Raw genomic sequence first — 72,089 nt, 5'->3', positions numbered from 1 at the left:
GATTAGTACCTGGCAGCTAGTAGGTACTCAGCAAAGTATTACTGATATTTCTATAAAGAGAATTTGTTCTCATAAAAGAGTCCTCTCTTAGCTTTCATGATCTTATTCAAATAACTCCTTTTGGCTTCTGCTTTCATCAAGTTGGAGACAATTGGTAGTGAACAATTTATTTAGTGTGAACAGGAGGCAGTTTGTATTTAAAAATGAGTGATCATATTTTATGCTACAAGGTGTAGGAGGCGGGGGATGATTAGTCAAGGCAAATGTTGGGGCCAGCAGGGTCTGCCGTATGCCAAGGGTCAGTGCCTGAAAGGTGAGTGGTATCAGCACCAGCTCTGATGTCAGGAAGTGAAAGCAGGCCAAGAGTCGATGAGCGAGATGACTCACAGGTAACAGGACACCCAGATGTCGGGAGTTAGAGGAAGCCAGGAGCCTGGTTCCTGACACAGGAAGGCTCAGGCCAAGGCAAGCTCTGAAGTTGTGAAATTCAAGGTGGCCAGCTAGGGACCCAGGGAGACCAAAATGCACCTCTGTGTCAGAGGGACCTGGCTAATAGCTGTTTCTGAGCTGCTCAGGGCCAGAAGCCAGTCACAGAAGAGCTTGTCTAGATCTTCCAGGTACAAGTAGGTGAATGAGGCCATGGAAAGTCAGGTCTGATATAGGAAGAAAGAAGAAATAGGCTTTCTGCGGTAGTTGCAACACACTGTGATGGAACCCTCCTACAGCAAGGCATTAGAAGGGCTATACACACTTTTATTAGCAACCCTGCATCTGCTGTCATCCCTTGGGAAATGAAATGTTGCAGTGTTCTTTTCTTGGCCTTTCTAAAGTAATCAAATATCTAAAATTCATACAGCTTTGCTGAGATGCAAGCAGTTCTGGCACTAAAGCCTCCATTGTATGTTCTGTCTCTGCCTTATCCTCACCTCTGTGTCCTCCTTAAGGAGACTGGGAGAGGAAGTCTGTGGGAGACATGGCTGTGTGCTGCTACGGGGTAGGTGGTGAAGGGTTGTATAAGCTCTGTTAGAAATATTGCTCATATACTTGGAACCATGAAATATGTACGGGAGCAAAAGTAACGGTCTGAGGCCAATCCCTAGAAAACAGTGCTAAGGCTAAATCTTAAAAAACACTTAACTGGGGAGCCCAATCCCAGGAAGTGAGAGGGAGGCAGAGGAGGAAGGAGGGCAGGTTATGAAGTGGTGACAACTGCTGTTGATTGCTCATCCCTATAGGATGTCTTCAGAAACCTGCTGTGGAGGTGTGACAGTTCCATCCTGGGGGTGTAATCCACTGACTTCCATTTCCATTGATCAAAGCTTGCTCTGCAGGGCGTTACTTCCTCTAAGCTGTCTGTCTGGGAGGCTGGGTCCAAGATGGCAGCTGTGGCATCTGCAGTGTAAGGCACAGTCCTCAGGGCAAATGGGAGTGTAGACACATGTCCTCAGGGCAAGCCAGTAGACATGTGCTCAGGGCAAGTCGAAGTGTAGACATATGTCAACAGCATGCCCCACATTTTTGCTGGCAACATGCAACCTCAGAGGCCCCACTGGATGGGCGTTCATTGGGTTACATGCCATCATTTAGCCTGGAACCCACAGCATGTCATGTCTCAGCAGCAAGAGGGAAGTCCCGGAAAGACGCTGGCTGGTCATACCCACGGGTGTCATGAGGGACCACAGTATTGCCTGATGCTACCACCACAGGAACAATACACACCACTGCTTAGGGCCATCTCAGCCAGAATGTCAAACATGTGTCCGAATCTGGGGTGGCCCAGCCACTGAGCCAGTACTGAGCATTTACATGTTTCTGATTATACAACAATAACATACCATTTCAGCACTCACTGCACAGAAGTCTTTATGTACAGTAAGTCCCCTACATACGAATGAGTTCCATTCTGAGAGTGCATTCGTAAGTCCAGTTTGTTCGTAAGTTCAACAAAGTTAGCCTAGGCACCCAACTAGGCTATATACCACTGATTTTACACTTGCTTCTGGACATCCTGGGCTTGAAATAGAGATACTGTACTCCTGCACTTGGTACAGTAGTGTATAGTAGAGTGCACAGAAGCACAACCCTTGTAGCAAAGGCACACATATGACAATGTATGCCAGACACGTGAATTAACTTACCTGATAGGACAAGCGAACGAAAGTTTGCAACTTGAAGGTTCTTATGTAGGGGACTTACTGTATAATCTCACATATGAGTCTCATTTAATATATACTGTTTTCTATTCTATTTTTTCCACTTAATTTTTGGTAGTCAAGAATTTTCTCATCTCTTTCAATATTTTCCAAAAGCACTTTTCACTGGCAACAATATATTTCATGATGTGGATATATAGTCACTCATTTCACTTTCCCGTACTATTGAACACATTGGTTATAATTCTCTGCTCTCATAAATAATTCCATGTGTTCAACTCAAAGTTGTCTAGTCTATGTTATAACAAGTAACTCTCCATTGCTTAAAATAACAGAGATTTATTTTTCATTCATGTACAGGGTTAGCAAGGGACCTCTGCACATCACAGTCACATAGGGACCTAGTGTAACAGCAGTGCCATCTCAAATGTCACTGGTCACTGTGCCAGAGGGAAAAGGTAACTCTGGAGCAGTTCACGGGGGAGATGAAATGCATCCTGGAAGGGACACATGCCACTTCTGAACTCGTGGGTCAAATCCGGTTGCAACATGAAGAATACAGGAAGGGAAAAACAACCAGACACGGCACATCTTACTGAGTGTGACACCATTACAAACGCCCTTGTCATACATCTTTTTGTGTTTTGTTACTTATTTCCTTAAACATTTATATAGGAAAATTATAACTGATAGTTGTTTAGTTAAGTCATCCCAACTCTTTGAGACCCCAGAGGCTGTAGCCCACCAGGCTCCTCTGTCCATGGGATTTCCCAGGGAAGAACAGTGGAGTGGGTTGCCATTTCCTTCTCCAGGGGATCTTCTTGACACAAGGATCAAACCCACATCTCACATAAACATTTGTATACTACAGATGCATGCACTGGAGTTTTAAATTTTGGCACTCAGACTCATACTTGCCCTTTAATACTCTCTGGTGTACAGGTAACTGGGAGCCTGTTAACTACATTTCCCAGACTCCTTTGCCTGCTGGGTAGCTTCTGCTGCTGCTGCTAAGTCACTTCAGTCCCTGAACAACTCCATAGACGGCAGCCCATCAGGCTCCCCTGTCCCTGGGATTCTCCAGGCAAGGGAGTGGGTTGCCATTTCCTTCTCCAATGCCTGAAAGTGAAGTTGCTCAGTCATGTCCAACTCTTAGTGACCCCCATGGACCGCAGCCTACCAGGCCCCTCCATCCATGGGACTTTCCAGGCAAGAGTACTGGAGTGGGGTGCCATTGCCTTCTCCGTTGCCTGCTGGGTAGAAGCCGTGTTTTTTCCTGCTTTTGGCTTCATCAGTGTCCTTGGGAGCCAATTGCAGGTGATTACAGGCCCCAGCAGCAACAAGTCCAGAAACACCAATACTGACTTTCTGCTCAGGGCGTATGGTGGTGATTATGGACCCTGGTAATATCACCTTTTTCATTTTGCTTCTCAAGCCCGAGGGGTGGTGTTAGTTCTGAAGTTAATGGTCTCCAAGTAGCATCATCTTCCCCTTTGGTTTCTCTGGCCCTTTGAACTATTATCTGATCAACCCTTGTATTAAATTTCCTGTGTTTAAATGCCTGGCTGGACAACAACTGCTCTAATGTGTATTATAAATTGCCCTCCAAAAAGTTTGTACCAATTTAAAAAATTTATTTATTTATTTGGTTGTGTTGGGTCTTAGTTACAGCATGCAGAATCTTCCTTGCATCATGCAGGATCTTTTTGTTGCTGCACACAGATTCTCCAGTTGTGGCGCATAGGCTCCAGAGTGTGTGTGCTCAGTAGCTGTGGCACACACGCTTAGTTGCCCCACGGCATGTGAGATCTTAGTTCCCTGACCAGGGATTGAACCTGCATCCCCTACTTTGCAAGGTGGATTCTTAACCACTGGACCACCAGGGAAGTCCCAAGTTTGTTCCAATTTACACTCTGTGACAAAATATTTGAAAGGACCTCTTCCCTTTAACCTTCACTATAAAGAATACAGTTGATATTATTATTTAAATATAATCTCCTAATTTCATAGGCGCTAATTATCATATTTCAATTAGTATTTCCTTATTTCTGATTGAGAATGTTTATTAGAATAAACACAAGAATTTGTATTCTTTCATAAACTGACCATTTGTGATCTTCACTTATTTTAGGGCTATCTCTATTTTTCACTGATTTTAAAAGATCAGTATCTAATAAGGACTTTCATGTCTCTTGTTTATGTTTCAAATATAATCCCAGGTTGTCATTTGCTTTTCAATTCTGTTTATGGTGTTTTATAAGGAAATTAATTCTTTTAAATTAAGTCAATTCTGCTAGTTATTTACTATATGATTTCTGCTTTGGGATTGGTCTTTCAAGGCTTAATTAAGGTTGTTAAAATTTCCTTCATGAAGCATCGTTTTAACCAATTATCTGTAAGGTTCTAACAGATAACACAATTAGAAATTCATGGCTTCAGATGGTTTTCTTATTTCTCCTTCTTTATAGCCCTTCTTGTCTGGATAACAGAGGGATGTACAGAGGGCAAAGGGGATGACGGTACTCAGCCACTTCACAGTGAAGTGAGATGCTCCCCCCAGAATCACAGCAGCTCTACTATCACTGGCCAATGAGTCCACTAGTAATTCCATGGAAAAGTGGTCCATGGAACTGCTCTCCTGTGGGTATCACTGTGGCATGAGAAGTAATGCCCAGAAGGTCTGACCTCAAGAGCTAGCTGTCTGATCTTCCTCTGGGTCAGTGCAGCCAGGACTCTCATCTGTATATTCTAGACCCTAGGCTTGAAGTATGATTTTTTTGCTAGTACACAGAGACTTCTTCTCTAGGCACTCCCTCCTGCCACAAATGGTGCTCCACAGTTTTAGCTAAAATGCCCTTCTCTGCTGTTCTCTCAGGTAATTTAAGAACATGAAACTATGTATTGGGTGAATATATATCTATAATTTATAAAATTTTATACATAAATAATTTCTAATTAATATTTCACTAGAAGATAAGTCATTTTTCTGCTCCACTGGTTTCTTTCTTTACTTTTATGCTTAGAAAATACTTTTCCATTCCAACATCAGGAAACCATTGATCTATCTTTTCTGTTAGTTTGGAGATAGCAGCTTTTGCTCTGTGCAGTGAGCAGTGTTTGGGTCATAGAAAAATTTTTTAGCTAACAGCAGTAGCTGATAGGTTAAAAAAAAGATATATATATATATATATATATATAATGTATTTTTCTCCTGTTCCTTTCTGAAGCCTTTTTTCCCCTTCCACTGTGAAGAACATAATTTCCCAGTAGTCCATTTCACTTTATTTCTCTTCTGGAGACTGTTCTATGGGCCCAGGAAGAAAAGGTGGTGTTCTCTAGTAGAACCTCTATCCCAGAGCAGGGCTCCTTTCTCTAGCATCCTTGGAAGAGTTTCTCAGCTTAAATATGTTAATAAAGGGGAAATCACAGTTCTTAAAAATCTCTTACATTGATGGATAAGTTTATGTCTTTAGAAATTGTAATGTCTGTTAGAAAATATCCAAATCTCAGAAATGATAAGTATGTACTATATAACCTGTTACTAACTAGTAATGTAAAATGGGACCCATAAGAGAAAGTGTGACTATAGACATATCTGTATACATAAAACATGTATACATTAATATACATATTTTTATATACAAGAGGATCTCAATAAACATATACAACATAATTTTTTAAGTGCTATTTTTCCACTAATGAAAACTGTATTAGTTAAGATATTATTAGCTACCATTAACAGATAAACCCCTGAATCCCAGTGGCTACACAAAAAAAGGTGTTTTTTTTTTTTTGGTAACTTGAAGACCAAAATGGACGTTTAGATTTGGTTTTCTTCCAAACAGTGAGTGAAGCAGGGATCTAGTTTCCCTCTGCTTAGAGGTTCTATTGTGGTGGTTTAGTCACTAAGTCGTGTCCGACTCTTGCGACCCCATGGACTGTAGCCTGCCAGGCTCCTCTGTCCATGGGATCTTCCAGGCAAGAATACTGGAGTGGGTTGTCATTTCCTTCTCCGGAGGATCTTCCCGACCCAGGGATCGAACCCGGACCTCCTGCATTGCAAGCAGAATCTTACCTACTGAGCTACGAGGGAAGCCCTAGAGGCACTATTACCTGCTACTGTAATTTGCAAGGATATTGTGCTTCTGTGCCTTAAGCCAACAGAGAAGGAAGAGGTTTTTCCATGGACGGTTTTCATGACTTAACCAGTCAGGAAGGGATGTGTCTTTCCCATCCACATTCCATTGGCTAGAATGCATTCACATGACTACCGCACCCAACCGCAAGGGAGCCTGGGAAATGTAGTCCTATGGGTGTCCAGGAAGACGAGGAATCTGGTAGGATATAGGCTAGCTGCTGCTACTGCTGCTACTAAGTCGCTTCAGTCGTGCCCGACTCTGTGCGACCCCATAGACGGCAGCCCACCAGGCTCCTCCGTCCCTGGGATTTTCCAGGCAAGAACACTGGAGTGGGTTGCCATTTTCTTCTCCAGTGCATGAAAGTGAAAAGTGAAAGTGAAGCCACTCAGTCGTGTTCAACTCTTTGCAACCCCATGGACAGCAGCCTACCAGGCTCCTCCATCCATGGGATTTTCCAGGCAAGAGTACTGGAGTGGGTTGCCATTGCCTTCTCCAAGCAGTGTCTACCATAGATATCCTCCCTGTTTGGCTTTAATAAAATCTCAATGCAAGACACATGTTGTACATACTGAAGTATAGTCCAGTCTTTTGCAGTTTTAACTAAAGCTTTAAAAATTGTATATTCATGCCTATTTAACTACTTGCAAATAGGATAAATGTCAGGCCACATCTGGCTGACTCCACCCACCTCCTTAGTAGAGGCCTCTTGATTAGGGGCAGATGCAGATTTTATGGATCCTGAAAGTGAAAGTCACTGTTTCTTGTCTGACTCTGCGATCCCATGGACTGTAGGTTGCAAGGCTCCTCTGTCCATGGGTTTTCCCAGGCAAGAATACTGGAGTGGGTAGCCGTTCCCTTCTCCAGGGGATCTTCTCAACCCAGGGATAGAACCCAGGTCTCCCTCTTTGCAGGCGTGTTCTTTACCATCTAAGCTACCAGGGAAACCCATTATAATACTATGGATCCTGAAGCTTGTATAATTTGGTAGAATCTGCTTAAGGAAAATAAAGTACAAAATTAGCTACAAACTAAATGTTTATTTAGAATAAATAATTTATTTAGAATGAATAATTTATTTAAATTATTTATAATTTATAGCAAATAACATTTTCTAAGAAGGTGGCAAATATCACAAACATAAAATCCAGAAAAACAACATATTATAAAAGAAGTAACTTTCTTTTTAAAAAATTTATTTTATTGAAGTGTAGTTGATTTAAATGTTGTGTTAATTTCTTCTGTACAGTAAAGTGATTCAATTATATATATATGTGTGTGTGTGTTTGCACACGTGCATGTATATTCTTTTTCCTATTCTTTTCTATTATGGCTTATTACAGGATGTTGAATATAGTTCCCTGTGCTATACAGTAGGACCTTGTTCTTTGCCTATTCTTTATATAATAGTTTGTATCTGCTAGTCTTAAACTTCTAATCCATGCCTTTCCCACCCTCACCCCCTGCCCCTTGGTAACCACAAGTCTGTCCTCTGTATCTATGAGTCTGTTTCTGTTTCATAGATAAGTTCATTTGTGTCATATTTTACATTCCACATTAAGTGATATCATATGATATTTGTCTTTCTCTTTTTGACTTACTTCACTTAATATGTTAATCTCTAGGTCCATCCATATAGTTGTAAATGGCATTATTTCATTCTTTTTTACGGCTTAGTAATATTCCATCGTGTATGTGTGTGTGTGTGTGTGTGTGTGTGTATACCATATCTTTAGCCATTCTTTTATCAGTGAACATATATAGATTGTTTCCATGTCATGGCTGCTGTAAATATGGCTGCTATAAACATACAGGTACATGCATCTTTTTGAATTGTAGTATTATCTGGATATATGCCCAAGAATGGGATTGCTGGATCATATGGCAACTCTATTTTTAGTTTTTTGAGGAACATCCCTACTGTTTTCCATAGTGGCTGCACCAACTTGCATTCCCACCAACAGTGTAGGAGGGTTCCCTAAAAGAAATAACTTTCTAACACATATCTGTAATACCCTTCTCTTACATTTTGGCTGTTATTCTTGATTTGCCTCTCATTGGACTGCAATGTTGTAATATCGTTTTCCATAGACAACAACAACAAAATTCAGTCTTTACATAATTTATCAAAATATTTTATCTATTTTTGATAGTTTAGAAAAGTTTCAGGTTTATGACTTGTAAGTAATATTGTCAGGTAAATGTGTTCGATTGTTGTCAAATTTGGAGATTTTTTCCTCAAGTTTCTTGAGAAAACTAAGCTCTAAGTTTCAGGGCAGTGCAAATGTTCTGTGCAGCGGCTAATGTTTAATGTTCCATGAACTTGTAGCAATCTTTGATTGCTTTGGTAGGGCTTCTCCTGGGCTTATAAGGATCTGATACAAGTAAGCATCCCTGAAACTTAAGCATCCTTAGCTTCTTGGTAAATTCACCTCTATGCCAGGTCCCACAGGCACACTCTTTTCTCATTTTTCTAAGACCAGTGATGACCTGGAGAGACCTGGCTGCTTTCTTGAAGACAACCCTGAGTGTAACCATATTCCCCCTGGCTGAATCTCTGGATATTGCTGACTCCTGACTCACTCATCACCATGCTTTGCTCAACCGTGACAATATAAAGAAAGCCTGGTGAGCTGGATGTAGGTCACTATGGAGTCCAGCACTGTTGGTTCTGCTAATAATACTTTGCTCTGTTAATAAGTTGGTGTAGCCTCAGCATCTGCAGCAGGGCATGTCCCCACACGCCCCCCACCCCCCGCCCCTCGCCCCTTGCCACAGCCCCAGGCTGTTTCAATTCCAGTGGCAGGTCTAGCTGCAGGCCCTCTGTTCTCACAGTGTGTCCATCCTGTTAGAATTGGTGGGCCAGGCCCTGACCTGCCTGATCACTGGATATGGCTGTGAGAAGGGGTGTGGGGCAGGGAGCTAGTGGATGGGTTACTTAGGCTCAGGCTTAATTTAGCCAGAAAAGACCATTTGGATAGGAGGGTTCCAAAAGGCTTTCTGAAGGAAAATAAAAATATTGGAGAAACTGGGGCAAGGCTATTGTTCTAACCACATGAATGACTTGAGTAAAGCATCATGAATTTAGGGTAAGGTGGAGAAAGTCATTGAGAGCAAATAAGAGAGTGAAAGAATGGAGAAATAGATGGGAAAGTAGAAATACTTAAAATAATTATAGATAAAGGGACAAATGGAACACAAAAATTTTTAGGAGAAGGGTAGAATAAAGTATGTTTATAGGGGCTTTGAGTGCCTGATGAGCTATGGACGGACGTACGTAACATTGTACAGGAGACGGGGATCAAGACCATCCCCATGGAAAAGAAATGCAAAAAAGCAAAATGGCTGTCTGGGGAGGCCTTACAAATAGCTCTGAAAGAAGAGAAGTGAAAAGCAAAGGAGAAAACGAAAGAGATAAGCATCTGAATGCAAAGTTCCAAAGAACAGCAAGGAGAGATAAGAAAGCCTTCCTCAGTGATCAATGCAAAGAAATAGAGGAAAACAACAGAATGGGAAAGACTAGAGATCTCTTCAAGAAAATTAGAGATACCAGGGGAACATTTCATACAAAGATGGGCTTGATAAAGGACAGAAATGGTATGAACCTAACAGAAGCAGAAGATATTAAGAAGAGGTGGCAAGAATACATGGAAGAACTATACAAAAAAGATCTTCACAACCAAGATAATCATGATGGTGTGATCACTCCTCTAGAGCCAGACATCCTGGAATGTGAAGTCAAGTGGGCTTTAGGAAGCATCACTTCGAACAAAGCTAGAGGAGGTGATGGCATTCCAGTTGAGCTATTTCAAATCCTGAAAGATGATGCTGTGAAAGTGCTGCACTCAATATGCCAGCACATTTGGAAAACTCAGCAGTGGCCACAGGACTGGAAAAGGTCAGTTTTCATTCCAAACCCAAAGAAAGGCAATGCCAAAGAATGCTCAAACTACTGCACAGTTGAGCTCATCTCACACGCTAGTAAAGTAGTGCTGAAAATTCTCCAAGCCAGGCTTCAGCGATACGTGAACCATGAACTTCCAGATATTCAAGCTGGTTTTAGAAAAGGCAGAGGAACCAGAGATCAAATTGCCAACATCTGCTGCATCATGGAAAAAGCAAGAGAGTTCCGGAAAAACATCTATTTCTGCTTTATTGACTCTGCCAAAGCCTTTGACTGTGTGGATCACAATAAACTGTGGAAAATTCTGAAAGAGATGGGAATACCAGAGCACCTGACCTGCCTCTTGAGAAACCTATATGCAGGTCAGGAAGCAACAGTTAGAATTGGACATGGAACAACAGACTGGTTCCAAATGGGAAAAGGAGTATGTCAAGGTTGTATATTGTTACCCTCCTTATTTAACTTCTATGCAGAGAACATCATGAGAAATGCTGGGCTAGAAGAAGCACAAGCTGGAATCAAGATTGCCGGGAGAAATATCAATAATCTCAGATATGCAGATGACACTACCCTTATAGCAGAAAGTGAAGAGAAGCTAAAAAGCCTCGTGATGAAAGTGAAAGAGGAGAGCGAAAAAGTTGCCTTAAAACTCAACATTCAGAAAATGAAGATCATGGCATCTGGTCCCATCATTTCATGGGAAATAGATGGGGAAACAGTGGAAACAGTGTCAGACTTTATTTTTCTGGGCTCCAAAATCACTGCAGATGGTGACTGCAGCCATGAACTTAAAAGACGCTTACTCCTTGGAAGAAAAGTTATGACCAACCTAGATAGCATATTCAAAAGCAGAGACATTACTTTGCCAACTAAGGTCCATCTAGTCAAGGCTATAGTTTTTCCTGTGGTCATGTTTGGATTTGAGAGTTGGACTGTAAAAAAAGCTGAGTGCCAAAGAATTGATGCTTTTGAACTGTGGTGTTGGAGAAGACTCTTGAGAGTCCCTTGGACTGCAAGAAGATCCAACCAGTCCATTCTGAAGGAGTTCAGTCCTGGGTGTTCATTAAAGGACTGATGTTGAAGCTGAAACTCCAATACTCTGGCCACCTCATGTGAAAAGTTGACTCATTGGAAAAGACCCTGATGCTGGGAGGGATTGGGGGCAGGAGGAGAAGGGGACGACAGAGGATGAGATGGCTGGGTGGCATCACCAACTCGAGGGCCATGAGTTTGGGTGAACTCTGGGAGTTGGTGATGGACAGGGAGGCCTAGTGTGCTGCGATTCATGGGGTTGCAAGGAGTTGGACACGACTGAGCAACTGAACTGAACTGAACTGATAGGGGCTTTGGGTAAGGAATAATAATTGAAGGCTATAGTTGAGCGGAATGAGGGAATATGGGGACTTAAAAGTCATAAAACGGGACTGCTGTGGTGGTCCAGTGCAGGGCACACAAGTTTATTCCCTGTCCAGGAGGATTCCACATGTCTTGGGGCAGCTAGGCTTGTGCACCACAACTACTAAAGCTCTAGAGCCTGTGCTCTGCAACAAGAGAGGCCACCCCAGTGAGAAGCCCACACACCTCTACTAGGGAGTGGCCGCCACTTGCTGAAAGGAAAGGAACTCTGCAAAGAGCAACGAAAACACAGCACAGCCAAAAAGAAAAAGCATAATCATTAACCGCATCTAGTGGTGTGTCTCACTCACTATTTTAAAACCAGATATGTTCAAATTGTCAAAATAAGGCATGTAATAATACAATCACCAACCACAAGAAAGTACTTTTTATGATCCAAAGAACTTCAAAGCCTAATTAAAAATTCAAGGAGATAAATGAAAATATTATGATGATATTTATGATGAAATACTATGAAACCAATAACAAGTATGTTTCTTTTTTCAAAATTAACTTGATACATGTATAACTACCATTATTCGCAAATTAAATATGTAGGAAAAATTAGTAATTTGGTCATCCTTCTTTGCTCTTCTGACATTTTTAGAAGGTGTAAGTGCCATATCTCCTTATAGCTGATCTTCAATGAAAGAATTTAATTTCAAAGAGCTAAATATTGTTTATTTTATTAGATACCGTGAATGGATCTCTACTTCCTGCATCATTCAACATTTATTAGTAAATACATATAAAACCACTACCTGCTTCAGGAAGTATTAATGTGAAGCTTTTGGCTGTCTCAGCCTTTGTTTCTGGGAGACTATTTTTACACCAATTTTTAAATGGAGAAAAACTATAGAAACAATCTTTAAAGCAATTCATAGAAACAAATTCTTAGGTAGGACACTTCCTATAATAATTGTGGCTTATAGTCTCTGGGGAAGGACATGGCAAACCGTTCCAGTATTCTTGTCTGGAGAATCCCCATTGACAGAGTAGCCTGGCGGGGTACAGCCCATGGGGTAGCAAAGAGTTGGACATGACTGAGCGACTAAGTCCAGCACGTACATCATAGTGTCTACTTGTTCAAATACAAGAATCTGTCTCTGTGCAACTGTGACGCTATACATTTTCCTGGGAGAATTGGAGAGAGATTTTCAGTTCTCTGTCATCTAAAACATTTCTCCTGTGCTAATGACAAAGAAAATGGTTTCTTAAATTTTGGCTCTCTTTACCCAGTTTGTGAAGTCTTCGGAGGAGTGAGAGGTTTTAGAATCTTCTGGCATATTATTTTTTCATTTCTATGAACATTTTCCATGAATCTGTACACAGGTAACTCTGTCTGAAGGGCTGGAAGTTGAGGCTTGTAACAAAGCAAACTCGAATAACCAAGGAGAGGAAACGAGTAATAAGTTTTTGACAAAAATTATGATATATGGGTATTAAACCAGGTATTCAGCAAAGGAGAAAGGGTCCTTACTTGTCAACCCTAACTAACACCCTAAACTTTGAGGTAAGGATGATGAATGCATGTGCTGAGCCAAGTCAGAACATCTCACAGCAAAAGGTAACCTTGTCATTTTCACCTGCATTGCATTTTCTTGCAGACTTCGTTTATTCCACAGAATTAGTGTTTTTGGTCCTCTGTGATTTGCAGTAATTAATGCCTCCCATCCATCATTTTTTTATGATGGGACCAGAGATTTAGTAAATTTTCCCCTGATCTGTGACCCCTTTAAGCAACTGCATGGCATCCTGACTGCAGCTTGGAATTTTGGAGGACTTTTCACTTAGATGGTTCCCATCTGTACTTCATCCTGTTTCTACATGGTATTGTCTTCATTTGGTGGCTTAAATATAGATTAATTACCCACAGAGTGGTGCCAGGTGATCTCAGTGGAAGTTGAGTTAGATTACTGGGTTAGCAAACTCCTCAAGCATTTGTGTTAATGAACTGTGGTGTTGAAGAAGACTCTTGAGAGTCCCTTGGACTGCAAGGAGATCCAACCAGTCCATTCTGAAGGAGATCAGCCCTGGGATTTCTTTGGAAGGAATGATGCTAAAGCTGAAACTCCGGTACTTTGGCGACCTCATGGGAAGGGTTGACTCATTGGAAAAGTCTTTGATGCTGGGAGGGATTGGGGGCAGGAGGAGAAGGGGACGACAGAGGATGAGATGGCTGGATGGCATCACGGACTGGATGGACGTGAGTCTGAGTGAACTCCGGCAGTTGGTGATGGACAGGGAGGCCTGGTGAGCTGTGATTCATGGGGTCGCAAAGAGTCGGACATGACTGAGCGACTGAACTGAACTGAAGTTACTATTTATTGGGACATTGTTTCTGAAGGACAACGGGAGGGCTTTGTGCATTGGCTACAGAGATTGGGGACCAGCTCAGAGAGATGAGAATACAGGGGGTGGCATGGGGTCTGTCCAAGGTGGTTAGAGCTAAAGTTGTTGAGTGACATGTACTAAAATAAGGTATGGGTTGAATTTGGTAGAGTACAATGAGGAAAAGTCTCTCTTTCTTCTCCCATCTCAGTCTTTGTCCAACATGCTCTGTCCAATTTCTCCTCCCCACCTTTGACAGGCATCTTGATCAGATCTGTGGATTTTCTATCATTTTCATAAATCAGAACAGTCTCATTTTCAAGTAGAAAAAAATATAATTCAATGTAAATAACCATTTTCATCATATACTCATGTCAAAATGTCCACCCTCCCCTACTCAGGGCTGACCCAGGAGCCAGCAGGGAAAGGCTTTCGCTTGTCCTTCCCCTCTGTCTCCATCTCATCCCTTTTTGCTCTGCATCCTCCCGTCTTTGCAGGTTGAGGGCTCCTGCTAGAGTCTCCTTAACCCTGCTCATATCTAGGGGACTGTGCAAGGTGACAGTCTAGCCACCTTCTGGGGGTGTCCACTTGGCCCAGAGGAGGAAATCCTAACCTTTGCCCAACAAATAGTATGCATGTGGCTGCTCCCTCTCCTCCTTCCCCTCGCTTGCCCTGTCATCATGGGCAGCTCCTCCAGCCTCCTGCCTACAGAATTCTTCAGGAAAGAGCAATCTCTAGTTTATAAGTTTCCTCCCAAGAACTCATGGTGTCCCCCTCTGGGCCCATGGGAGCACCGGGGTCCGGATCCCGAATCTCAGTAACCGTTTTGCTGGAGAGAAGGATGCTGTTCACCCTTAGTGCAAGCTCTAACCACTCTGTGGTTCTTGGGCAGTGCTCTCATTTGGCTTGAATGGGGAGCATCCTAACTAGATGGCTGGCAGCCCTGCATCTCAATAACTCTCATCCCTTAGACTTTTTAGTCTTCGTTCCTCTGGATGGATAATGGGAATTGGGGAAAGGTGTGGCTCTGCTCTTTATTAGTAAGTCACCCATTTAACATTCTGTTACTGTTATTTCTAGGAGAGACCAATACTTGGAAGTAGGAATAGAATCATTTCAGTACTGAGCTCAAGTGGGGGTACCCCACAGGGACTCCCAGAAACCACTGATATGACCTGGGGAGTTGTATTTGTTTGCTAGGGTTACCATAAGAAAATACCAAGGATTGGGTGGCTTATACAAGAGAAATTTATCTTCTCACAGTTTTGGAGGCTAGAAGTCAAAGATCAAGGTATCAGCAGGGTGGTTTCTTCTGAGCCTCTCTCCTTGGCTTGCAGATGTCTGCTATCTTGTTGTGACTTCACATCGGCTTTCACTGTATACTCTGAGTATCTCTTCTTCTTGTAAGGACACCAGTCATATGGGATTATGGTCCTACTCCAGCTACCTCATTTTATCTTAATCACCTCTTTAAAGATCTTATTTTCAAATACATTGCTAACTTGACTTACAATGGGGTTCCATTCTGATAAGCCCATTGTAAGTTGAAAATATTAATTATAAGATGCATTTAATTCACCTAACCTACCAAACATTATTACTTAGCTTGAACCTTAAAGATGCTCAGATCGTTTATAAATACATTAGCTTGCAGTTGGGGAAAACCATCTAACGCAAAGTCTATTTTATAATGAAATGTTAAGTATCTTGTGTAATTCATTGAATACTGTACTGAAAGTGAAAAACAGAATGGTTATAAATGTATTGATTGTTCACCCTGGTGATCACACGGCTGACTGGCAGCTGCAGCCCACTGCCACTGGCCAGCAGCATGAGAGAGTGTCAGACCACATATTACTAGCTCAGGAAAAGATCAAAATTCAAAATCTGAGCTATGGTTTTGACTGAATGTGTATTGCTTGTGTGCCATTGTAAAGTCCAAAGATGCTAAGTTGAACCATGGTAAGTTGGGGACAGACTGTGCCAAAACATTCTGAGGTACTAGGGTTGAGACTTCAACATGAATCTAATTTAAACAATGGATGTCTTCATTTATTGAGGCTGTGCAGGGTCTTGGTTGCATGTGCAGGTATCCTTGGCTCAGCTTGTGAACTCTTAGTTGTGGCCTGTGGGATCTAGTTCTCTGACCAGAGATTGAACCTGGGCCCCGAGCATTGGGAGTGTGGAGTCTTAGCCACAGGAACACCAGGGAAACCCCTCAATGTGAATTTAGGGGAAACACAATTCATTCCATGACAGGAGGAGAAGGCTGAGGTTGGGGTTAGGTGGTCCCTCTGGGTAGACACAGCCCTGAGCATGCCTGTCCTCTCCGATGCACTCACCTGTTGACTTTAGACAGCCACAGTGCCTGGAGTCTTGAGTTCCAGAGTGGGAATGATGCCCAGTCTGGTGAGACTTGGAACATTCCGAGTATATGCTCATTCAGTCTTCCAAAGGGCTAATTAGTCCTTCACAATAACAAAGCTACTCTCTCTCTACAACGTGGAATAAAAACAACCTTTCTTTCTTTAAAAAACAACACAGAATTCCCAGGATGCCAAATCTCAAGTGTCTTATACCAGATTAGAAACAATTAGCTCACTTCTGTGTCTACTGTAGTCAAATCAAGCAAAAAAATTGTGCAATTATGTATGTATTTGCTTAAATTATGTAAACAATGATCTTAATAGACCACTTTGCTTTGCTTTTGTAGACCCAAGCCCTATCTGACTTAGTGAAGTCGCTCAGTTGTGTCCAACTCTGCAACCCTGTGGACTATAGCCTACCAAGCTCGTCCGTCCATGGGATTTTCCAGGCAAGAGAACTGGAGTGGGTTGCCAGTGCCTTCTCCAGTTTATCTTCCCAACCCAGGGATTGAACCCAGGTTTCCCTCATTGCAGGCAAATGCTTTACCATCTGAGCCACCTCATTTGACTTAGGTGGTTTATTTATTAATATTTAGGTCCGTAACATTTTGATGAGACCATTTTGATGCCCCAGCATTTGTGAAGCTCCTTAGATGTCAAGACATTTGACTACTCTTTAAACAGAAAACAGAAAAAGAAGGACCCTGTTAGACTTAAAAAAAAATTAAAACGGTTTATGTAAACAGAACTCCCCACTCTTAGTCTGACCCCATCCTGATCCTATTCACAATGAAATTTCCCTTCTCTAAAGGTAGCAAAAGAAATGTCAGCATCTCTGGAAACAAAATTTTGGAGGGAATAAATGAAAAACAAAGACAGAAAATAATAGTTAAAAGGAGAAGGACGCTCCAGTTTTAATACTCATTCTTATAATACCCTCATTGGTCAACTTTTGGAGGGCTCCTCCAGCTAATTTTGTGGAGTATTTCTGGATTCTGTGGTTCCCCATCCTAATACTTTTGTGCTAAGTCACTTCAGTCATGTCTGACTCTTTGTGACCCATGGACTATAGCCTGCCAGGCTCCTCTGTCCATGGGATTCTCCAGGCAAGAATACTGGAGTGGGTTGCCATGCCCTCCTCCAGGGATTGAACGCATGTCTTTTATGTCTCCTGCATTGGCCGGTGGGCTCTTAATTTATATTAATAAGTATATCAGAAAATAGAACATAAAGCACGTGATGAACATAAAAAGTGTGACCTGGATCAGACAAAAAATATAATCATTTACAGAATCCATTTCTCTCATCTAAACGTGATCCAAATCTCTTGGTTTCCCTTTAGCTGCAAACTCCTCTGAATTGTCTACGTCTATGTCTTACTATATACCTGGCAGAGCCTCTATGGGTGGTCCCCGGAATGAATGTGCTGTCTGTCTTCCCCAGTATCACCTTCTGACAGTCTGTTGTTGCACTTGATAGTGCTTTCTTATTTTAATTTTTTAGCTTCCTCCCCTCCAATTCAATAGGAAGTGGAGTTGGTTTGTTTTCTTGAAGGAAGCTTTTACTCTTTCCTATTTTTTTTTTTTTTTTTTGCTCTGTTGGATCAGAGAGATTTCCATTTCCACTGAATTTCTTCTCCTCAAAATTAGCCCCTCAAGTTCAAATCTTCAAATGACAACAAAGTCAGTTTCATCATTCTTGCATTACTTCCCTGTGAAGTCAATGTATATAATTACAGTATAAAATACTACATTTTGAATCAAAAAGTAGACTAGAACAGATAATTAACAAGTTAGCAGTCCATCAGCAATTATACAGTGGATGAACTAATTTTAAGTGTATGACTTGAATCCACTTTAACAAGATCAGATGTCCAATAAACAGGCCATATCTGTATAGGGGAATTCTAACATTTGATTCAATATGGCCACTCTTTTTAGAAAAAATTGTGGCTAAATATACACAGCAGAAAAATGATCATTTTAACTTTTTTAGGTATGCTGTGGCATTAAGTAGATTCACATTATGTGCAGGCATCACCACTGTCCATCCACTATCCAGAACTTCTTCATCATCCCAAATGGAAACTCTGTCTCTGAGAAACACTGACACCCCATCTCCCCCTCCTCTCAGCCCCTAGCAACCACCACTCTACTCTCCGACTTCTCTAAGTACTTCATATAAGTGCATATGGTATTTCTCCTTTTGTGTCTGGCTTCACTTACTATAATGTTGTCAGTGTTCATCCATGTTGTAGGTGTCAGAACTATGTTCCTTTTTAAAACTGAGTAATATTCCATTACATGTGTATTTCTGCTTATCCATTCATCTGTCCATGCACATTTAGGTTGTTTCCATTTTTTGGCTCTAATGCCACACCTTAACACATATTTATAGAGTTATAATTTACATGCAATAAAATGGACTTGTTTCAAGCTTACTGTTGATAAATGTATACACCTACATAGTCACCATGATGATCAAGTTATAGAGTATCTCCATTACTCCAGGGGTTATTGAGTATTTCCTTTACTCTGGAAGTTTTCCTCCTGTCCTTCTGCAGTTAATTCTCCTACCCCAAACCATCCCATGCCTTGGGCACCACCCTTCTGCTTTCTGCCACAGTGGATTAGTTTTGAGACATTTTTAGGCCTGCGATATCTTGGTTAGTAATGAGACAAAGAATTCAGAATAAAGGGCTCATTAAATATGGGTGGGATAGGCTGTGGGAGACAAAGGTATTGGAATACATGCAAGGACCCCAGTGACACAGGTACCACACTCAGTGTTGCCTGTGCACAAAAATGTCACCTTGACTGATCAAGGTTAGGACCAACTTTCCTGTGGGAAAGTTACAGATGAATGTTGATGTGGAAAAACCAAGATCACAATTTTCTGAAAGAGAGGAAATATAGAGAATATATTATGTCCTCTTTGTTATAGTTCTTCTGTTTATATTTTTCCTTAATGTCCTAGAGGAGGCAAGAATATTCTAAGACCCACTCGTAGCCTCTTCCTCTTGTTCGTGGGAGGAAGAGCTTCCCCTTGTCATTCTTTGGTCCATCCTAAGACAGATAGTGAGGACACGGAGCTCTGACAGTCGTAGAAAAGAGCTAACAGAGAGGGCTGCGCCAGCCTCAGACACCTAAGATAAAATGTGGTATGTTCAACTCTGCATGGGCTTAACTTCAGAGGAGAAAAGTAACTATGTCAAAGCAGAGAATTTAGGCAGTTTAGAGTGTTCACGGGGAGCTTTCAGGTGTTAGAACTGACACGTGCCGTGTGGTGTGCTGTTTCAGTCGTGTCCGACTCTTCGCGACCCCATGGACTGTACAGCCCGCCAGGCTCCTCTGTCCGTGGAATTTTCCAGGAGGGAATATTGGAGGGCTACTCCAGGGGACCTTCCTGACCCAGGGACCCAGGCTGTGTCTCTTACATCTCCTGCATTGGCAGGTGGATTCTTTACCACAGCGTCATCTGGGAAGGCCCTAGAACTGTCATGTTAGCTAAATAACCGCAACTAATAGGTGGCTCCGTTAACTACCTTGAGGCCAGGATTCAATTACCCAGAACACAACCAGATGCATACTTAGCAATGTTTTTCCTATTCAGTTATTCTGATAAGCTTGTAAGAGTGTGGCGATGGCCGGTCACCTAGGCTCCTTCTCTTGGTGATGTAGCTCTTCTTCTGTGGACCCCTGATCAGGTGCTCCCTGACCAAGACTCTAATCAGATCATTAAAATTAAGGATTCATTACTAATAAACATGAGTAACTAGAATTAAATTTTTTTACTAATAAACCCTACATTGCAAATATTGGTTACTCAAAAGTTTCTTGATTTTTTTTTTTTATAATAGAGACAAAGTGGAAACAACCCACCCTTTCCTTTTTTTGGCAAGCAAACATTTCCTTAAATTCTTGAGTCAACATATGGATTTTTCAATTCTTTTGTTCCGTCAGCTCTGTTTTCTTTTTTAGCCTGTTTTTGAATAAACTTAGCAATTAGCTTAGCTTTTCTCAAATTTTCATTCATGTCCATTCTCTTTGTCTTACTCTTGCTTTGCAATGCCTTCAGTTTTTGCTGCATGTGAAACTTTAACAAGGTATTCTCTGATCCTGTGTTAAATCATTTGTTTCTTTTGCAGTTCTTATGTTTTCTGATTAATTACACCCTTAGGTGGTCTATATGTTGAATAATCTTCATTTCCATTTTTCTCTACTTTTCACTGTGATATTCCTGTGAAAAATGTAAATGGGTTGTCAAACAAGAGAAGTAACTTTTTCCGTCTTGAATGATTAACCTGAGTGTAATACCCATGTCATGAAGCTCTCTTTAAAAGTTACTCTGTATTGTCTAATTTTGCATCAAGTGTTGAAAATTAATTCTGTAGACTAACTGTTCTTAATACATGAAGTGAGCAACAATGTTTACACATGTTGGTATTCATCTGCTTTATAGAAAATAAAAGCCTGAAATAGATTTAAGTGGACAAATGAGTAGAATTAGGTCATGTGAGAGACAATGAATGTGGCCGGGGGCGGGGGGGGGGGCTCTTCTTAATTGGAAACCTTTGAGTGTTGATGGTGTCAACTAAACTGGTGAGACTGGCAGGAAGCCTGTGGTTTTTCCCAGATCTGTGTCTGTGCTGGGAAGCTAGAATTTAGCTGGTAGAAGAAGAATTGCAAGAAAATGGACTAAGGTTACTCTCAGGAATTATTAAGTGGGGAGGTTTAGGGAATGGTGAAACTGGGTAATCATAGTTAAATCCATTTCACCTGTAACCTGCCTTTGCTAATCAAGGTCATTTTACTTGTTCAAAAGACGCGCAGGTCCTCTGAGCTGCATGTAGCCCAACCAGTAAAATGTTTGTCCAAGTTGTTTTCTAGGAATTGATATCAGATGTGTCTAGCTCAAGCTGAGCTGGTTTAGACTGGATAGGACCATCCACCTAGGCATGCTGGGTCTGCTGGGTGACCTTTTGATGTTGGAGGGCTAAAACCTCCATCCTCAGATAGTACTAAGCGCCTCTGCTTTTCTACAGGGCCCGTAACTTAGTTACACCTGTGCCGATTCACCTCATCCTTTTTCAGTCACACCCTCCACACCTCAGACCACCCTGCTCCCTTAGCCTTTATGCCATTAACACCCAGAGTCCCTTGCCTTCGGGAAGCGGGTTTGAACTGGTTCTCTCTCTACTTTGACTGCCTTGTGAGTAAATTCTTTGTTTCCTGCCATCTCAGAGATTTCCCTTGCTGCCTATCAGGCGAAACAAACCTGGTTGTGTAAACCTGACTCGAGGAAAGAGCAGGCGTAAGGAAACGAGGCTGCAAAAGGGTGGAGTGCAGACTCCTGCTGGATGTCCTTGCAGCCGTGGAGCTCTGTGCAGCCCCCAAGTACCCCAGGGGGAGAGAGGTATGTGGAAGACATTGAAGTACTGCTCCTTTATCATTTTACCTGGCTATGAACATTCCACCATTTAAACGTTTCTGTGTACTCTTTCACGTGTGCAGTCATTATGTAACATCTTCAGAAGCACCAAGATTCACATTTTGTTCCATACTGTAGTTTCTTTCTTGTCTCATTGCTTTCCCAATTAAACAGCACAGTTTTCTCCTAGGTACATTTTTTGGAAGCACCTTTATAGAGTGTGTTGAGTGCCAAGAGATTACTATGTCAGTCAGCTCAGTCACTCAGTTGTACCTGCTCTTTGTGACCCCATGGACTGCAGCACACCAGTCTTCCCTGTCCATCACCAACTCCCAGAGCCTACTCAAACTCACGTTCATTGGTTGGTGATGCCATCCAACCATCTCATCCTCTGTTGCCCCCTTCTCCTCCAGCCTTCAATTTTCCCCCAGCATCAGGGTCTTTTCCAATGAGTCGGTTCTTTGCATCAGGTGACCACAGTATTGGAGTTTCAGCTTCATCATCAGTCTTTCCAATGAATATTCAGGACTGATTTCCTTTAGGATGGACTGGTTGGATCTCCTTGTAATCCAAGGGACTCTCAAGAGTCTTCTCCCACACCACAGTTCAAAAGCATTCATTCTTCGGTGCTTGGTTTTCTTTATAGTCCAACTTTCACATCCATGAATGACTACTGTGGACCTTTGCTAGTAAAGTAATGTCTTTGCTTTTTAATATGCTGTCTAGGTTGGTCATAGCTTTTCTTCCAAGGAGCAAGCATCTTTTAATTTCATGGCTGCAGTTACCATCTACAGTCATTTTGGAGCCCCCCCAAAATAAAGTCTGTCACTGTTTCCATTGTTTCTCCATCTATTTGCCATGAAGTGATGGGACCAGATGCCATGATCTTAGTTTTCTGAATATTGAGTTTTAAGCCAACTTTTTCACTCTCCACTTTCACTTTCATCAAGAGGCTCTTTAGTTCTTCGCTTTCTGCCATAAGGGTGGTGTCATCTGCATATCTGAGGTTACTGATATTTCTCCCGGCAATCTTGATTCCAGCTTGTGCTTCATCTAGCTTGGCATTTTGCATGATGTTCTCTGCATAGAAGTTAAATAAGCAGGGTGACAGTATACTATAGATGTGCTAATGTAAATTAATTAAGAAAAGTGATGCAAATCTTGTTTCTGCCATGGACAGAGGAGCTTGGGGTTGTGCAGCCACTGAGCACATTTAAAGAGTCTGGGATGATACTAGGTAATTTGCATTTAACTAAAAGTAAAAAGCATCATATGTGGAAATTCTGACTAAAATAAAATTGAGACCATTAAAGCTAACCTAATAGCAGTTTATTTCCAAGCATATGAAAAATGCATGTGTTACCTTTGGGTCCTAAGAGTAAGTAAATTTTATTTCCACTAACACACATATACAGGCCACACAGGCAAATGGAGATACAGATCAAGAAAAAACCCCCCTTTTTTTTTTGCCTTAGCTATGTACATAATTAGGAGAGTTTGAGTCAAGTCCATAGTTTCTCATAACTGAGTAGCCCAATACCTAGGTAAAGACCGATTTTTACATTTAGTGCATCACTTCTGAGTAGTATTCAGATAGATGAAGGTCAGCTGAGCTAATGTTTTCTCATTAACCCCAAAGCTATACACTATTGAGTAATCAGTTCTAGCGCTGGCTATGTAGAGCTCAATATCTGCTCCCTTCATGGCTTCAAAGGAAATGGGAAGGCAGTGGTATTGCCTTTATCAACAGTTCCTTAGGCTTGATTCATAAAAGTATTGTATTGAATATGAGACAAATCATTGAAATATGAGACAAAATCCATTGGAAAGGTAAATAGGAAATTTTGATATTAACATGTATTCTTCAGGGTAGGTTTCCATGTTGTCAAGAAATGAACAGAGCATACCAGGAAAATCTTATTTTCTATTATTAACTTTGTATTTATTTTTCAGAATAGGAATTCATCTTTTATGATCCAATTATGTTCCTAAATGAAGTTATTTGATGACTACATTCCAAGGATAGCTTCTATAAACTCCTAGGTATTTATTGTCTCTACATATTCATGCTCCCTTAGAATTATACCTTTTCCCCTAATTTTTTTTGTGGTAAAATATATATAACATGAAATGACCATCTTAACCACGTTAAGTATACAGTTCAGTGGTATTAAGTATGTTTGTATTCTTGAGCAACCATCTCCAGTACTCTTCCTCTTGCAAAACAAACTCAATACACATTAAACAGTAACTCTTTACTCCTAGTTTTACTTTTTGGTATGAATGCTCTCCAGTTTATCACTCTAACTACATTGTAAGCCCCTATAGGGAGGAGTTATGTATTAGTTACATAACATACACATTTGGTACTTGCTGTCAGTCCCTGTTCCAAGTGCTTTGCAAATATTAACTTGCATAATTATTCATCTTTGTATGTTGCAGAGGGCCTAGCATGTGCTTTGCACGTGGACACATAAAATATTTGTGGAATGAATTTTGGAAGCATTAAGCTATTACAAATAGCTGTGAAAAGAAGAGAAGCGAAAAGGAAAGATATAAGCATCTGAATGCAGAGTTCCAAAGAATAGCAAGAAGAGATAAGAAAGCCTTCCTCAGCGATCAGTGCAAAGAAGTAGAGGAAAACAACAGAATGGGAAAGACTAGAGATCTCGTCAAGAAAATTAGAGATACCAGGGGAACATATCATACAAAGATGGGCTCGATAAAGGACAGAAATTGTATAGACCTAACAGAAGCAGAAGATATTAAGAGGTGACAAGTATACACAGGAGAACTGCACAAAAAAGAGCTTCATGACCCAGATAATCACGATGGTGTGATCACTCACCTAGAGCCAGACATCTTGGCTTGTGAAGTCAAGTGGGCCTTAGGAAGCATCACTTCAAATAAAGCTAGTGGAGGTGATGGAATTCCAGTTGAGCTATTTCAAATCCTGGAAGATGATGCTGTGAAAGTGCTGCACTCAATATGCCAGCACATTTGGAAAACTCAGCAGTGGCCACAGGACTGGAGAAGGTCATTCCAAACCCAAAGAAAGGCAATGCCAAAGAATGCTCAAACTACTGCACAATTGCACTCATCTCACATGCTAGTAAAGTAATGCTCAAAATTCTCCAAGCCAGGCTTTAGCAATACGTGAACCGTGAACTTCCAGATGTTCAAGCTGGTTTTAAAAAAGGCAGAGGAACCAGAGATCAAATTGCCAACATCTGCTGGATCATGGAAAAAGGAAGAGAGTTCCAGAAAAACATCTATTTCTGCTTTATTGACTCTGCCAAAGCCTTTGACTGTGTGGATCACAATAAACTGTGGAAAATTCTGAAAGAGATGGGAATACCAGACCACCTGACCCGCCTCTTGAGAAACCTATATGCAGGTCAGGAAGCAACAGTTAGAACTGCACACGGAAGAACAAACTGGTTCCAAATAGGAAAAGGAGTATGTCAAGGCTGTATATTGTCATCCTGCTTATTTAACTTCTATGCAGAGTACATCATGAGAAATGCTGGGCTGGAAGAAGCACAAGCTGGAATCAAGATTGCTGGGAGAAATATCAATAACCTCAGATATGCAGATGACACCACCCTTATGGCAGAAAGTGAAGAGGAACTAAAACGCCTCTTGATGAAAGTGAAAGAGCAGAGTGAAAAGTTGGCTTAAAGCTCAACATTCAGAAAACGAAGATCATGGCATCTGGTCCCATCACTTCATGGGAAATAGATGGGGAAACAGTGGAAACAGTGTCAAACTTTATTTTTCTGGGCTCCAAAATCACTGCAGATGGTGATTGCAGTCATGAAATTAAAAGACCCTTACTCCTCAGAAGCAAAGTTATGACCAACCTAGATAGCATAAAAGCAGAGACATTACTTTGCCAACTAAGTTCCGTCTAGTCAGTTCAGTTCAGTTCAGTCGCTCAGTCGTATCCGACTCTTTGCGACCCCATGAATCGCAGGACACCAGGCCTCCCTGTCCATCACCATCTCCCGGAGTTCACTCAGACTCATGTCCATCGAGTCTGTGATGCCATCCAGCCATCTCATCCTCTGTCGTCCCCTTCTCCTCCTGCCCCCAATCCCTCCCAGCATCACAGTCTTTTCCAATGAGTCAACTCTTTGCATGAGGTGGCCAAAGTACTGGAGTTTCAGCTTCAGCAGCATTCCTTCCAAAGAAATCCCAGGGCTGATCTCCTTCAGAATGGACTGGTTGGATCTCCTTGCAGTCCAAGGGACTCTCAAGAGTCTTCTCCAACACCACAGTTCAAATGCATCAGTTCTTCGATGCTCAGCCTTCTTCACAGTCCAACTCTCACATGCATACATGACCACTGGAAAAACCATAGCCTTGACTAGACGGACCTTAGTCGGCAAAGTAATGTCTCTGCTTTTGAATGTACTACCTAGGTTGGTCATAACTTTTCTTGCAAGGAGTAAGCGTCTTTTAATTTCATGGCTGCAGTCACCATCTGCAGTGATTTTGGAGCCCCCCAAAAATAAAGTCTGACACTGTTTCCACTGTTTCCCCGTCTATTTCCCATGAAGTGATGGGACCAGATGCCATGATCTTCGTTTTCTGGATGTTGAGCTTTAAGCCAACTTTTTCACTCTGCTCTTTCACTTTCATCAAGAGGCTTTTTAGCTCCTCTTCACTTTCTGCCATAAGGGTGGTGTCATCTGCATAAGGCTATAGTTTTTCCAGTGGTCATGTATGGATGTGAGAGTTGGACTGTGAAGAAAGCTGAGTGCAGAAGAATTGATGCTTTTGAACTGTGGTGTTGGATAAGACTCTTGAGAGCCCCTTGGACTGCAAGGAGATCCAACAGGTCCTTTAGATCAGAGATTCTAAAGGAGATCAGTCCTGGGTGTTCTTTGGAAGGACTGATGCTAAAGGTGAAGCTCCAATACTTTGGCCACCTCATGCGAAGAGTTGACTCATTGGAAAAGACTGATGCTGGGAGGGATTGGGGGCAGGAGGAGAAGGGGACAACAGAGGATGAGATGGCTGGATGCCATCACAAACTCAATGGACATGAGTTTGAGTGAACTCTGGGAGTTGGTGATGGACAGGGAGGCTTGGAGTGCTGCATTTCATGGGATCGCAAAGAGTCTGACACAACTAAGCGACTGAACTGAACTGAAGCATTTCCAAGTGACTGGCTGTTCTTCTGGTTGGAAAGTTACCTTGGAAAAATTGATTTGGGGACTAATCTGACACTGGGTGCAAGTTTACAGAAATTCTTTATTTTAGCCGTACTTAGGCTAGAAGAATTGATGCTTTTGAACTGTGGTGTGGGAGAAGACTGTTGAGAGTTCCTTGGATTGCAAGGAGATCCAACCAGTCCATCCTAAAGAAAATCAGTTTTGAATATTCACTGGAAGGACTGATGCTGAAGCTGAAGCAGCAATACTTTGGCCACCTGATGCGAAGAACCGACTCATTGGAAAAGACCTTGATGCTGGGAAAGATTGAAGGCGGGAGGAGAAGGGGATGACAGAGGATGAGATGGTTGGATGGCATCACTGACTGGATGGACAGGAGTTTGAGTAAGTTCTGGGAGTTAGTGAGGGACAGGGAAGCCTGGCATACTGCTGTCCATGGGATTGCAAAGGCTATAAGAAGTGATTCAAAGCAGTTAAGGTTTTCCTTTCTGCCGGGACCCGCGCTCAACTCAGAATCTAAGACTGGGGAAAAGGGAAGACGTCGGGGCTAGAAGGCAACAGGCCAGGTCCGAGCTGCCAAGAGCGGGCGGGGGCGGGGCCTCGGGCGGGGCGGTGCTCCGGGGGCCGGGCCCGACGGCGGGGCGGGGCCTGGGCCGGGGCGGGGCCTGGGCCGGGGCGGGGCGCGAGACAGCACCGGGCGGCGATGGCGGCGGACGGGGACTGGCAGGATTTCTATGAGTTCCAGGAGCCGGCCCGGAGCCTCCAGGACCAAGAGAACTGTAACGCGAGCCCCGAGGCCGGAGCAGGGCCAGGCGGGGGTGCCGACGGCTTCCCAGCGCTGGCCTGCCACTTGGAGGAGAAGCTGAGTCTGTGTTTCCGCCCCTCGGGTCCGAGTGCCGAGCCCCCGAGGGCGGCTGTGCGGCCCATCACCGAGTGCAGCCTCCTGCAGGGTGACGAGTGAGTGCGGGCCCAGGCGGGGAGCGGGCGGGAACCTTCCCTGCCCCTCGCCCAGCCCCTCTCTCCCTGCCCACTGGCTCGGGGTCAGCAGCCTCGGCGGGACTCCGACCGCAGGCTCCTCCCCGCTCTCTCCTTCCGCCTCCAACTCTGGAGTCCCGCCCCTCTCTGTTCTCCCACCTCCTTCCTTGAGGCTTTCGGCCTCTGCGCTCCTGGGAATTTAAATCTCGTGTTCTCCTGCCCCTCTGTGAGCCCTTAAGCCTCCTTCTGCTTTCTGGAAGCCAGCCTCTGTTTGGTTTTGAGAGGAGTCTTGTACTGAGCCTCATAGTTGCAGATAGTACTTCCTCGGGCACATGTGTAGCCATTCATTCGCTCAACTAGAATTTATTAAGCGCCTGCTATGTGCTGCTTCGCACTGGGAATAGCAGGGTGACTGGACATTACCGCTGTCAAGCAGAGCGCAACCCAGGGTGGAAGCTAGATTTGTAAACAAGCATTTTATGAATGTTACAAACGCTCTGATACATGTGCAGAATACAGGGGATTTTGTTTATGTGTGTGTGAAGAAAGACTTCAGAGAGAAAACTGGATCCTGATGGATGAGTGGGAATTTGCCTGGCAGGTGAAGAAATGTTACTAGTATTCTAGCTCAGGGACACAGAGCATGCAAAGGTACTGACGCGGAAGCAGCCTTTATGCCCCAGGAGATTGTTGGCTTCATCTGAGAGCTCAGGTTGAGTGCGAGTCCCCACAGAGGCAAAAAGGAAAAGATCTGGTTATTAATAGGAAGGATCACCTAGTCTGATAGGGAGATCGGTGCATAAACAGGTAATTATTACAGGGCAATGGTCAGAAATTCACCGGGATTTATGAGAGCTAGGAGAATGGAGGGACAGAGGTTATTTAACCTCCTAGAACCCCAGTTATAATTTAGTTAAATGAGGGTTGTTATGCACCATAGTTTTCCTCCAAAAGAGACTGAAAGGAATGAGAGTGAGGGATTTGACAGTATTGTAATGTAGGGGGAGAGAAGCTCTGGAGAGCCTGAAGGTAAAATTACAGAGTAAAAACTGAGGTTATGGGTAGGGATGGATTTTCAGAGCATGATGGGATGGAGAGATTAGAGGTTAGGGAAGAATGCTTCAGCTGAAGCTCCAATATTTTGGCCACCTGATGCAAAGAGCCTACTCACTGGAAAAGACCCTGATGCCAGAAAAGATTGAAGGCAGGAGGAAAAGAGATGAGATGGTTGGATGGCATCACAGATTCAATGGACACGAGTTTGAGGAAACTCTGGGAGATGGTGAAGGACAGGGAAGCCTGGTGTGCTGCAGACCATGGGGTCACAAAGAGTTGGACTGAGCTACTGAGCAACAAAGAATGTTTGAGAGAAGGCTCCATGGGCAAAGGGAGGGCTTGTCATTTGATGGTTTTCTTTCCTCTATGAATCAGAAGATTTATCGGGAAGAGAGAGTTGGGAATGGAGGCCAGTGGCTTAGCTAGCAGTGGTTCAGGGCCAGCTCTGTTTAGAGATTATGTCTTTTCATCGGTACCTCTGTACAGTGTTCTGGCCCGGCATAGAAGGAGGAGTTTATGATTGGATATTATGCACACAGATATGCAAGCTTCCCAGGTGCCTCACAGTGGTGAAGAATCCCCTGCCAGTGCAAGAGACACAGGTTTGATCCCTGTGTTGGGAAGATCCCCTGGAATAGGAAATGGCAATCCATTCCAGTATTCTTGCCTGAAGGATCCCATGGACAAAGGAGCCTGGTGGACTACTATCCATAGGATCACAAAGGGTTGGACACGACTGAGCCTGCAGTCAGTGGCAAAAGACATTTTAAACAGTCTATTCCCAAAGAGAAGATAGTGTTATGCATAGATTTATATACTCGGAATCAGTAGACTCAGGACGTACTCTGGATTTTAAAATCATATTTATATTTGGGTTTATCAAGAGTAACTTATCAAAATTAATTAGTGGCTTGTACACAGATAAGATTCCCTATTTTTCATTCACCTGTACTGTCTGAAAAGGAGTGTATTTTTTGCTTAAATCTTAGGTTGATACAGAACTTTCGTTACTCTTGATAATGATTTTTTGTAGATATTACATTGGTGGTACTGCATGTTGCTTGATTTGGGAATGCATAAGAAGTCAATCTTTTCTAAGCAGGAGTTGCCTGCCACCCTCGTGGTCCCTGTTCTGTTGCGTAAACATGCTCTCCATTGCTTGATAGAGTTCATTCCTGTTCCTTTCACTAGAGAGAGCTGAGAATTCTTTCACTTAGATAAGGACTTCCTTTGTGGCTCAGATGGTAAAGCATCTGTCTACAATGTGGGAGACCTGGGTTCGATCCCTGGAGAAGGAAATGGCAATCCACTCCAGTACTATTGCCTGGAAAATCCCATGGACAGAGGAGCCTTGTAGGCTACAGTCCATGGGGTCGCAAAGAGTCAGACACGACTGAGTAACTTCACTTTCACTTAGGGCACTTTATTCTTTTCTGAGTCCCAGTTTTAGTTTTGGTTACATACAGATTGTGCTTATCGGCTAAATAAGCCAATACTTTAGAAGGGTCTAGTGAGGGATTGAATGTCAGTGAGACTTTGACCTCCTTTGGAAAAGAGCCGCCCTGCTAGTTGTTTATGATTGGCCGTAATGCTTTATGATCGGATGAAGGCAAGTTCCTATCTTGATTGGAGTATTCTAGAAGTCTTTCAGTTAATCCGGCCTTGTGTCCTTTCAGCCACAAATGTTCTGGCCTTGGTGAAGATAGAGGACTGTGACTTGTCCTTCATTTTCTTGGGAGATCAAATTCACCCACAGTCAATTATTCTACATAAAATCTTCCGCTCCACTTGTCCTTTTATTACGGCCTCAATTAAGAAGGAACAAACAGCAGACAAAACGAACCTCAAAATCTCTGGACTGTCTTCACCTACTAGAATACCCTGGTGGTTCCTGACCAGGGTTAGGCGTATGGTCAGTCATTTAGTATTGGAAGATCTTCTACCCAGGAAGAGGTGGGCCAGCAAGTTTAGCAACCCAGAGTGTTTCCAGTTTGAGCATATTGGCATTAGAGGAAATGAGGATTCCAGCAGAGAGGAGGATAGGAATGAACCATGCATATGAGAGATTTGCTGGGTAAATGAGCCAGTTTTCTCGAGCTTTTTGTGTTCACATGTTCATGGAGGCTAATATGCATTCAGCAGCCAAGTGTCATTTGGGGATTGTCTGTTTTTGGCAGTTGTGGTTCCATTGCTTCTCTTTTAACCAAATTCCAGTTCATTAAATCAGTATGTTGTTTCTCTGTTTTGAAGCTTGCATTCTTATTTTTATAGTCCCTGTGGCCTTATTTTTGTAACCTAGTATCTTACACACTTAGGAAAAAACCCACCCAATTTTTTAGTGGCTTATTCACGATTAGATACTTGTTAAAAATGTTAGCTTTTTCAAATTTATTAATTGTATGTGTGTATCTCTGATCATTAAATAGCTTATTTGTATAATGTTTAACTTTATTTACACTAATTAAATTAAATTTCATTTATATTTCTGAACTCTTTTTTTCATATAATGCCTTTTAAAAAAACGCCGGTTATTACTTTGGGATTGAAACTGAATTTTGGTCATGAAATTGGTTTTCAGTTCTTATTTTGGTATGGTTTGGAACTTTGATCATTATAACTAATTTGAATGAATGCTTCGAGTTAGAGCTGGAAGAAACGTCAGCCATCCTTATCCAAGCTTCTTGTTTTAAAAAGAGCAGCTAATGCCTGCAGAAGTTACAGTACATGGTCAGAGGCTGATTGAGGACAAATGGAGATAAGAGTCTGTTTTCTGAATTTAGTCAAGTGCTCTTTTCATTTTACTCTGTTGCCTCCTCAAAATTCTGTTTGTTAGTAAGGAAGAGTAATTGCATTGGGTATAATCTGTGTATTTTATTGTGAACTCCCTTTCTTTACCTTTTCATCTTATCTTAGTCTTACACTATAAATTAGATATTAAGCCCTAGTCCCATATTGAGGCTGAATTCCTTCTCCTGGAAATTCTTTCTCATTGGTTAAAGAGAGATTATTCACTCTGTGGAATAGTCTATATGTTTGGAAGTTACAAAAGAAAAATAATTATAAAGCACAGTGTATTTACTACCTGTTTTGGCTTGGGAAACACGACATAACTTTCCTGTGCTTTAGTTTCCTAATCTGTAAAATGGGGATAATAATGGTTCTTCATGGTATTCTTTTTGAGGATTGAGTGAGCCAATGTAAGTAAATTGCTTAGAATGTATGTAAACAGTTTAGGTAATACCTGGCACACAAGACAGTGGAAATGTTAGCTGTTGACTTGGTGAGTTTTCTGTTCCATGTCTTCTTCCCTCAGGACTTGTCAGCCCAATGGTTGGGTTTTCCTTTAGTCTTATTTAGGAGGCTCCGGTTTGTTGATGCTTTTCTGAGAAACAGTAGGCCTTCTATTTTTTTTTTTTTTTTTTTTTTTGCTGTGATATTTTTTGTTCTCTCTTTCACTATAGTACTAGATATTTGTTTAATAATATAGACAGAATGTTAACTTTCATTGATTGTAGTTTTTTTTTTTTTTTAAGGATTTGGAATGCCCTGACAGATAATTACGGAAATGTAATGCCTGTAGACTGGAAGTCATCCCATACTAGGACCTTGCATTTGCTTACTCTGAATCTCTCAGAAAAAGGGGTAAGTTAGGATTTGCACCAATAGTTTCTGAATAACTGATTCTGATAATGGAACTAAAAAGTAGCATTTCTCTCTAACCACAATTCATTGAGTTGCTTCTTATTTCCAAGCTTATGGCAAGTGGAGAGGTCTTCTTTTGCCATCTTGGTTTTTGCTACTGTCCACTTGCTAACATTTCCCTCCAGTTCTTCCCTAGCACACACTCACCTTTTTTATGTTTAGGTAAATTTTCATCACCTGTGTATGAACAGCAATGATCAGCATTTTTTGTCTAGCTTAAATAACATAACTTTGATACATTGACAATACTCGGTAAGAACCTTAGGCTTTGATTTAATATATGGAGGATTCTGGAGTGTCTACAGAGACTTAACTTTCTGATGAATTTAATGCTGGATGTAACATGTTTGAATATTGGAGAACCTTTAAAAGACATTTCAAGTCTTGGCTTTTTGATGTGTTCTTGGCTAACCGTTGGAGGCTTCTATGTATGTCTTGAGAAGGTGATGGCACCCCACTCCAGTACTCTTGCCTGGAAAATCCCATGGATGAAGGAGCCTGGTGGGCTGCAGTCCATGGGGTCGCGAAGAGTCAGACATGACTGAGCGACTTCACTTTCGCTTTTTACTTTCACTCATTGGAGAAGGAAATGGCAACCCACTCCAGTGTTCTTGCCTGGAGAATTCCAGGGATGGGGGAGCCTGGCGGGGTGCCCTCTATGAGGTTGCACAGAGTTGGACACGACTGAAGCGACTTAGCAGCAGCAGCAGCATGTATGTCTTGGAATTGTAAAGTGAAGACACCTTGAGTAAGGAGTGTGAGCATAGGTGGAAGGATAGCAAAGGGGACAGAAAAGGGAAGGGAATTGCTTTAAGTGGAAAATCACAGTATGGTTTAACGCTGATGAGAAAGGAGGCCAAATGAAAGTTTCAGGGCTGGACTATTTAAATTCTTCATCAAATAGCAGTGTGAACTCATGCCAGCTCTTTTGGCATGCTCTATATTTCATTAAGTGTATTTGTATAATTTCTGGGAGTATAATGCAGTAGGATTGTATTTTAAATAGTGCTATTAATGTTTTCTGAAACGATTTTCTTAAAAATGTGATTCAGAAAAGCTTGCCGCCTACTATTTCTAGTAAAATATAGGATTCTGACTATATTTCTTTGTATTCTAGTACATACAGGATTTATTTGTTCCAGTTATTAATCTCCTTAAGCTGTTTTGCAGGCTGACCTGACATACATTTAGGGGCAGGAATAAAGCAAAATATCTTATCCTCTGTCTTCTGTTTGTTTGGATCTTAGCTATCATTCTGGGCTTAGTTCAAGTTTCCCTTCCTCTCTGAAGCTCCCTATTACTGTTTTAGCCTTTGCTGATCTCATGGAATTATATAATTTTAGAGTTGGAAGGGACTTTAAAGGACACTTAATCCAACCTCTCACTTGGGGGGAATCCCCGTTTACAGCGTCTCTGACAGATGGTCATTCAGCCACAGACTAAATCCCAGCAAGGAAGGAAAATGCACTCCTCTCTGTGGGAATCGGTCACACTTGTCAGAGTGTGAAAATCGTAAAGGACTTACATGTCCCACAGAGTTTGGCCCCCAAGTCTCTTGGGTGCTGGTCCTCACGGCACTTGATCTGTGTCTTAAATCATCGTTGGTGTTTCTTAATTATGCTTGTGGATCTGTCTTTAGATTGTAACTTCCTGGTAGATATCTTCATATGTGTCTTCTCAGTAGCTATTACGGTGCCTGGCACATAGTGAGAACTAAGACAAGTGTTTGTTGAGTGAACAAATGAATAATCTCATCAGTAATACTATAGGGTCAGAGACCATGGTGGAAAGTTTTTAAAACTGTTTTCTATGTTACTTAACATAGTGCTGCATCCGCAATAGCCAGGCAATGAGTACTTTGTTTGACATAATAAAAAATGGTAGAGGAGATCTTTTCATAGTTTCAAAGAGAAGTACTTTAGTCACATGAGCAGGACACTCTAATCCAGTTTTACTGAATATTGTTCTTTGGTTACCTCTTGGGATGTCACTCGCTTTTTCTGCCTTTTGACTGTTTTCAATACCAGAGCAATGGCATAAGCAATGATAGTGATTAGTAGTGACCTGGAGTTCAGTACTCATGCTCATTGTAAAAGCTCACCTGGAGAACTCAGCAGGTTAAAATGGACAAATGATCATCTCATATCTGAGTATCTTTTTAAAAAATTAATTTTATTAATTTTTGTCTGCACTGGGTCTTTGTTGCTGACAGCGGGCTTTCTCTATTTGCAGCAAGTGGGGACTGTTCTCTAGTTGCAGCTCGAGGACTTCTCGTTGCGGTGGCTTTTCTTGTTGTGGAGCACAGCCCTGAGGGCGCTTGGGCTTAGTTCCCCATGGCATGTCGGATCTTCCCGGACCAAGGATTGAACCTGTGTCTTCTGCATTGGCAGTCGGATTCTTAACCATTATACCACCAGGGAAGTCTTAACATCTGTCTGTCTTCACATGATTCGCAGGTGCTGAATACAACTAAGATGAGAAGTCTAGTTCTTGGGAATGAGTAGCACATATTAATTTCCTGAAGAACAAATGCACAGCAAGGAACTATGTAGGAAGCAACCGTGTTATTCTATTAGGTAGCATATAATTAATTTTTTTAACCTGGGAAGTTGCCAACTGTGTGCTCTATTATTTCCATAACTGAGTTATGCAAAATTTATCTTTTGAAACCATTCTTTAGATTATTTCAACTGTAAAACAGAGTCTGTATGAACTTTTTTTTGACAAAGGGGAGAGATTTCTTTTGCATTAGGATGAGATAAACAGGAAACTACAGCTCTCTAGATTTCAGTTTTTAATTTTTTTTTTTAAATTGATGTTCAAGACGGGACACTTCTAAATGTGATAGGTCTTTTCTAGAGGAAGGCAACTGGTATGTCCCAAATTCTTACAGGGGCACATTTTTTCCACTTGAGGCAGCTTCTGTTTCGTACAGGGAAACAGAACCACGGCTCTGTATCTAAACGTGGCACAGACAGGAGTGATGGGAATGCTTGGCAGAGAGAACGCACACTGATGCCTAACGGGAGCGTGAAGAATGAGACCCATGACAGCCAAGGTTAGTTTTCAAAGCCTGGAAGGGATTCCAGCCCTCAGCATATGCCATCTCTGTGGGCAATGGGCCTTGGCTCCCTCTCTGGAAAGATGGTCTGGGATTATTATTTCTGTTGTCATGGAAATTTATTCTAATGGCTTATTGGTATCACTCATGTGTTTTGGCAGTAGCTGCAAACCTGTTCTAAATCCAGTGCCATTCTTGATCCTGCTTATGTGATAGAATGCTTCTAAATTGTTTTGCCTTAGGAATATCTCCTGAGCCATATTCTTCTCCTACCATGCGTGTTTCTTTAGAAGCAGGGACTCTATTTAATGCATCTTTGTATATTCAAGAGTAGAAATAGAAGATAATAATGTGATCTTTAGGACTAATTTACAAACTTTCTATTGTCTATTAAGGGGAAAAAAATAAGACAGAACTATGGTCCTCAAGTTACAGCACAGAACCGTGATTTGAGGGGAGGAGAGTGTTGAAATTTTAGGATCAGTGAATGTAATTCTGAGGTTTACTCTATATCATTGTACATCCTTACGTGGCCCATTTCATCTCTCCTTCTACAATCTTGAAATTAAACATCCTCTCTCATCAAGAGCCAGATCTCTTGACCTTTCTCCTTTCTTATTAACAGGATAACTTAGTTTGAAAAAGTAAACTAAAGCTATAGAACTTAACATGAAAAAGCAGTCTCTCCCCTACTTACCTTATCATCCTTGATTTCCACTTACCAGTAGCAGCCACTTTCAGCTACTTCAGCTGTTTCTTCTAACAGATAACATTTTCCTGTCATTTTACTTAATTTTATTCTTCAACTTTAGACTTTATCCATTGACTTTGAACCCAGAGGATGAGGGTTTAGCAGTCTCAGAGTCGTCCCTCCCTCCACCCATAACCCTCACAAAAACTTTGGTTTTCCCTCATCTTCCCAGTATAATTATGTCAGAATATTTTGTTGCATCTTCATTTGTATTGACTATTTAAATGTTCACATTTAAGTACATTTTATGATGGCGTTTCCTCTTGTAATCTTTTTCCTTCAGGTCATAATAATTGCCTTTTTGTGGTTAATTTAGGTTATCATTAGCTCACTAATTCATCCTCAGTAGAGCCATAAAGCTCACTTTAGTAAATGAAACAGACTGGGCAACCTATCAGTCTCTCTTTCCTTTCTCCTGTGTTTTTCTCGATTCCTTCTGCAGTAACAGTTCTAATCTGAACCGGTTACTGTCTAGTTTAGCTCTGTAGCCATCATCCTGGGATCTTTACTTCACTGTCATTATGAGAATCCCCTTCAACTTTCTCTTGGGTTAGAGCCAGTGTCTGCTTCTTTTTTGGTTTTTCTCCTGGGTTTAATGGAGCACGTTCTGGAGTAGCTTTCTGAGAAAGGTAACCTGAGAGGTAAATTCTCTGAGAACTTCCCAGCCTGATGGTTCAGTGAGAAAGCCAACGAGGAGGTCATCACTGCAGTGGCCTTGCTGTATGTGGTGGCGGACAGAGCGGGAGGGCTGCTGTGGCTCCTCCCAGCCTAATGGGATGCGAGGCAGCACACTGGTGTTTTCATTCCTTGTATTTCTCACTTGCAGATTTTTTTCACTCTGTGGTGTGTGTATACCATTAAATGTGAGACCTGTGAGAAACTGCCAAGGTAGTAGAGACCTACATCCATCCAATTGTGTCTTCAATTATATATATATAATACTTTTAATATATATACACATATATACAATTATATATATGCATATATATACTTATGTGTGTGTGTATATATATATATAAATAATTTTCCCAAGTAAAATACTGTCTTTTAAAATTATATCCTATCTGTTAGAAATACGTGTCTGTGGACTTCCCTGGTGGTCCAGTGGTTAAGAATCTGCCTGCCAATGCAGTGGCCCCAGGTTTGATCCCTGGTCTGGGAAGGTTCCGCATGCTGTGGACCAGCTGAGCCCATTCCCCGCAACTATGGGAGCGCTCGCTCTAGAGCTTGTGCTCTGTAACAGGAGAAGCCGCTGCAGTGAGAAGCCCACACACCACAACTAGAGAGGAGCCCCTGCTCGCTGCAACTAGAGAAAGCCCGTGTGCAGCCATGAAGTCCCAGGGTAGGCAAAAATAAATAAGAAGATAAAAAATACACGGTTGCTTCTCACATCATTCCTTGCCCATCTGTTCTCTGAGAACTCAGTTTCCACTGCTTCTGACAAATAGAGTTCTAATTTCAGTTTTATTCATTGTCTGAATGGTCATGTCATGATGGATTCATGATAGATAGATGATTGCTTGTCCATTTTAAGCTGCTGGGTTTTCCACGTTTGGCCTTTACAGTTAGTAAACTCGAGGCCATTATTATAGGGACTGTTGATATTGGCATGGGAGGGTAGAGGACACTGTATGAGCTAGACATGGTGAGATACCAACAGCAAGCAGCCCATTAGCATGAGCCTTAGGCATGAAGAGAGGTCAGGAGGGAAACAAGCTACGAGGACCCGTGGAGAGTGGCCATGCAGGCGAGATCAGCTTGACAGGTGCTGCAGCCTTTGGAGTCTGGTGGGGACAGACAGCAGAATACATGGCCAGACTTCTCCCCTGACCCCTGCCCCAGCTTCCATCTCCTGCTAGTATCTGCTAGTGTGTTAGGCCACTAGGGAATCGAAAGTCAAGGGTATCCTTTGATGTAGTCCATAAAGGTCAGTGTCCTGGGGCATAGAGTGGGGAGAAAAATGGTAGTGAGGCAAAGGGAAAATCTCCAGGATAGTTAGAGTTAAAAATATTTTTGGAAGCTGGAGACTTTTTTGGAAGAAGAGAGAGTTCTACTGGAAGGGCTAAGTATAACCCTTGTAGACAATTCCCTTCTGCCAAGACTGTGATTGCTTATCTCTCACTGTATTAGAAGTTAGTCTGCAAGTAACACGCTTTGTTTTCTGTGGAATTGTGACACACACCGATCTTCCTATTAGATCATTAATTAAATAACATTTGCTGATAACCCTGTCTGTCCCCCCACCCCCGTTTGCTGTAATTCCCTACAAATCGCTGTAGAATACCAGATATTTTCGTACTTCCTGGACCCTCTTCCCCATGAAATCAGCAGCGAAATATGTGTCCGTTTGGGCAAAAGGGAATGTGTGCAGCCCCCTAGCAGCTTCATGTTTATTCTGCATTCCTCTCCTTTCTGTTCGAGGTGGCTGTGCAACGTGCCTCACATACTGCCTGGTACAGAGTAACTGTAACGAGCTTTGCCTTTTGAACCTCTCAGCAGATGCTCCCTCAGCAGCCCTCTGGACCCAGACACTTTGACTTTGTTGTGATCAGAAGGCCCTGCCTTTGACAGTGGCTCGTTTTTGTCTTTAGATGAGTGACAGCTTGCTCTTTGATACCTCAGATGATGAGGAGCTGAGAGAACAGCTGGATATGCATTCAATCATCGTCTCCTGCGTCAACGACGAGCCGCTCTTCACTGCAGACCAGGTACAAAGGAGGGTCCCCTCCATCAAGGAAAGGGAACCTCGGCTGCAAAACCGTTTCTTAATGTGTAATCCGAAGCAGATGGATTATGTTAGTTGGGAACATCTTTCAATATATGTAGTTTTCCAAGATAAGCATTGTTAAAACAGTATAGCAGGTTACTTTAAAAGAAGGCTGTTGCTTCCACTGGAATCAGAAAAAATACTATAATTTTTCCTCTTTCTTTAGATTTGAGCAGATATGGAAAAACTATATCTGTGCAGAAATTACCTAGTTTCTCTAAAACCTATGGAGAAGTCATTAGCACTTACTAGAAGTCCTTATTGTATACCCAGGAAAGAAGTGAGCATTATTCCTGTGGAATGCTCTAATAATGTCAACCCTGTATTCATTTAAAACCTGTTGAATCATCTTTCTCATTTTCTGAATACTCTTCCCACTTCTGCTGTATTGTCAAACTGTAGTGCACGAACTTCTTCCTGAAATCATGTTCCACAGCTACTGAAACTGTGAGTTCTGTATTTTTAGGTTGGAAAGATGAGGTCAGTAAAGAGATGTATGATGTCAAGATCGGGAGCGGTACATTAAAAGTGTGTCATCTTGAAGCTCCATCATATTTGTGGTTGGATCATTCTAGGCTTGAAGAGAGTGCTTAAAAAGCAGGAGAGTTAGTTAGACGACCGAGTGCAGGAAGACCCTGATACTCTGGGGAGAGGTGTGACCCTGAGTGTTCGTCGCCTTCTCGGTTCTGTGCCTGAAAACCAAGCTGTCCCTGCTTTTGACTGACAAACAGATTCTTTGCCTCTTCCAGTGTCTTATTTTTGTGTTTAAAAATGCCTATTTTGGAAACTGTTCTTACTAAATTAGTGTAATCCCCACTCCTTCAGGTTTGCTTCTATTTTTCCTTGGTGCTAAAAGGGTTAAACTTGCTTCCTATTGTATTTTTTCCCTAACAGTTTTTTTTTAAAACTCTTAGATCTATTTTTTTTTTCAGGTCTGTTTTTTAAAAGTTATTTTTATTGAAGTCTAGCTGATTTACAATATTGTGCTAGTTTCAGATACACAGCAAATTGATTTGTTTATACATAATGTATGTATATATCTTTATTGTTTAGATTTGTTATAACCTATTATAGCATATATAATAATATATTGAATATAGTTCCCCGTGCTATACAGTGAATCTTTATCTTGTTTATATATATGATAGTGTGCATCTGTTAATTCCATACTGTTAATTTATCCTACCTCCCCTTCCCCTTGGTAACCATAAATTTGTTTGTTTGTCTTTTAAATGGCAAACTTTTGTTTTGGCCACATGGCATGCAGGATCTTAGCTCCTCCACCAGGGATCGAACCCTTGCCCCTTGCAGTGGAAGCATGGAGTCCTAACCACTAGACCATCACAGAAGTCCCTAAATATCCCTTTATCTTCCCTTGAATTAATATATGAAAAATTTTTTCTGTTGATAAAGGAAAACTTTCCTGCCAAAGCAAGAATTTCTTGCTTTATGTGTAAAGGTTTTTACACTGTTGTATTTTATAAATTTTATGTCAATTTTATTCAATAGCTTTAGATTGAGTACTTGGATGTGGCATACGGTAAATTCTCTTGGCATTTGCTTTCTTTTAACTGTAACTGTGATCCCCTTCTGGGATGTCTCAAGTAGATTTTGTGTGTGTGTGTGTGTGTGTTTAATACTTATTTAGTCATGGCTGCTCTGGGTCTTCGTTGCTGTGTGCTGACCTTCTCTAGCTGTGGTGAGTGGAGGTTACCCTCGAGCTGTGGCGCTCGGGCTTCTCGTTGTGTTGACTTCTCTTGTTGTGGATCAGACTCGAGTTCAGGCTCAGTAGTGGTGGCACATGGGCTCTGTTGCCCCTCATCATGTGGGATCTTCCCAGACCAGGGATTGAACACATGTTCCCTGCGTTGGCAGGTGGATTCTTAACCACAGAACCACCAGGGAAGTCCTATGCATGTATTTTTAGCAGCAACTCAGAGATTACAAGATCTCATAGGGCCAACTGATATGGGATGAGTGTCTTAAATGATGTGCTGTTTACTTTTGTGTTTAGTATATTGCAATTTTTTTTTTTTTTATAAACCTGGTATACTCTTGTAAACCTTTGATTATTCAGACAGCCGACTCCTGCACACGGCTGGTTAATATAGAGTTAGGGGACTTCTACTCTGGTCACTGCAGTTGAGTGTTGTGTTACAGATGGACCGTTTTACCTATGTGTGTTTGACTAACAGTGGTTTGTATATTTTGGAAGGTGATTGAAGAAATTGAAGAAATGATGCAGGAATCACCAGACCCAGAAGACGATGAAACGCCTACCCAGTCAGATCGGCTTTCTATGCTTTCCCAGGAAATTCAGACTCTTAAGAGGTCTAGCACAAGCAGTTATGAAGAGAGTAAGAAGCCTTACTTAAGTTAGTGCTGCCTGTGCATCCGTGTATCTCAGCCGTAGAGTGTGACCACCTTCAGGAACCTCTGGTTCTCACAGGCTGGGTTGCATACTCCTCCTCTCCTGACTCCCCGCCGGTGGTACTCGGGGCATTTGTTTATCTTTGCTTGGGGACTGTGTCATATTTACCTTTGAATCCTATATTTTTCCGCTTGGGCTGCTGTAGCAAAATACCGCAGGCTGGGTGGCTTAAACCACAGAAATTTGCTTCTTGCTAGTTCTGGAGGCTAGAAGTCTGAGACTGAGGTATTAGCAGGTCTGATTTCTTCTGAGGCCTCTTCCTCTGTCCTCACATGGACTTTGCTGTGGTGTATCTGTGTCCTCATCTTCTCATTTTTAAGGGCATCAGTCACATTGGATTAGGGCCCACCCTAATGGCTTAATTTTAACTTCATTATCTCTTTCAAAATGCAGTCTCCAAATTCAGTCATATTCTGAGGTGCTGGGGGGTAGTGCTTCAACAATGTCCTATTTTTCTCGTATCTCCTGAGAATAAAGGGAAGTGCTGAGAAAAACCTGTAAAGGGTCTTCAGGGAATCGTCTGCCCTTCATCTTCCCAATTTTCAGTAAAATTCACACACTGGGGCATGTGTGTTTAAGTATGTATTTAGCTTAATTCTTTCAAATGGACTTGGCCTCTCTTCAGAAGTGCCCCAGAACCCTGCTCAATGGCCTGTGATTTCTTTTCAGTACAGTGGTTTCCTGTACTCTCTCTCTGCTTTCGTGTTCTTTTCCTTGCACAAGCTTATTAAGTCTTGACTGAAGTACTGTTCATGGAACCATTGATTTTAGACGAGTAAAAAATTTTGTTATACTTTTCTTCTCAGCTATTTGAGAAGTAACTTTCCCCACCTACCTCTACTCAGACCTGCCCACCAGGAGTCTGAGGAGTCTGAGACAATCACAAACCATTTAATTGCTCAGAATACGATGTTTTTGCTCTTTGGGGAGAAATATTTTACTGTGCTGCCTTGAAACATTTCGGTCTTCGTGTCCACTCAGCTTTGCTTTTCGGTCACAGGGGTGAAAAGGCTGTCGGTATCTGAGTTAAATGAGCTGCTGGAGGAAATCGAGACGGCCATCAAGGAGTACTCCGAAGAGCTGGTGCAGCAGCTGGCCCTGCGAGACGAACTGGAGTTTGAGAAAGAAGTGAAGAACAGCTTTATTTCTGTTCTCATCGAAGTGCAAAACAAACAGAAAGAGCACAAAGAAACAGCCAAAAAGAAAAAGAAACTCAAGAACGGCAGCTCTCAGAACGGGAAGAACGAGAGAAGCCACATGCCCGGCACAGTAAGTGGTGGTGCGTGGGTGACGCGAACACGCTGGAAGCAGCTTCCATGAGGCCAGCAGAGGCTGGCAGGACCCACGTGTGCAGGAGCAGGGCGTGCGCGGGGTCTTCACCAGAAAGCTGAAGGATCGCGTTCAAGACTGCCAGTGTACTCTGCTCCTTCCGAGAGGTGTTTTCTTGTGGTGAGGGTATGATGGTTATCTGGATAACTCAGTGCTGAAATGTTTAGGAGGGAGGTAAAGAGAAGGAAGAGAGGGAGAATAAGAGAATGTTTGAAGGAAAAGCTTTAGCAGGTGACCATTTCAATACCTCACAATGTTAATAGAGGCTATTTATATTTGGCTGGTGGGCACCTGAATGATACTGCTCTCTTGTTTTTGCTTAGCCCTTGTGAGATATATAGTAAGAAATGGGGTGCTTTTAGAGGTAGTTGAACTATACGGAGCCTAAAAGCAGAGGTTGACATTTAAATTGTTTTCTCCTGACTTATGAGTGAAGTTGGAATGAGAGGATGTTACAGGCACTTCCATGACATTACCCGTTTGGCCTAGTATTTGGCTGACTAGACTATTACTGACTGGTGAAAACAACTCGGGGATATTTGAACTTTGACTTTTGTTTTCTGCTTTTCATTTTTCATTTTTTATAAGTGGTGCTGTTAATTTCACTTGATTGAACTTCATTATAAACGTTAACTATTAAGTATTTGAGATACACTTCCTATTGGTCTTATGGGCATTTCATTTTTCTTTGATAAGTTGAGACCTTGTATTTTGCCACATTTATGTTTGTATGCGAAGAAGTGTTGGTTTTGTTTTAAACTTGAATGGTTGGGCAAAGGGATTCATATTCTAAATGGATTGTACCTTTTAATTTCACAATAGTGATAACATGATAATACAAATTACATCAAACTGGCCGTTACTTCTTGCAGTTATAAAAATTCTGTTTTTGAGTAAGTCTGATTTATTGTTTCTAAAGACTGCTTATCAGAGAAATAGATCTCATTGATCAGACTCTGATAGAATCCAGGAAAGAGCATGGCAGTTCTGGGATGTGGAACTACCAATGAGAGTTAATACAAACCAGAAAGAATCTTACTATTTAGTCCATTCATTATACTGTCTTTGGCCTATGAGTATATGCACATTTTCTTAGTTTAATGTTATTTGTACACTGAAAAGACAGTTTATAAACAGACTTTGCAAAAGTTGCCAGATATGTGGAACAAAATACTTTTTAGAAGTGGTGGTATTGGTTAAAGTGTTTAGTGACTTCTAGCAATGGCACCCCACTCCAGTACTCTTGCCTGGAAAATCCCATGGAAGAGCCTGGTGGGCTGCAGTCCATGGGGTCGCTAAGAGTCGGACACGACTGAGCAACTTCACTTTCACTTTTCACTTTCATGCATTGGAGAAGGCAATGGCAACCCACTCCAGTGTTCTTGCCTGGAGAATCCCAGGGACGGGGGAGCCTGGTGGGCTGCCGTCTCTGGGGTCACACAGAGTCAGACACGACTGAAGCGACTTAGCAGCAGCAGAAGCAGTAGCAGTGACAACTCTGAAGAAAACAGCACCCACCAAACAAAAAAATACCCACCTAAACATTCCCCAAACCAAAACATTTGTTTGAGTATACAGCCCTGGATGAAGTTTGCTTTAATTAGGAACAGTATTTTGTATCTCAAATTTAAAAAAAATTGTACCCTTTAAACTGTCCTTTTATGCAGGTGTGATTAAATGCTTAGTTAAAAAGTCATAGCATGGTTGGTAATTTCTGCCTATCTGCTTTTAGGGATTGCATGTAATTTCTCCATTTATTTGTGTTAACACTTAGGCGAGGAAAATAAATGTATCCCTGCTGCTGCTGCTGCTGCTGCATCACTTCAGTCATGTCCGACTCTGTGCGACCCCATAGACGGCAGCCCACCAGGCTCCCCCGTCCCTGGGATTCTCCAGGCAAGAACACTGGAGTGGGTTGCCATTTCCTTCTCCAATGCATGAAAGTGAAAAGTGAAAGTGAAGTCGCTCAGTTGTGTCCGACTCTTAGCGACCCCATGTAGAGTAGTTTAAATGCTTCTTTTTTCTAACTCCCATTTAAAAAGTGTTTGAGTGGATTCATTGTGTGATTTTACATGGTATTTATGTTGAGAAATGGATTTGACAAGGCAACGTTTAGGTCTTATTTGAACCTTTATTAGCCTTGAAATAGATTCATAGGAACAGTAAATTTTTTTTCCCCCACAATATTTGGACATGTGAAGTTGCTTCTTGAGTCCTGATCTGCTGTTTGTGTCAAGACCTTTAATTAGGCTAATAGTGGCATCTCTAAGCTTGCGATACCAGTTCCCGCCATCATCATGAAGCTTGAAAGGAGGGCAAAAAGCCATTCCATTTGGGACACAGGGAGCCTGAAACCTATTAAGGATTCTGAAAATAGTGATCGGTGGCTCAAAGGAACTTTAAAGTGAAATGGCCAGTGGCGAAACAGATTCCAAGATACTGCCTTTCCAGGCCTTTTATATAACATGCAGTTTTGGCAAGGCCTGATCTCTGTGGATTGGCTATCTCATTTGGTGGTTTAGTTGCTCATTCGTGTCCAGCTCTTTTGTGACCCCACGGACTGTAGCCTGCTAGGCTCCTCTGTCCATGGGATTTCCCTAGCAAGTTATATTTCCCTGGAGTGGATTGTCATTTCCTTCTCTAGGGGATCTTCCTGATCCAGGGATCGAGCCTGCGTCTCTTGCATTGCAGGCAGTCTCCGGCAATGTAGATGGATTCTTTACTGACTGACTCACCAAGGATTGGTGACCCTTTTGTAGATATCATTACGTGTTTTCTAATAACGTTGGTCACTTTTTTTCTTTTTACCTTAGATATGTTTTATATCTGTCAAAGACTTGGATTTCTTCATTAAGTGTGCAATAGTTTCCTGCCATTTTTCCCTCAAGCACATTTCATTGAAACAGAGCATCAATTTGTAGTACTTTATCCATAATTGCCAACTTTTGGTACAGAGAGACTGTAATAAAATATGAGTGTGAATAGAGCAGAGTTTAGGTTTTCATTTTTTTAAATATAAATTTGTTTAATTGGAGGCTAATTACAATATTGTATTGGTTTTGCCATACATCAACATGAATCCGCCACGGGTGTACACGTGTTCCCCATCCTGAACCCCCCTCCCACCTCCCTCCCTGTACCATCCCTCTGGGTCATCCCAGTGCACCAGCCCCAAATTAGTGGGCCTAGAGATGCTATTCATAAATATTAAATAAATTTCTGAGTATCTTCTGGAAGTGAAATGTTAATTTAGTTTTTAAAGTTAATCTGTTACATGTTGGATAAGATAAAACTATTCATTCAGTAAACATTTGCAGAGTATCTTTTTTGTGCCAGGCACTGTTGAAGATACAGTGGTGAATAAAACAGATAAGGCCTCTGGCCTCTTGGAGATTATATTCTAACAAGGGAGACAGGCACTAAACAAAGAAAAGTGTGACTAGACATTGTAACTTCAGGTAGTAACAAATTCCATCAAGAAAAGGAAAAGCTTGGTTGAGGCAGTTGGTAGCAGTGCTATGGGGAGTTGTTTCCAAGATGGTAGTCACCTTGTCACTTGCTCCTTCTGGTGGGCTGGGCAGGCTGTCCTGTCCCTCTTCAGCTCTCTGTTTGGAGGTGATGGTGGAAGAGTACATCTTCTTCTTGGCTAATGAGACTTAATAGAGTCAGTTCAGTTTAGTCGCTCAGTCACGTCCGACTCTTTGCAACCCTATGGACTGCAGCACACCAGCCTTCCCTGTCCATCACCAACTCCCGAAGCTTGCTCAAACTCATGTCCATCGAGTTGGTGATGCCATCCAACCATCTCATCTTCTGTTGTCCCCTTCTCCTCTTGCCTTCAATCTTTCCCAGCATCAGGGTCTTTTCCAGTGAGTCAGTTCTTTGCATCAGGAGGCCAAAGTATTGGAGCTTAAGCTTCAGCATCATTTCTTCCCGTGAATATTCAGGGTCGATTTCCTTTAGGATGGACTGGTTTGATCTCCTTGCTATCCAAGGGACTCTCAAGAGTCTTCTCCAGCACCTCAGTTCAAAAGCATCAATTCTAGAGTGTCGATTAATAGAGTCAGAGACTTTATCTCCTTTATCCTATTCAACATCTGGAAAACCGGGAGTGGGGAGTAGAGATCGGAACGGTTGAAGGGCGCTGTTAATGGGTTTGGTGGTGCACGTACATTTCTTTGAACTGACTGTGTTGTGTTGGGCTGTGGCGTGACCATTTATGCCACTGCCTTTTTCTGGAGTGACCGTCCTTCCTTTCCTGCTTCCACTGTCCTCTTGGGAGATTTCTTTTCTTCTCTCTTTTTTTAAACTCATTATTCAAAATCATGGTCAGGCATTATCTTCCTTTCTTAGACCTTTTCTTGATGACTCTTCCTCCAATGCAGAATTGACAGTCCTCTCCTTCTGGGGTTAGTATTATTCCTCTTAACTGTTGCTGTTAGTACTGTGATGCCATATTGTAATTTTTTGTTTTCATGTCTGTCTCTGTTATGGTTCCCTGTGGATAGAAAATGTAACTTTATCTAACATATCCCTAGGTCCCACAGGGTCCTCAATAAATTTCTGATGAATAAATAGTAAAAAAAAATATAAAATTTTTTTTTTTCTTGCAAATCTGTATTTCTTCCTTGGATCTTTCTGCCAGGTGCCAAACACATTGAGGCTGAATAGCATATTGATTAAGAACTTTGGGTTAAGAGCTCTGTTTGAATCCTGATCCTGCCCCTGGGTACATAACCCTTTGAATTTTGGAGGGATTAAGTGAAATTATGATATGTATAAGAGTAGCATATATCCTGAGTAAATGCTAGTTGTTATATGTCAAACTGTTTCCTAGACATTTTCCCCTGAATATCTTGTGGGCATCAAGAATTTATCTTATCAGACTGAACTCACCGTTTTTCCTAAAGGTGAATTTATTCCTTATATATTTCTTTTGACTATAGTGAAACTATAGTCTCCCCATTCACCAAAAGCAGTGGAATTTTTAGGTCAAAAATACAGTTTTAAGCAACCAATCTTTTCAAAGTGTCCTACATAGATGTTACCCAGTAACAGCGTAAGTTGAGTGGCCATTTCCCCAAACCCCCAACATATGATGGTTATTATTCTTCTTCTCATGTAGACTGACCCAGTAGGCGGGTAATGGTTTGGTTTATTGACTGTCTGTATTCTTTTGTGAGTTGCCTGTTGTGTCACATTTGAGCTGAGGGTACACATCTGCTGTCCTGGTACCATACTCTGTGGTGATCAGTTGCTTAAGTCTTTCCTTAGGAAGGAGTGCAGTCTTTGCGGAGACTCACTCACATTGTTTCCCCAGCACTGCACCTAATTTGTCACTTAATACATGTCTGTTAAATTGAAACTTCACAGTAGAGAGGATGGAATCTCAGAGGATTTGGGTGTGTGCTTTGAATTATTGCTCTGCCAGGGATTTTTGGGGGGCCAGTCTTCTGCTTATATCAAGTAGGTTCACAGGTCGTTGAATTTCAGTGGCTGTTTACAGGAGTACAAGAACAGGTTGAAGTACACCAGCTGTCTCAACATTAGTAATTTAAGAGATTAAAGTAATTTAGTGGTGGTTGTCATCTGGAGCTATCTCACTAGTGTTTCCCTGCCTAGAATGGATGTTCTTCCTCCTTTGGAATCCGGTGTTTGTCAATTACAAGTCCTGTGTAAAGTTTCTTCTTGGAAGCCTAGGCCTGAGAAGATGGGAGTGTATGCAGTATCTTTTCTGTTGTTCATGTTGCACTGAACTGTTGAGAAGTTCTAGTGTATTGCTGTCACCACCAGCAAAAATGTATTGGGTTGTCCAAAGAGTTCATTCAGGGTTTTCTATAAGACAAGCTCTTTGACCAACCCAATGTAACTGCTTCAGTCTATCCCAAAGAAGTTTATTCTGAAAGCTTCTGAGATATTAGTAATTGGTGACTCCATTGTAAGAAGAATCATATTACCCTAATTTATTGCTTTTGGTGTTGGAGAGCTAACTGCTTAAGGATGAGGAGGAGCTAGGGCTCAGATGATAGATACCCTTTTTTGTGTATATCTTTCTTTCACAGATGCATTGCTCCATCTGTCTGTATGACGCACTTTGCTCGTATTAGGACTAACAGTCAATCTATTTTATTTCTCTTTTACATGCAAAAATGCCCCAGTATTAGTTTTTCATTTAATCTTGACCAAAACTGACTTTAAGAGAAATTTATTTTTATTTAGACAGCTACTATTATTCTGAAGTTTTTCTAGTTTATACGGGCAATAAAGCCTAGAAGGAATTGTTCTGGCATAACTACTTGAATTTGATGCTCTTTAAATATAAACAAGGACCTGTATTTCTGTTGTTGTTCCTTTTTAATTTGGAATTTAAAAATTTTACATTTGCTAAGATAATTTAACCCAGGGATTGGCAAAGCAAACTATTGGCTGAGGGCCAAATCAACCCTCTGCCTGTTTTATAAATAGAGTTTTATTGGAACACATCTATATTCTTTCATTTATACGTGGTCTGTGACTTCTTTGCTGTTATAAGTAGAGAGTTGAATAGTTGTGATAGAGACTGTGTGGGCTGCAAATCCCCAAATATCTACTATCTAGCCCTTAATGGAAAAGTTTGCCAACCCCTGATTTAGACTAAAATTTGATAAAATTAAAAATTAGAAGGAAAAAATGTAAGCCCCTTTTAAGTGAGTTTGTGTAGATAAAAGATCACTGTGTTGTGACTAAACTTTACTATAAAACATAGCCCTGTTTTATTCTCAGAGTGTGTTGAGTTATGCCTTTTCTCAGGGCCCCTCCAGCAGCCTGAGTTACGCCCACAGATGGTGAAACCGTCCATCTCCAAGTCACTTGCCATGCGTCCCCACCTAATAACAGACCTGGGTGCTGCGTGCATCAGATTCCAGTTGTTCAGTCGCTCAGTTGTGTCCGACTCTGTGACCCCAGGGACTGCAGCACACCAGGCTTCCCTGTCCTTCACTCTTTCTCAGAGTTTGCTCAAACTCATGTCTATTGAGTCGGTGATGCCATCCAATCATCTCATCCTCTGTTGTCCCCTTCTCTTCCTGCCCTCAATCTTTCCCAGCAAAAGGGTCTTTTCCAGTGAGTCGGCTTTTCACATCAGGTGGCCAAAATATTGGAGCTTCAGCTTCAGTATCAGTCCTTCCAATGAATATTCAGGGTTGATTTTCCTTTAAGATTGACTGGGTTGATCCCAGTTTCCCATTAACTAAATGAAGAGAGCCAGCAGGTAAACCAGTTGTCTCCAGACTGGGGGACAAATAAAAAAACAAAAAACAAACTGACAGTTCCTTGAGCACACTGTATTTATACACAGTGATAAAAGGTAGTTTAAAGAGAGTAGTAGAGAAGGTGGGAAAGGGTTGTTTCTGCTCCTTTTCTAAGTAGTGGTAGTTGAGAGGATAAAGTCAGCTCTGTACACATATTTGAATGTAAATATTATCACATTTTCAACAATAGTTTGTTGGTGATATTTTATAGTACTTCTCTGTATTTATATATTGGAAAGAATATTCCTAAAAATTAGCATTAGGCATAAAATGGAAGGTCATAATAGGGTGGAGAGAAACTTATGCATGTTTATTATTTTAATAATTCACACCTATGAATTAAAAATTACTTTAGATATGGAATAAATTTGTATTTTGGTGGTACCTGGTGGCTCAGCTGGTAAAGAATCCGTCTGCAGTGTGGGAGGCCTGGGTTCGATCCCTGGGTTGGGAAGATCCCCTGAAGAAGGGAACTGCTACCTATTCCAGTATTCTTGCCTGGAGAATTCCATGTAGCCTATGGGGTCACAAAGAATTGGACACAACTAAGTGATTTTCACTTTTATTGCCTAGAGAAATGTTATCTGGAGATAGTTTCTGCTATCTTACTATTATGTACTGTTTGTTTTCTGCAGTGGTTTTTTGGTATCTGACTGTAATAGTGAACTTTCATGATTTAGCAGTTACTGTAGTAAAAATCAGGAGTCTGTTTGTTTTTATTAAACTTTTTATTTTGTATTGGAGTATAGCTGATTAATAAACAACGTTGTGATAGTTTCAGGTGAACTGTGGAGGGATTCAGTCGTACATATACATGTTTCCATTCTGCCCCCAATTCCCCCCTTAACCAGGCTGCCATAGGAAATTGAGCAGAGCTCCTTGAGCTATACAATAGGTCTTTGTTGGTTATCCATTTTTTAAAATATAGCAGTGTGTACCTGTCCATCTTAAACTCCCTAACTGTCCCTTACCCCCATCCTTTGCCCTGGCAACCATAAGCTTGTTCCGTGAGTCTGATTTTTATTTTGTAAGTATATTCATTTATATAAATGTGATCCAAAAGGATATATGCACTCCAATGCGTGTGAATGAAGTCATTTCTAAATGTCAGTATGACACTCTTGGTCCATCCATGTTGTTGCAAATGGCATTATTTCATTCTTTTTAATGGCTAATATTCCATTGTACTACGTCGTCTTTATCCATTCCTCTGTCGCTGGACATTTACATTGCTTACATGCCCTGGCTATTGTAAACAGTGCTGCAGTGAACACTGAGGTGCATATATCCTTTTGGATCATGTATTTCTCAGGATTCTGCTCTTGACCCCTTTATGTCTTGGAGAGGTTTATAATTGTTAACATAATACAAATTCAAGTAAAAGCCATAATATGCCAGGAAACTCTGAACTTACTGTATATTTAGAGTATCCAGAAGTATCAGAAAAGAGTTCATAAATCTGTCAGAGTTAATTATTTTACTTTAGCTTAGTAGCTTTGAAACGGAGAAGGCAATGGCACCCCACTCCAGTACTCTTGCCTGGAAAATCCCATGGATGGAGGAGCCTGGTAGGCTGCAGTCCATGGGGTCGCGAAGAGTCGGACATGACTGAGCGACTTCACTTTCACTTTTCACTTTCATGCATTGGAGAAGGAAATGGCAGCCCATTCCAGTGGTCTTGCCTGGAGAATCACAGGGATGGGGGAGCCTGATGGGCTGCCGTCTATGGGGTTGCACAGAGTCGGACATGACTGAAGTGACCTAGCAGCAGCAGTAGCTTTGAAAATGCTTGCCAATACTTAATTACCATATTAAGATTAAATTAAATAAAAATTTTAAAAGATCTTCAAATACAAGCAATTAAATTGATGCTAGTCCATTTACTCCTATTCATATCTCATCTTTCTACTTTGAGAGTGAATTTATAAAATAGTAGTTCAGTATTTAAGATCTGTTTAAATATTAATCTGCTTTGGTGTAACTCATTTTCTAACTTGGATCTTGAAAAAATTATTTTTGGGTAGAGTTTGCATTTATAACTGATTTATAATCACATTAAAATTTTTTGATTTGAGGAAGTGTCAAAATAAGCAAGATCAATTTTTACATCTTAGGTAATAGCTTACTAATCATTTGAATATTTTTACTTTTTTTTTAACATTTAACTGTTGCTTTCAATGCTATGCTTTTCCCATCTTTTGTATTTTGAGAATTCGAACTGAAAAATTAACTACTGTTCTTTATCACTTAAACTATTACAAATGATGTGATTTATAAAGAACAGTAATTATGTTTGAATTTCACTTTCTTCTGAACTTTGAGTATAAAGAATATTAATGGAGTTAGAGCATGGATTAGAGTAAGAGTCAGAAATGGGTGAAAAGCATTTCCTAATCGCTTCTCCCAAACTTTTTCCTGTTATTGAGCTTTGATATTTAGATTTTTAAGGCTTTCCTGATAGAGGTCTGCGCCACTGGGTGTCACGTGAGGTGTCAGCTTAAGAGAAAAGCTAAGAAAATTTGGTAGCAGGAATAGTGTGACTTTCCTGACCTCCGGGTTAGCTTGTTTTTTCACTGTCTTGGATCCTGCTTTCTGTGAAATGAGTTAAGCTGGTGAATACTGTGCAGAGAATGAGCCGATTTAAGACTCTGGAAAAGAGTTAACAGACCACAGTGCTCTATCTGATTCCGTGTTGCTTTTCAGTGTATGTGGTTGTGTCTAGGTGTTTTTATTGTTCAGAAAGACCTTGGATTACCCAAAAGTGTTACTTGTTTTCTGTTCAAGTTTTCTGGGTGATTCAGTCAGACAGTAGTATCTTTTCTTTGTGTTGTCTTCAGTCCTCTTTAAGCTGGAGACTATAATCAGGGTGGTTATTTCTGTTGCTATTTTATTTATACGAGGAGAACTTGAAATACTCTTGTTTACTGTTTGGGAGAAAAGTAGAAATGTATGATTGTTTTTCTCTTTGGGAGTTTTTCCCATATGTTGTTCTAGCCGTTTTTTGTTTTGTTTTTTTCCTCTAAATTGTTCTAGCCTTTAAAGGGGAATACAGCCCAAACATTTTTTGAACATTTATGTTTGCTGAACACGCTGAGTGCTTCCCATGGTCTATTTTATTTAATCCTCACAACAACCTTATAAAGCAGACGTTATTGTTGGGCTGTGTTGTGCTTAGTCATGTCGGACTCTTTAGTGACTCCGTGGACTGAAGCCCGCTAGGCTCCTCTGTCCATGGGATTCTCCAGGCAAGAATACTGGAGTAGGTTACTGTTTCCTCTTTCAGGGGATCTTCTCAGACCCAGGGATCAAACCCACGTCTCTAGCATTGCAGATGGATTCTTTACCGTTGAGCCATATTGCTGCCATTTCTTAAATGGGTAAACGAAAGCTCAACAGAGGACTTGGCTCACAGAACCAGTGTGCACTGGAGGGCAGATGTACCGACTGTACAGAGGTGGGGGACCTGTGGCTCTGGGTTCTCCAGTTCTGAGCTGTGCAGGGTGATATGGATGGGCCTGGAGGGCTTGGCTCATTTCTTTGTCTTTCAGATTTTTACAGATTTTTTTCATTTTATCTTCTATATCTTGTTTACACTTTGTTGCTCCTGTTTTCGTCTGAGAAAAATTTCCAGAGAATGACTGACTCTGAAACTTTAGTACATACTCATGCCAAGGAAGGAAGCAGTCATGAGGCAGTCGTGAGCATTCTGAATATAAACCGTGTGACCCAGGCCCTGAACTGGTAAACCCCTTCTCCGGTCCTTGCGTTGTTACTTTGGCACTTTGTCAGCGGTGAGGTGAACAATAAAGTGAATACTGTAGCGCTTAATCATTTTCCTGCTTGTAAATGGGTTCCCATCAAAATTTCCATTCTGAGAAGGGCGTTTTACAGAGCTATTAACACCTTCATTAAGATGTGGTGGATCGATTACAAAATAATTTTAGGCTCACAGAACCTTCACCAGCTCTTCACCTTGAATTTGAAAGTTTGGGTTCTTCCAGTCTAGAAATGGTGGATTACATGGAGGCATTTTTGACATACTTAACACTGCTGTTGTTTATTTTAATTAAATTGTAACAGCCCTTTATTGAATGCTCTTTGTGTCACCGAACATTTGTATCCTTGAGACTTACTTTTGTCATACGTTGACATGGCTCTTGCACTTTCATCTGACAAATGTTCAACAGAGAAATGCCTCTCTTCTTCCCTCTTTTCATTTCTCTTCCTCCTTCCTTCCATCTCTCTCCTCCTCCCTCTTCCTACTTATAAAATTTAAGCACAGAGAAAGTCTTCTCACCGGCCCAGTTAAGTACCATAAGTACCTAATAACACCGCATCTGCTGTTAAGCATATAAATGCAGTGTTCCTAAATGAGGTGATGTTTTACTCAAAAGTAAATTTAATCTGCCTCTGAGGTTTTATCTTTTTCAAAATTCATTTTGCCTTCCAAGAGGGTGTATGTTTTTGGAATTTACTGGGCAGCTGTAAAGCAGAATCTGTTGTGCGCTCTGTGGGGGCTCTTGCCCTGTTCCTTCTTGTCTTGCCTGTGGTCGCTCCATTCTCGTTCATTAGTCTTCTTTTACTTGCTACTCTTTCATTATCCTAGGGATTTCAGATTTCTTAGTCACTCCACTGTTTTACAGACCATGTCAACAGGATGATTTTATCTTATTGATCTCATGTTGACCTCTCAGGCTCTTCAGTGGGCTTTGCCGGAACTTCACTGTTCACTCCTTTGACAAATAACCTTATATCTTGTCATATCTTCTTTCTTCTATTCACCCTTAGATTACTTTTGCCTTTTAACTTGTTTAAAAAAAAAGTTTCTCTCCTGCTAGAAATCAAGAGGCCCCCTGCTGTGGTTATCGGAGGCTCTAGGACTGGTCTTAGGTGTTACACCTTCGGCTCAGCAGACATTTATAAATGCTTGCCATGACGCAGGTGCAGGGTGCATCGTGGGAATTGAGAACCTAAAGACCTAGTCTTTATCTCTTTATCTGCAAAAGGTACTCATGTCTACAGAAGACTGAGGGAGCCACTGGAGTTGACGGTTCCGGGTGTGTCGCCTGGCTGGGCAGTTCCGTCACTGCGAGCGCTTGCACCGTGGCCTCGTGTGGCCTTCTGCTCTCGTACTGTTGGGCCTCTCTGCGTATGTGCAGCTGCACGGCTTTGACTGGCCTTCTTAAAAAGTCCTGTATCTTCTTGGAAGTTGCAAATAAGATCTTTAAAAGTGACATCCTTAACCCTCTGTTTCACAGATCGGGAGACCGGCCTTTGTAGGCTCAGGGACTGCTGTCATGTCACACAGTTGGTGGCAAAGCTGGGCAGGAGCCCCATCTCTGATATCTAGTCCACCATTTTTCTATCCAAGAAGACTGTTGAAAAATTTTCTGATTCCAAATACTTTTGACTAAAGTGTGATTCTTGGTTTCATAAAAAATAAAATCTGGAAGTGTTTCACTGGTAATCACTGAAAATTTTGCAGCTGAAGCCAGTGACGGTCCATCGGGTGCCCCCTGTGTGCGGAGGATGGCCTTGTGCTTTGTGGGCATGAAGGTGTCTCTGATATTGTTTCTCTCCTTAAGGACTGTGAGGTGGAGTGATTTATGAAAACTTAACCTGACCAAAACTTTATTTTTTCTTTCTGCACTCTTTTTTCTTTGGATCTTGTGCCTCATCCCCACTTTTTAAAAAAATCATTTTTTTTCTTTTATTGAGAAATAAATGCCATACGTTGCTGTGTAAGGCTAAGGTATATAGCATGAAGGTTTGATTTACGTATGTGGTGAAATGATTACCATAATAAGACTGGCTAGCATCTATCTTCTCATATAGGTGCAGTAAAAGGAAAGAAAAGAGAAAAGAGGTTTTCATTTTTGCCAGGATTCACTCTCATATACCCTATGACAGTGTTAAGTGGAATCACCGTGCTGTGCATTCCATCACTAGTGCTCTTATCTCACAGCTGGAAGGTTATACCTTTTGACCACTTTCCTCCGGTCCCCTCTCCCCTCACCCTCCACCTCTGGTAATCACAGGTCTGATCTCGTTTTTTCTATGAGTTCAGGTTTTTATTTAAGATTCCTATATAGGTGAGATCATATAGTATTTGTCTTAGAGAAAGACTGACTTCACTTAGCATAATTCCTTCAAGGTTCATCTGAGTGGCAAATAAATTTTTATCTTTTCATTTAGGGCTATTAGACAAACATATACTGATCTGTAACTATGTGCCAGGCATGGGTGTTAAGGATGCGGAGTAAACCCTTTCCTCTAGGGGCATGCTGCCTGGGGGCTGGGGATCTGATGGCATCCTCCATGCACATGCAGTGATTCTCCGCCAGGCCAGTTTGGGTTGCCCCCCCCCCGCCACAGGAGACATCAGGCAAGTCTGAAAACGTTTGTCATTGGCACAACTTGGAGGGATGGGGGGTGGTGTCCTGGGCATCCTGCTGAGTAGAGGCCAGAGATGCCACTCCGCATCCTACAGTCCACAGGACTGCTCTCTTGGCAAAGAATCACACATCTGACCCTAGCGTCAGCAGTGTCAGGGTTGAGAAACCCAGGGATAGGGTGCTAATTGCTATATTCAAAACAGCTTCTGTGGTTTTAGAGTCTTCTGTGCCTGGTACTGCCTGGTGGTGGAGGTGTTGTACTTCATTGTCACTCATAGTTTGGTTTAGAGGTCTGAATTGAGTCCTGTGGACAGGTAAGGGAAGGAGGGGACAGGCACACTGAGCAGAGGGGGTGGTGTGGACAACCCCTGGAGGAGGTGACAGGAGCCCCTGGGGAACTGAAGGCTGTTGTTCATTATGGCTAGAAGTTGAGGGAGGTAAGTCAAGAAAAAGAGGGTGTGGAATAGCAAAGTGGAAGCCAGAGAATGGCGGGCTTTGAATGCTACACTACAGCATTTGGTCCTTATTTAAAGGCTGTAGGAAACCCAGGAGAGGTTTTAAGTTGCTGGTTACATGTTCAGATTTGTCTCTTGGAAGGGTAACTTTGGTGTTCCAATGAGCATTGATTGGAAGGAGACAGCTAGAGCTACGGAGTTGATTTGGGGGCTGTTGCTATCATCGAGTAAGAAATGAGTCAAGGAAGTGACAGCGATGGGAGAATAGCTGAATTTCAGAGATCTTAAGGGGCTCGGATCTGTTGGGACACTGGGGAAGGGAGGAACCAGAGTCCGGTCGTTGATTTCTGCCTTGCGGTGGTATAGACACTACACGTGTTTTATCTTCCCTGAAGGGAGGCATGCAGGTCTCTTCAACAGGAGCTGCAACAGGCAGAGCCCTTGGGGGATGTCTGTCCTTCCCGTCGGCTCCGGATGGTGCAACCGCTTGTGGTACAAAGAGTGACCCTCCCTTTCCAGCACCTCCAGCACACATGGATGGAGAGAGGACAGGGCCAGTGCATAACACCTTATGGAAGGAAGGGAGAATGGAAACAGGAGCCACGGTTTCACATCCTGCTGGAGAGGATAACAGGACCCCTTTTGGTTTTGCTTTGAGAGGCTCTCCTGTCATTGTCCTTTGTGGCCCATCTGGGTGGGGGTATAGTTCATGTCTCAGCTCACATGTCACCTCCTGGGAGAACTTTTCTCTGCGCTCTCAGTGTAGAGTAGGCATCCAGTTCTAATTGTTGTAGCTATTGGCAGGGTGTGCATTATCTGCCATCATCTGGTTCCTTTACTTCTGTTAACTTTTCCTGCTCCTCTTAGCCTGGAATGTCAGGTCACAAGGGTGCGAGGGACCTTGTCTGATGTGTTCACTTTGAATCCTTAATATGTGGAATAATATGTGGCTCCATATATTTTGAAAAAATGAGTGAATGAAGGAGAGAGGTGTAGAATGCTGAGGGAGAAATAGGCTTTTAGTAAAAACATTTTTTGGTGGAGGAGAGGAAGATGAATTTGGTCATGGGTATGATGCGTTTTTTTGGAATGTTTAAGTACAGATGTCCAATAGGCCACTAAACATGAACCCAGGAAGGAGATTATAATAAAGGCAGCTAGTGTTTCTCAAGCACTTCTTTTGTGCCAGACTGTGTTCTGAGCCCTTGGTATGGTGGAGTGGTGGATCTCCAGAGGCAGAAGTTGAAGTGGGAAAAGCAGAGTGTGCATGAGAAGAAAGACAGGGACGCAGTTCTGGGGAGACACCAGTATATAAGTGGTGAGCAGAGAAAGAGGCTTCTCGCAGAAGGAGCAACCCAGAGGCAGGGGAACCCTGGGAGAATGTGGTATCTAGACACCCAGGGAAGAAGGAGGAGAAATTACTGGATGTCTCTGAGAGATTTAAAGGGTGTCCGCAGCCTTTGGCATCAAAGAAATGATGCTGGGAAGAGTTGTTTCTGGAAACCCCAGGGAAAGAGAGGTTGAGGGTTTGAGAATTTAAAGATGGTAGTGGTGGGAATCCACCTACTAATGGAGGAGACACTGGAAACTCCAGTTCAATCCCCGGGACAGGAAGATCCCCTGGAGAAGGGAATGGCAACCCACTCCAGTATTCTTGCCTGGAGAATCCCATGGGCAGAGGAGCCTGGTGGGCTGCAGTCCACAGGGTCGCAAAGAGTCCGACACAACTGAGCAGGCATGCACAGCAGTGGGAAAGGGCTCGCAGAGAGGTGGAGTCTGAACATGCAGTCAGGGGAGAGGTTGTTACTCAGTGGTTCCTGGGGAGGTGAGGGTTGATGGCAGCTCGAGTTGGGGAGGCATATCTTTTAGACGGTTTCTTTTTACTTCCCCCGAATGTTCTGATTTTTCTTGTTCTGTCATTTTCCTGGTAGAACCTTACTGGCCGCAGTGTTGCCTGCTTGGTTAGGATCTGCTGGGGCCTAACTGCCTACAGTTACTGACTCAGCTGCCATCAGCCACGAGGGCAAGGGTTCTACAGGCAGTTTCTTTACTATAAACTACTTTGGCCAGGATCACCTGTTATTTTTGTATTTTCTTAAGTTCCTGTGACTTCACGTGGTTGCACTTCCATTCACTTTCACTTAACCTGGTTGCAGGAAAGCCATCTTTCATAGATAACGCAGGCTGTTGGCAGTTGAAATGGCTCAGTAATATCCAAAACTGGACATTTAATAGATTTAACTTTGTTTAAGAATTTAAAAATTTGCATAAACTAACTCCCCTCTTCCGCTCCTACCAAGGGATGGAAATTAGGTTTCCAATTGGAAAAGTAAAGACGGTATTTTTATTTTAAAATTTCATTTATTTATTTATTTTGGGCTGTGTTGGGTCTTTGTTGCTGTACGCAGGCTTTCTCTAGTTGCAAAGAGCAGTCTTCTCATTCTGGTGGCTTCTCTTGTTGCGGAGCATGGGCTCTGGGGCCTGCAGGCTTAGTTGTCCTGTGGTATGTGAAATCTTAGTTCCAGGGCCAGAGATCAAACTCATGTCGCCTGCCATGGCAGGCGTATTCTTAACCACTGGACCACCAGGGAAGTACCAAGATAGTGTTTTTAGAATGCTCTGTTCAAATGCGAAGTATACCTTAGTTTTCTGATACATTGATTCTAAAATGTTTTATCTTGCTTGAGGTTTTCTGAATTTCTATCTGACTTTAACATGCCTATAGGTATTAGAATGAACTAATACAGAAAATTAAGTATTTTTTCTCTTTGTTGCCTTTGAAAGGAACATTTGAACATATGCCTACATTTGATAGACATAATTTATTTGAAAAGTTTTATCATAGATGCTGGATCTTAAGAAGTCCTTTTCTTTTGATAATCTGTTTTAAAAAAATGTGAACAAATTATATGATAGTGTGAGAAATCTACAGGCATGATTATCTGGAGGTGTTAATACTAACCTTCCCTGATAGCCGAGTTGGTGAAGAATCCGCCTGCAATGCGGGAGACCCCTGTTCAATTCCTGGGTCAGGAAGATCCCCTGGATGAGGGATAGGCTACCCACTCCAGTATTCTTGGGCTTCCGTTGTGGCACAGCTGGTAAAGAATCTGCCTGCAATAGGGGAGACCTGGGTTTGATCCCTGGTTTGGGAAGCTTCCCTGGAGAAGGGAACAGCTACCCCCTCCAGTATTCTGGCATGGAGAATTCCATGGACTGTATAATCCATGGGGTTGCAAAGAGTCAGACACGACTGAGTGCCTTTCACTTTAACTTAATTCATCAAAAGGAAGAGTTAATGCTGCCAGCAAAGTTAACAGCATGTTTAGTGGGGGTGTCTGAACCAGACATTTGATTTTTACTGAGACAAAGTGAAATGTAGATCCTGGAAGGACAGGGTTAGAGGAGAGATGTAGGTGGACGAACCCACACAAGGCACTTGGATTTTCAGAAACAGCATCAAGTATGTGATTGATACAAAGGCATTGAGCTTCTTCAAAGATGAAACCTTTTGGTATTTCTCAGCTTTTTGTTGTGTGGACTTCTTTATATTCTTAAAATTCACTGAAGACTCCAAAGGCCTTTTGTTTATAAAGATTATATTGATTTTTACTGTATTAGAAGTTAAAACTGAAAATTTTAACATATTAACTCATTTAAAAAGACCAATAAGGGGAGCTCAACTGGGTGCTTTGTGATGACCTACAGGGGTGGGGTGGGGATTGGGAAGTGGAGGGAGGTCCATTAGGGAGGGGATATGTGTATATACATAGCTGACTTGTAAAAATCCATGTAAAAAACCAAGAGGAAAATGGGGAAAATATCAATAAGAAAATTATTCATGCTTATGTAAATAACTTATTTTTTATGAGAAATAACTATGTAAAAAGATTAAGAAAAATGGCATTGCAGTGCCTTTTTTCCAGTCTCATTAATACCTGACTTAATCGAAGACAGCTAGATTGTCAAATCTGCTTCTGCATCCAGTCTGCCATTTGAAATATTGTACTTTAAATCATGAGAGAGAGAGAGTAAGAATTATATCTTAGTATTTCTAAGAAAATAATTTTGAGCTCTTTGACCCCTGAAAGGGTTTCAGGCTTCCTGGGATGGAAATGGGCTTGGCCCTAGACTGTGCCTCAGGAATCACTGAGCTACACTTTGCGTTTCTTGAGGGTAGAGACCATTGCTTTGGTTTCCTTTTTTTGGCTCCTTAGGTCCTAGTAAAGTATTCTTTATGTTGACACCTCAGATGTGTTTACTGACACAACTCACCCCTATAAAATTCCAGGGGAAGGAACCATCCGGTGAATTGGGATTGAGCTTCCGCTTCAAAATGCCTTTCCCCTTGATTAGTCATGCTGTAAGAAGATCCATCACAATCCTTTAACTCAGCAGCCACAGAGGTGCCCCAGACTCTTTCCACTGTCTGACGAGTTTGTAGACTGGTTACACATCAAGATGAGTAGTGCAGGGAAACAATATCCCCTTTTCCGCACAGCAAGTTCTAGGAAGTCTTGGAGGTTGCTGGGAGAAAGAAGCGAGAATTGTTTTCTAGAAAAAGAACGGGAAAGTCGGTGGAAATCTTAGGGGGCCGTGCTGGCATGTGGGATCCACTCTGCTCTCCAGGAAGAGAGAGCATATGCGTTCCTCCAGTTCGCGTTTTCTGCACCAAGGCAGTGGCAGGTGGCCTGCAGAGTGAGTGGGAAGCCATAACCAACACTCTGAGTAACAGTGTTTCCATTTGCCAAATGCTGTGTTACTGTTCTCCAGGCCTATAGTAGAAATATGCAAACTTAGACTGAAAAATATGCATACTGTTAGTGTTAGTTTTTAGACTTTTGAAAAAATATAGGTAAACAATATCAAAAGGTATTTTTAAAGTCATGTGGCAAATTTTGCATAAAACAAATACCTGTACAACTTACAGAGTTTGTATTGGAGCAGATTTATTGATCAGCTACTTCAGGACATATCTTCACACATATAGTAGCATAAACATAGTTGCTTTTGTATTTGACTTGCAAAGAAATGAAAGCAAAAGCATTTTAAAACAGCGTGATTTTGTCTGCTTTATCTGAATGAATTGGTGGCGTTTTCTAACTGCTTGCTTCTCGGGCGCATAAGTCATCGTGGTACGTTCTTACTAATAGTCTCTGAACTTCTTTCCCTGTCCTTTTCTTCCGGGCCGTTTATTCCTGCCTTTAGCGCTTCAGCATGGAAGGGATCTCAAATGTCATTCAGAATGGCCTCCGCCACACCTTTGGAAATTCAGGTGGAGAGAAACAGGTGCTCAGTTATCGTTATTTTCCTCATTCTCTGCTTTTTCATTCGCTGTGTAAGTTAAGGTCCTGAAAGCTGGCAGTCTCACTAATTTACTAAGACTATTGCTTAAGAGAGAAATGAAAGTTCGTTATATTTACAGCCTTGATAAAGCATAGTATTTCCCTTTAGGAAAAAGCGTTTTTTCAAACTGGACAATAAATGCATTCTTAATACATGCTTTAGAGCTCTACTTTCCACTCTTACTTTTAAACAAGTAGATATGAATGTATTGATTTAATGAATTGCATGCATAGAATATATAGTTGTGAAAATAACTAAACTAGAATATGCCACTGTAATTCTGAACGTTAAAGAAACGAGATCTCATCTGGGGGGAAAGAAAGCCAGATATTGGTATCATTTAGACTATAGTTCTAGGTCAAACTGTCTAGAATTTACCTACTTTTAAATGAAATTCATGTGTTTTTAAGATGTATCATGTGGTCAGTCAACTCCATTGTCCCCAAATGAGGCATGAGAGATTATTAGTATAAAATCACACATGGATAGAAATATATAGTAAAATGTGTAATGTTATTTATAGTGTTAGTTATATTAACTTTTTTTTTAATATAATGACTTAAGGAATGTCACGAACATAGGAAACACATCTATATTGAGTGTGCTTAGTATTACCTTTCACAATTGAAACCTTCACATTAAAAAGAAAACTCTTCTTTACTTTTTAAGTGAAGATTGGGAAAGTGTGCAGAGTATATATAGCTTGTAGGCGGTTTATCAGAGTAAGACATTTGAGCCTAGGCTTTTACTGCAGATAGTTTTGTTTTGCTCGAGAAGAGAAATAATCGACTTTAAATAATTCTTCACGCTGACATTTGCAACTCAGAAGTGGGCTCCATTAAGGGATGGTTGATTTTTTTTGTTTGTTTTAATTCGAATGCCTCGCACCTCTCTCAAACCCACAAAATAGCAGAATACCTTCCAAACTGACCCAGCATGTGGGAGTAGGGCAGGAAGGCCTGAAAGTATGGTCAGACAGCATGCATGCCAACATGTGGCCTCCTGGTCCTCCTTCAAGTGGCTTGACTTGCACGCTATTAGTGATGCCCCAGAAGGACATGTTTCTGGCTTCCTCTGTATTCTTTACAAAGAAACGTTTTCAGTTATACAACCCTGGCATCACCTTGGAGAGGCCTACACCAAAAAGATGGTGGAAATTAAGTTTCTTAAATATTGACTAATTCATTGTAAGCAGTTATTGTTAAGCAGTTCTGTTTTGTTTTTTGATTATGCATGGGATAAAATTGATCAAAGAGGATTAGGAATAGAGCTGAGAGTCAGGACTGGGGCTAAATAATGGGTGCACCTGGAGATTCCAAGTTAAAAAATACAAACTAGATCTCTAGATAAACACATGCAGAATACATTGAGCTATACATTTTTTTTTGGTGGGGTGGTCAGAAGAGAATCTGGACAGTGATTTTTAGATTATGCTGTCATGGGACATAGTTACAGAACATTAGTGATACTTGTGAGCCTTGAGATAGTGAACCAGATAGTTTGTCTCGATATCAGACATGAATTTTCATTATTCATTAGGCCCATCTCTCCTTTCACTTTTCTCTTTTCCTTGAATACCTTTATGCATTTATAACTACTTACACAATAATTTAAAATAACAGTAATACATCTCTAAAATTACTTGAGTTTTCCTTTTTTAGCTGTTGGAGAAAGCTGGAATGCGTTTTTAAAATTGTCAAGTTACCCATGTGACTGTATTGTTCAACCAGGAAAAAATGGTCTGAAACAGAATCATTTAACTGCTAGGAACTATTTTGTTATGCAGAATGGTTATGTAGTTGCGTTTAAATTATCATTTCAAAAATGTGTTGAAATATGCAAGGAGAATGTTAGATAAGACTTCACTTTAAAATGAACAAATTGGGCAGATCACCCTCCCACACCTCCTTCTGTGAAATTTTCAGTAACTGAAAGGAGAAAAAGTAGATATTTATGTAAACAATGGGCTTGTATGAAATAGAGGTGGGTAAAAAAAGTGAGCTCTGGCTGAGATAGTAAGATACCTGTGTTCATTGTTAAAGTGGCTCATGTTTCATGTTATAAAACAAACCTTCTAGTAACTATATCACATTTTTACAGAGAAGGGAATGCAGATTCAAGTGACTTTTTTTTTTAACTTGGCAGTACTTGACAACAGTCATTCCTTATGAGAAAAAAAATGGACCGCCATCTGTTGAAGATCTTCAGATATTAACAAAAAGTAAGCAAAGATGAAACCAAACTGTTACCTTATTTACTTTTGCTGATTCTGAACAGTTATTTTAATTGTTGCTGCTGTTTTATTTTGTCAATTTAGGGTAGCGTATGATGGATCTCATCATTTATTCTTTCGAGAAGGAAAACGTAAATGGCTGTGACGTTAAATCCAACTCTCACTCTAGAGCTGATTTGTATTTTTCCTGTTTTTCTTAACTTTTGAAACATTTACAAGCTGAACTTTTTTGGGGAAAAAAATGTAACTTAATTTTCCATCACCTATGGTATGTTTAAGAATATTCAGTAAAATAAGTGCTTCATGGATCTTATATTAATATGACTGACAGTATCTCAGTAGGAACGACTTAGAAGTGCAGCCTAAAACACTCCTTTCTTAGGAACCCAGAGACGAAGGTAGGTAGTCACAGGCAGAAAATAAACTGATAATAATATTTTAAGTACCTATTCACTAAGCAAGCATTTACTGAAGGCCTACCCTGGGCCATGCGGTTCTGGGCACTTGGGGTACTTCAGTGAACAAAGCAGACAAAAATACTCCACCTTCAGTGGGCTTGCATTTTAAAATAATTTGTTAGACTTAAGAGACATTCACTGTAATGTGTGTCTATAATAGCTATAAATGAGCCCTAAATTCTGGTTCTGTCCCTGTTATTTACAGGCATTTCTGTTGGTCACAGTGAAAAATTAGGATTAACATATTTGCTCTATTTATCTCATAGTAAATAGATTATGTATAATTTGGTACAAGTCAATCACTTGGCCTTGTTTTTCTTGAAAGGATTGAATTTGCTCACCTATTAGGTTTTTTCTAATCATAAATGTTCGTGGTGACTGTAAATTAAAGAGGGAGCCATATGAGAGAACATCACATGAGTGGATATTAATGATGATCTGGATTTTGGAACTTAGGGCTATGGAGGCATAGGTAGAGGGAGCTTGAGGAAAGAAGTGTGTGATTTGCAAGCAGCCTGCCTACTAACTGAAGCTTTTTTTTTTTAGAATTAATGAATTTTTCATTGGAATTTTAGGATTGACATATTCTTTACTTTGAACAAAACTTCAAAACATTTCAAGCTTCTGTGATGCCAGTCTGTCTAAAAGAAATCACGGATTACGTGGGCGGCCAGTCCTCTATGTTTCAGGAAGAAGTTACAAGTGTCCAAGGCCACATAGCAGGGATTCCCTGGTGGTCCAGTGGTTAAGACTCTGTGCTTCCATTAGGAGAGTGGCTAATTACAGAGCCACCTCTTGTAATTCCCAGTCTACTGTGCTTTTGGTGTGTGATTTTATGTAGAACTGAAAATAAATCTAAAATATGATTGAAAACAGAAATACTGAACATAAGTATTTCTCTAAGAAGGGAACAGAAATACTACCTAGAAGCCAGGAATACTGAGAAATCTCAGCTTCTCAGATCAAGGACAAGCACATACTTGGCCAAACCAAAGTCCACATAATTCCCACATCAAAATGCCCTAGGCACAGAGTCTTAGATGATGTCTTTGTAAACTGACACAACTTGGAATTTGGGGTGAGCGAGCGTATGTACAGTGTGTGAATGAGTATCCAAGTTAATTTACTATATACTATATCAATATAGTAGATGGAAGGATGACCTTTACTATGAACGTTTAAAAGAGTTTGTCTCTTGAAAATTTGGGGGAGAATCTGAGCCTCTGCCGTTCCTACCTGTAGATATACTGTAGGGGAAGCCCTGTGGAGACAATCAGTGTTTAGATATGTAGCCTTCCTCATAAAAGCTATTGGAGGTGCAGTAATAGTTGTGATAAGAATTAGAACATTGTTAGTTATGGGGGTAATGATGGTCATGCTTACATAATGTGCATTATGTGCCAGACACTACTTGAAGTCCTTCAGGTCTAAATTGGTAACTTCATACTCACAATAACCCTGGGAGACAAGTCTAATTATTATTCTCCCTTCACAGATGAGGAACTGGGTGGTTAAGTCACTTGCTCACAGTCCCACTGCTAGGAAGTGGCCGAGCCAGGCTTTAAACCCAGGAAGGCTGACTTGACAGTTGCCCTGGGTTGTCTTGTCATACATCTGGGGGAGAACAGTGAGGATGCTCCGGAGAGGGTCTGAGTTAGCAGTCACTGAGTTGGCAGTATTCTTCGTGGGTTTATCTGAACCCAGGTGGTCTACATGCTTTTTATCCACTATGATAGTATCTGTGTCTTCTGTTATGTCTTTGCTTAGAGATCAAATTGTCAAGGATTCTCTTTAGAATAAGGCTGACTCACCCAGGTCCCTCTGTCATTTTAAGGAGCAGGCAGCCTGGCAGGGTGCTGGCTTTATGGAAGTCTGTTCTTCATTTTATTCTTTTCTTTAAAAGTTTCTGAGAAGGCTGACAGATAATGCTCCTTGGATAGTGCAGCTAACTCTTCATTTTTTCTAAGAGTTTCTTCAGCTCAGGAGACCTGAGCACTGAGGTTCTCCTTCCCAGAGCTCATAGAAGCGCACATTTTGGTAACTTGCTTGCCAGTATTTATGAAGACAAAACTGAGCCTCTGTGTAATAAACCCAGTTCCTCTTTCCTGCCTCAGTGTTTAGAAATTTTAAATCAAGGGAATAGCTCTCAGGTAGCTGCAATGTTCTTACCTGAATGAGGACTTATTCAGCTATAATAAATTCTTGTCCATTTGCAGTTGTAGTCTTTCATCCAGAAGATAATCAATTTGCATGAATTGGTTATACCATGTAATTAAGACTAAGGCTAGAATGAGAGAGATTGTCTGAATTTGAAATCATTGTTTTCTTTTTCCTTTTATAGTTCTTCATGCCATGAAAGAGGATAGTGAAAAAGTTCCAAGCTTGTTAACAGACTATATACTGAAAGGTGAGTTTTTTTTCTTTTTTCTTTTTTTAAGATTTTTACTTCATATTGGGGTAAAAAGGTGAGTTTTAGAATAGTGTATGTGCAGTAGTTGGGAAGTTTTGATTAGTCAATAAATGTATCATCTTGCTAATAGATTAAAAAGTAACTTCTAAATGTGCAACTTTTCTTTATTGTATTTTGCAGCATGAGGATAGATATGTAACTTACTTATGCTCCCAACATTATAAAGCATGGTTATATAAAATTTAGTTTTTGAGGTCCTGGGCCGGAAATAATTTTCACAGCTAAATTATAAACATCGAGGAAGGCAGTGGAGGAAATATTATGGAGATATTGCCATAATTATGTGAGTCTTGGGTGTTAACACTGGGAGGATTTGAGAAAGGTGGCCTCTGCCATCTTGGGGACAATAGAAGGAGAAGGACAGATGAAAGCTGGAACATTCAGATCAGTTAACCATCTCAAAGGGACTGTGGACGGGACTGGGTAAGGGACAGGGCAGGTAGGGGGAAAGAGAAAAAGAATGGATGTGCACAAACTGAGGGCAGTGAAGAATGAACCGTAGACCTTACGAAAGGTCAGGATCACACAGGATGGGAACAGTGATGAGGCAAAGAAGATTGTGTGAGACTTAAATGACATCACCTACTTTGCCGAGGAAAGAACAAAATTTGGATAATAGAGGGACTGAAGATCTTACTTAATTCTCGGCAAAGCTAATGCTTTTGAACGGGATGATTTCTTTGAAAGTACGTTTTCCAGGTGGCAGATTTTCAGGGCAGCGTAGGCTGCACCCTGTGGTGCTTGGTCCAAGTCGGAGAGCAGTGCTCTCCTCGGGTCCTGCTTTTCTTCTCTGGGTTCTCACTCTTCTCCATCAGGAGCTGCTCACTGAACAGGAGTTGTTCAGCAACTCAGACGGGACTGTTCCTCAATCACAGCTTGATAGAGGAGGCACTAGCACAAAGTGAACAGTGCATAAGGATCACGGGTTAACAGGGGGCTTAGGAAAGACTAAATTGACACAATCGTGTTGTTAAGTAAGCCGTGTTTTCTGATGGAGGGCTTTCTCTTCCTGTTGCGTTCTCAATTTTCTGAAAACAAAAGCCTGACCTCTCTGTCTGCTTTTGTGTTGTGCTAGCACTGGCATGAAAGCTGGATCGCTCTGAGGTTTGTTCTTTATAGACGTGAATCAGGAATGAGATGCGCATAAAGAACATGTCTTAAGTTTCAATTGGAGTGGGTTGCTCGGGTACTGCCGTGAGAGCCAGGGATAGAACCAGCTTCCCAAACACTCTAGCTATTTTATCATCAAACTTCACGGGAGAATTGTGTGACCCAGAGAGCAGAGCGCTCTGGGGTGGGGGTTGGGGGGTAAGTGATTTTTACTTTTTTCCCTGAAAACCCAGGACTGTAACTGTGACCCTGCCCTGCCTCAAGCTTCCCCTCCACCCCAGTGCCCCCTGTCCCGGTGACCCAGTTGCCCGCCCCACCTGCCAGCCCACCTCTAGGTAAACTGTACCAGCCGCTGACAAGCTGCTTGTGTGCGTGTGTTGTGGTCTTGGCTTTGTATCGTAAGGACTGGGTGGAGAAAGAGCTGGGGTTCAGACTAAGGAGTGACTTGATAGCCCAAGAAAATGAAGACGGGAGGGTAACACACTCAGAGGTGTTTACGTGCTTGGGAAGGTGAGCATAGAAGGCGATTCGAAATGCTCTTTCCACCTATTCTGGAAATCCACAGCCAGTTAGTGATTTCTCTTCCTTGGGGATCAGTAGAACACTTTACTTGGGAAGGGGGTATTGTTTAAGGGAGAACTCTTCATCCCTGTTCTTGGTGGGACTTTCTCCCGGTTTTTAACGCCGGTGACTACGGGTTGTGTGTCTATGTGTTTGTGTGTGTGTCGCTTGGTCATGTCTGTTCAAGGGAAAACTCTTCATCCCCTTTCTTGGCGGGACTTTCTCCTTGTTTTTAACGCTGGTGACTATGGGTTGCGTGTGTGTGCGTGTGCGTGCGTGAGTCGCTTGGTCGTGTCTGACTCTTTGTGACCCAATGGACTGTAGCCCATCAGGCGCCTCTGTCCATGGGGATTCTCCAGGCAAGAATACTGGAGTGGGTGGCCATGCCCTCCTCCAGGGGATCTTCCTGACCCAGGGATCGAACCCAGGTCTTTCATGTTCCCTGCATTGGCAGGTGGGTTCTTTACCCATAGCCACCTGGGAAGCCTGGCTGCCTACATATACCACCTTAATTTCAATGCGAAGGTGACAAGTGAAAGAAGGCAGAAAAGTGGCGTCATTTGACCTAAGATGGGGTGGATGCTACGGGCTATTAAGCTGCTCTTTCTCAGCACTGCTTAATCACGCCACTGCAGCCTGCTCTATCCCAGCCCTCAACAGCTGTACCAAAGGCTAGTGTAGCTCTGGTTGCCACTGTGCTGATCTAAGATAGGAAGAAAGTGGTATGCAGAAACTTGCTTCCTTCTTTGACTTCACCAGTGAGCTGTCTGCTGTGTTACAAGCCTCCAAGGCTATTATAGGTTTGTATCTCTAAGTAGTACCCTGAGAGACATGACTTCTTGGCATCTCATTTCTGGACAATTCTAATCAGTGTGTCTTCAGAAAACTTCGTTGTTGGGTATAGCCTTTGATACCTTAAAAAAAAATGCTACTATAGATACCTGTTAATGTTTAGTTTTGTTTAATGGTGTTTTTTATATACATATAGAATGTATATAAAATGCATATACATATAAATTATATATATATACATCTTATGTAATGTATACAGAATATGCATTTCTATTCAAAAGTTTTTTTTTCTTCCTCCTCCTCTAGTTCTGTGTCCTACATAGGGCAGCATCACTTCAGGAACAGCTTTATCCTTCGTGGGCAACAAGCTACAATTCCTATAGCATTATTCTGAAAGCTGGCTACTATTACCTTCCTGCTATCGGAAACTCAGGACACTTGAACTTGGGTTTGTGATTCAGTATTACTAGATCATGCCTTCTCTAATTCTTTGTATCTTGAACTGAGAGAACCATGGCACTATTTTGGATTCTAGAGGTTTTTTTTGTTAAATACTAACAATTATGAACTCTTCTCTGGCTCTGTAGAGTAAGGGGGAGTGACGTTCACTGTGCACACGCAGCTATATTTTTCATTAACGGACAGAACGTCTGAGTTTTTACGGCTTTCTAGATCTAAGCTGCACTCACTCAAGAGCTAGATTAAAGCATTGAGATTTATACTGTAGCTCTTATTTGGTGATGGCAAGAACCAACACTAATTTTTTTTTTTTAATAAGAGAACTGTCAGTATAAACATTACCTACCAGTATTGTCCAGAGAGACTGAAACCTGGGATTTTTGGAAGAAGGGAAACCATAATATACATTATCTTGGCTTAATACTTTGTCAAAATCAAAACACCTGGAGATGGTCGATTTTAGGGCTTGCTGCGTGTCTCACCATTGTTTAAGTTTTAACCATTAAGCTGACATTCACTTTCAGAATCTTGTATTGTTCAACCTTAGAGGTTTCCATTTTTCATTTCACATGTCTGTGAAGAAGTGTCCTTAAAAGTGTCCTTGGTATCTTTTAAGGTGCTTAAACCGTATGCTGCAGCAGTGCCCGTTCCCTGTTACTACTGTATTTTATTCATGCCTGTGTTTTCCTAAAGCACTAATTCTAGGAACAGCTACTCATGGATCCATCCCTAGTCATGAAACACCTTTGCCAGTTCCAATCAAGTCAATTCCATTTAATAAATGTTGGAAAAAAAAGTAGCATACATTTGAGAATTTTGAGTTTTTTTCTTTAAACTTTTCTTCCCTTATCCATGCTGGATTCCTCCCCTTGCTATTCCACACACTGTCTTATCACAGAGCATGAGCTTGTAATAGCCTCATGCTTAGTGGGGGTGGTGTGGCGGGGGAGGGGCATTTTACAGATAGTGATAAGCTACTGTGGAATGACAGAAGTCTCGTCTTTTCCTGGGTCTGTGAAACATTCCTGACAGCCTCTTCCCATCACCAACATGAATGTAAGTAGAGTCTAATTAGCCATCGGACACTTCAGATCCCACTTAAAACATTTGTTGAGTGTACAGAGCCCACTGTGTTCCTCACTCTGCTCAGTAAAACATGAAGACGGCAACAGGTCAGTTTGGAGTTTGGTGCCAGCATAGCATGTCAGCCTTTCTCTAGGGCTTTGTGGAAGTGGAGATGGTTCCGTGTTTTATTCATGTCTTCATAGTGAATGTGAACAGTTTGTCCCATGCTCTGGAACTGATGAAGATTCTTACCAATAAAATTGTCTTATACAAGGGGGCATACTAAATAGCAAAAGAGCTGTCTTCTGAAGCCACTCAACGACATTCTGTTTATAGTTCCTTCTTAAGTTGATGCATCTGAACTGTATGAAAAGAATGCTGTTTTTTCCGATCAACTCAAAGTCCCTTTTTAATGAGGACTCCCTGATTTTGCTTGGTAACCTCATTATTCCTCAGCAGTAAACCCTAGAGTTCCCACTGCAGCTCTTT

At 41.5% G+C, this 72,089-nt stretch overlaps 1 protein-coding gene across 2 annotated transcripts; it reads left to right on the top strand.

The window, feature by feature from the left end:
* Positions 1-27,598: 27,598 nt before the first annotated feature.
* On the top strand, positions 27,599-71,332 carry FEZ2 (fasciculation and elongation protein zeta 2). Of its 2 annotated transcripts, XM_052648466.1 has the most exons (9): positions 27,599-27,852; positions 32,460-32,568; positions 39,032-39,148; positions 41,423-41,564; positions 42,639-42,907; positions 62,315-62,395; positions 64,598-64,673; positions 67,485-67,550; positions 70,383-71,332. In XM_052648466.1, the coding sequence occupies exons 1-9, from the start codon at positions 27,599-27,601 to the stop codon at positions 70,397-70,399; spliced, it is 1,131 nt and encodes a 376-aa protein (XP_052504426.1). In that variant the 3' UTR covers positions 70,400-71,332. The 2 variants fall into 2 exon arrangements, with proteins under 2 accessions (XP_052504426.1, XP_052504427.1); XM_052648467.1 differs by lacking the exon at positions 62,315-62,395.
* The last annotated feature ends 757 nt before the right edge of the window (positions 71,333-72,089 follow it).

This window comes from Budorcas taxicolor, chromosome 11 (assembly GCF_023091745.1).
Source record: "Budorcas taxicolor isolate Tak-1 chromosome 11, Takin1.1, whole genome shotgun sequence".
Taxonomy (NCBI): domain Eukaryota; kingdom Metazoa; phylum Chordata; class Mammalia; order Artiodactyla; family Bovidae; genus Budorcas; species Budorcas taxicolor.
Note: the sequence above shows the minus strand (reverse complement) of the source record. Positions and strands in the feature narration are given on the sequence as shown.

What these genes read in the sequence shown, in the direction of transcription:
- FEZ2 (XM_052648466.1), top strand. Translation starts at nt 27,599, where the DNA reads ATGGCGGCGGACGGGGACTGGCAGGATTTCTATGAGTTCCAGGAGCCG. An exon ending in TGAATCTCTCAGAAAAAGGG is followed by an intron (nt 32,569 to 39,031) that starts GTAAGTTAGGAT and finishes TTTTGTCTTTAG; the next exon opens with ATGAGTGACAGCTTGCTCTT. An exon ending in CGCTCTTCACTGCAGACCAG is followed by an intron (nt 39,149 to 41,422) that starts GTACAAAGGAGG and finishes ATATTTTGGAAG; the next exon opens with GTGATTGAAGAAATTGAAGA.